The sequence below is a fragment of the Zingiber officinale genome, chromosome 9B (genome assembly GCF_018446385.1).
Source record: "Zingiber officinale cultivar Zhangliang chromosome 9B, Zo_v1.1, whole genome shotgun sequence".
NCBI lineage: Eukaryota > Viridiplantae > Streptophyta > Magnoliopsida > Zingiberales > Zingiberaceae > Zingiber > Zingiber officinale.
The window spans coordinates 101,026,280-101,097,929 of NC_056003.1; the positions used below are offsets into that span (position 1 = coordinate 101,026,280).

At 40.2% G+C, this 71,650-nt stretch overlaps 5 protein-coding genes across 6 annotated transcripts; 4 read left to right on the forward strand and 1 right to left on the reverse strand.

The window, feature by feature from the left end:
- Positions 1–17,309: 17,309 nt before the first annotated feature.
- Positions 17,310–18,304, forward strand: LOC122024337 (zinc finger SWIM domain-containing protein 7-like). Its single transcript, XM_042582950.1, has 5 exons — positions 17,310–17,509; positions 17,589–17,610; positions 17,686–17,791; positions 17,900–18,007; positions 18,082–18,304. The coding sequence occupies exons 1-5, from the start codon at positions 17,440–17,442 to the stop codon at positions 18,181–18,183; spliced, it is 408 nt and encodes a 135-aa protein (XP_042438884.1). The 5' UTR covers positions 17,310–17,439; the 3' UTR covers positions 18,184–18,304.
- Positions 18,305–20,602: 2,298 nt separating this feature from the next.
- On the forward strand, positions 20,603–22,056 carry LOC122025516 (zinc finger protein 4-like). Its single transcript, XM_042584327.1, has one exon. The coding sequence runs from the start codon at positions 20,765–20,767 to the stop codon at positions 21,323–21,325; it is 561 nt and encodes a 186-aa protein (XP_042440261.1). The 5' UTR covers positions 20,603–20,764; the 3' UTR covers positions 21,326–22,056.
- Positions 22,057–48,691: 26,635 nt separating this feature from the next.
- On the forward strand, positions 48,692–50,704 carry LOC122025709. The gene is made up of 3 exons (XM_042584559.1): positions 48,692–49,259; positions 49,521–49,871; positions 49,969–50,704. The coding sequence occupies exons 1-3, from the start codon at positions 48,849–48,851 to the stop codon at positions 50,545–50,547; spliced, it is 1,341 nt and encodes a 446-aa protein (XP_042440493.1). The 5' UTR covers positions 48,692–48,848; the 3' UTR covers positions 50,548–50,704.
- A 3,879-nt stretch (positions 50,705–54,583) lies between these two features.
- Positions 54,584–57,281, forward strand: LOC122023235. The gene is made up of 6 exons (XM_042581309.1): positions 54,584–55,192; positions 55,948–56,176; positions 56,329–56,453; positions 56,540–56,608; positions 57,130–57,162; positions 57,267–57,281. The coding sequence occupies exons 1-6, from the start codon at positions 54,584–54,586 to the stop codon at positions 57,279–57,281; spliced, it is 1,080 nt and encodes a 359-aa protein (XP_042437243.1).
- On the reverse strand, positions 57,204–59,028 carry LOC122025455. Of its 2 annotated transcripts, none has more exons than XM_042584261.1 (3): positions 58,676–59,028; positions 58,028–58,135; positions 57,204–57,935 (listed from the first exon to the last, which is right to left on the reverse strand). In XM_042584261.1, the coding sequence occupies exons 2-3, from the start codon at positions 58,094–58,096 to the stop codon at positions 57,531–57,533; spliced, it is 474 nt and encodes a 157-aa protein (XP_042440195.1). In that variant the 5' UTR covers positions 58,097–58,135; positions 58,676–59,028; the 3' UTR covers positions 57,204–57,530. The 2 variants fall into 2 exon arrangements, with proteins under 2 accessions (XP_042440195.1, XP_042440194.1); XM_042584260.1 differs by having other exon boundaries at positions 58,028–58,126; positions 58,676–59,019.
- Between the last annotated feature and the right edge of the window lie 12,622 nt (positions 59,029–71,650).

The window sequence follows — 71,650 nt, forward strand, 5'->3', positions numbered from 1 at the left end:
TAAGTCTTTTATGTATTTTGTTCAAACGTTTTTTTAATACAAATGACAGATAAAATGCAGGTGATATTATTTGGGAGAGATATATATTTTTCTTTAAATCTCCCTCGTAATTGATCGGGGATCCTAAGAAGTGACCGACTAGACTTCCTTAGGGGGAACTGAAGACTTTAAACCTTCATCTAGTCGATCGGGGATGCTAAGGAGTGATCGGCCCGGCTTCCTTAGGGGGAACCGAAGACTTTAAACCTCCATCTAGTTGATCGGGGACCCTAAAGGAGTGATGGGCTTGGCTTCTTTAGGGGGAACTGGAGACTTTAAACCTCCATAATAGTCGATCGGGGACCTTAAGCAGTGACCGGCCAGACTTCCTTAGGGGAACTGGAGACTTTAAACCCCATAATAGTCGATCGGGGACCTTAAGGAATGACCGACCAAGCTTCCTTAGAGGGAACCAGAGACTTTAAACCTCTATCTAGTCGATCAGGGACCCTAAGGAGTGACCGACCTAGCTTCCTTAGGGGGAACTGGAGACTTTAAACTTTCATAACAGTCGATCGGGGACCTTAAGGAGTAACCGACCTAGCTTCCTTAGGGGGAACCAGATTTTTAAACCTTCTCTAGGATCAACCATAAGCTTGAACATTAAACAGTATTTATGGATATTTAATCTCGCTAAGACGTGCAAACCCGACCGGTTCTCTATGCAGTCAAAAAAGTCCGAAGGAATATTTATATAGCATATATTAAGTTTAGATGATGCAGGAGGTGGAGAAATGGTAGGAGCACATGCTTAGAGATGGAGTCATAGAGGGAGGGGATATATTGCAGTAGCTCGGTTAGATCCGACTGACCATCTCAATGGGAGCCGACCCTTTAAAGAGGACCTGGATGACTACTTTCATAGTAATAGAGGCATCTTCCACCTATAACTTTATTCTAGAGTGACCTGCCTTGTATAAATTCTAGGCAGTGGTCTTCACCTTTCATTAGAAGATCAAATTTCCGTTAGAAGAGTCAGTAGGCAAAGTAAGGGGGGACCAGCTAGTAGCTCGGCGTTGTTATGTGCATGATATTTAAGAAACACCCCTCCCTCAACTGATCGAGGAACATGAGAAGTACAAATCTACCCCGATTAGCTAGAAAGGACCACAAAGATTGTCGTCGACCTACCTACAGAGCTCATGGAAAAATTGTGGCATGCCTCTCAAGAAACCACGATGTGTTCAGTTGGTCACCAAAAGAGATCACAGGTATATCTCCGACGGTAATGGAACATCGGTGCCATCTCTTCCCAGATGCTCGATGAATCAAACAGAAAAAAAAAGAAACTTTGACGGTGAACAAAATAAGATCTGAGTGGAAGTCAACAAGTTTTGGGAAGCGAGACATATTCATGAGGTACAATTCCTGGCTTGACTTACCAACATGGTACTGGTAGCTAATCCTGGAGATAAATGACAAGTCTGCATTGACTTTAGAGATCTCAACAGAGTCTGCCTAAAGGATTGTTATCCCCTCCCCCCACATAGATTAGCTGGTCAACTCTATAGCTGGTAGTGAGCTGATCTGTATGCTAGATGCTTATCAAGGGTACCACCAAATCCCTTTCATTGCAGAGGATCAAGAAAAGGTTAGCTTCATTACATCTGATGGAACTATCTGTTATAAAGTTATGTCATTTGGACTAAAAAATGCAGAAGTAACTTATCAAAGACTAATGAACAAAATTTTTTGACATCATATTAGAAGAAACATGGAGGTATATGTAAATGATATTCTGATCAAGAGTGCCCAAGTTGCAAATCTAATTGTTGACATTAAAAAAAACATGCGGCATGTTGAGAAAATATGGGCTCAAGTTAAACCCGAATAAATGTCTCTTTGGGGGCAAAAAGTGGTCATTTTCTTGGCTATATGATAACTAAACGAGGGATTAAAGTCAACCCGGAGCAGTTCAGGCCCTTTCCAGGTTCATCTTCTGATCGGCCAATTAAAGCCTTCCCTTTTTCAAGATATTGTGTAAAGCCACCAAATTTTAGTGGGACAAAAGTTGTGACAATGCTTTTACGATGCTCAAAGGTTACTTAATGAGTCTACCTTTTCTCTCGAAAGCCAGTAGTGGTGGAGCAACTCTGGATGTATCTTGTCCACTACTGAAGAGGCTGTTGGAACAGTATTAATTAGACAAGATGATGATGTACCAAAACATATGCATTTTTAAAGTCATTTATTGAAAGATGCTAAATGTTAGTACACCACTCTTGAAAATCTAGCCTTGGAGCTAGTCTTGGTAGCTCATCGACTTGGGCCATACATTCTTTCGCATCTAATCATGGTTCTTACCAACAACACCCTAAGTAGAGTATTAACAAATCCAGAAGTCTTAGGGAGACTGATAAAATGAATTAAGTGAGTATGACATACAATAGTAGCCTCGCTCGACTCTCAAGATTTATGTTTTATCCGATTTTATAACTAAAATCCACAATCCAAAACCAGAAGGTATATAGAAAATCTAAGTGGACAGATCTTCCACTTGGTAGGGTAGTGGTGCTGGAATTATCTTAATATCCCCCAGGAAGATGTAATGCAATTAGTCATTCGATTGAACTTCTGCTCCTCAAATAATGAAGCCGAGTACGAAACTCTGCTAGCAGGTCTTAAAGCATCAAAGCACATAGGAGCATCCCGAGTTGTAATCCACTGGGATTCCCAACTCATAGCACAATAGCTAGCCAAAAATTTTGAGATTAACAACAAAAAGTTAAAAATGTACGCAGAAGCCTTTGAGAAGTTGAAAGTCAATTTTCAGAAGGTAACATTGCAAAAGATGCTCAGGTTTGAAAATTAGAAAGTTGATGACCTCGCTAGAATGGCTAGCTAACCACAGGGGTTTTAGACACTCTAGTAGCACAAATTCTATTAATAGCCCATATCGATTAGCAAACTGACATTGAAGAAACAACCGATTGGCAAGCCCTGATGGTGGCATTTATCCAGCAAAGGACTCTGCCCGCCGATCCAAACCTAGCTCATATCATCAGAAGGAGAGTCGGTCGGTTCACTATGATAAACGATTAATTATATAAGCGGGCTTTCTTTCGCCTGCTATTTAAATGCCTAGGACCAAAAGTTACAAAATATGTGTTGAAGGAAATTAATCAAGGATGTTGCGGGAGTCATATGGATGGCTGATTGGACGCCCAAAAAGTATATTGACATGATATTGTTAGAGTGTATACTAAAAGCCTAGGCTTTGTAAACATTTATTTTTGAAATAAAAGAATCACATTGGTCAAATGTCTACATTTATTTGTTAAGTGTAGTTGTTCAATTAATTTATATTGTAGATAACATGGTGTGTGGTGTCACACACAGAAGATCATGTTATCAGTTCTTTATAAATTATAAACAGTTGCTCACGACTAAGATGGAAAGGAATAAACCATTGGAATAGTCGTAATGTAATTAGGTATTAGTTTATCTTGACTAATAAATTACACTAGTACACTCTAAGTGTATTGAGTATGACCATTTTAGGTAAGTTCTTTTTATACTGACTTAATAAAAGAACTAGACCTTAGTTATTATGGAAGTGTGTGCTCTTAATCCTAATATAATAACAAACATATATATTTAGTATTTATTTCTTTAACTTATCAAAGGGTGAGATTTAGCTTGATAAATCAATAGGCCCGATAAGTTGGGAAATGATATTACTTATAGTATGTGTTGTTGATTATAGAAGAAAACTGTGTCCTAGTAATTTAGGTTGAGAATGTCCCCAAGAGGAGCTCATAAGGATTGTCATGTTAAACCCTGCAGGTGGACTTAGTCCGATATGATAATGAGGTTGAGTGGTACTACTCTTGGACTAAGTCATTAATTAAAGTGAGTTGTCAATAACTCAATTAAATTAATGGGCATTCGATATCTTAAACGCAGGGAGATTAACACACTCATGATAAAAAAGAGCTCATAATGTAATTTGAGATTGGTGAGGTAGTGCAATAATAACTCTCTAGTAGAATCAGTTATTATTAATGAACTTGAGTTGTGTGTTCGGGGAGAACACGGGATACTTGAGCTCATCGGAAGGTCAAAATTAATTTCTCCTCTACGTCCCTGTCGTAGCCTCAATGAAGCCTCAAATCTATCCATATAAAGCCCATCTTAGTGTCCAATAGGGGGTCGGCCCAAGGCTTGGTGACCAAGCCAAGGGTCGACCACTAACTTCTCAAAGAGGGGTTGGCCCTTTGCTTAGTGCCCAAGCAAGAAGAGGTCGGCCACCATATTTCAAATAAGAAGGGTTGTTTTGAATTTTTAAAATCTTCTCTTTTTAGATAACTACAAGTTTTAAAAGAGAGATTTTAAAATATAAAACTTTCCTTATTTGAATTAGGCCATATGGTTTAAAAGAAAGTTTAAAAGTTTTAAAACTTTCCTTTTTTAACCATCCTCATGATTTTAGAAAAAAGGAAGGGAGTTTTAAATTTGAAACTTTCTATTTTTGTAATCATGATAAAAAAGGAAATTTTAGAAGAGAAGTTTTAAATTTTAAAACTTGATTTTAATTTTTAAAACTTGATTTTAATTTTTAAAACTTTCTTTTTTTAACGTTCATATTAGGAAATTAAAAGAAAGCTTGTAAAATTTTATAAAAGGTTTCCTTCTTTACTTATAAATTTTTTACAAAGTTAATTTTCCTTCTTTTAAGGGCCAGCCACCCTTGCTTGGTGCCCAAGCAAGGGGCCGGCCAATCAATGATTAATCCAATCAATGATTGAATCAATCAAGAGGAAGGAAAAGGAAAAATAAAAAGGGAAAAGGAAAAACAAGAGGAAGATTTTAATTTTTGTAAAAATCTTTTCCTTATTTGCCTTGGGCAAGTAATATAAAAGAAGGGGAGGGGAGACCTCATGGATTATCAATTCTTATTCTCTTGTTGGAGCTCTCTCTTGTGGCCGACCCTCTCTCCCTCTCCTTTCCTCTTGCTCTCTTATTTCTTTGTGGTGGTGGTGGCCGGATTTTAAGAGGAGGAGGAAGAAGCTTTTGGGTGGTGTTGGTCTTGAAGGATCGTCGCCCACACGACATCCAAGAGGAGGCGAGGAATACGACAAAAGATCTTGAGGTTATTAGCATACAAAGAAGAGGTATAACTAGTAATTATTTTCCGCATCATACTAGTTCTTCTTTGTTAGAATTCCAAATACAAGAGACATATGATTCTAAAGTTTCGGATTTGTTTCAAAGTTGTGTTTTTTTTTTTCGAATTTGTGATTCGATTGTTCTTTTTAGTTAAACCTAGACTTATATAAGGAAATTAAATATTAGCTTTCCTTAAAAGGCTTTGTCTAAGCGGTGGTGGATGATCTCATGCCTAAGAAGGACTAGTGCCTCGCCATGCAGTCCTGGAAGCCAATTCTGGAAATTAATATTTAATTGAATTTATAACATAGGTGAATTTGGATCAATAATGTTAAGCATCGTTTGCGATCCAAATCTAAACCATTAAGAACAGATAAGTTAAGTTTAGAATCAATAATGTTAAGTTCCGTTTGCGATTCCTAATTTAATTTCTAAAGAACACAATAGGTTGTTTAGGAAAGGTTCGACACTTGTACAAAATTTTTGTACAGTGGAACCGGTACGATCTTCCTAGGACCAACCAACAGATATCTCCGGCCCACTCTACAAGCTAATTCTGCCCGATTAGTGGCAACCTGCCTTCATTGTCAGAAACGCCAAAATATTCTACACCATTGGATTGAGCCTATGAGTACCTCTATGGTTTCATGTCCCTTTGATCAGTAGGGTATGTATATTATGGGTCTGTTTTCGACATCACCTGCTCAAAAGAAATTTATCTTAGTAGTCATAGACTACTTTTCAAATGGGTGGACGCTAAAGCACTGCAAAGATCACTAAGAAAGCAATCATCAAATTCTTATGGCAGAATATCTTATGCCGATATGGAATCTCTCATAAGTTTGTCTCAAATAATGGGATACAATTTTACGGACGGAAGATCCGAGAGTGGTGTACGAGCTTTGATATTCTTTAAGCCTTCGCTTTCATAGCTTATTATCAGAGTAATGGTCAAGCAGCGGTGGTCAATCGAGAAATCATTAGACGACTTAAAATTAAACTGGATCATGTCGGAGGAAGCTGGATAAATAAACTACCCAATATCTTATGCGCTTATCGAACTACACCTCGCGAGAGTACGGGGACAACCCCTTTTCCATTTAGTCTATGGAGAAGAAGCAGTGGTGCCTGTGGAGATTGGTGAAGAATCCGCTCGACGAATATTATATGATGAGGATAATACCGAATGTCGACTCTTAGAGTTAGATAGTTAGATCTTATCAATAAAACAAAAGAGAGGACAGTCGCTCTCTCTTGTTACAACCGAAGAGTTACCTCCAGTAGTCTAGTCTGGAAGAGAATCAAATCTGTTGGGGATGTGACAAAGTTACAACCGAAGAGTTACCTCCTCAACAGGTTGTGATTGGTGGACACCATTAGTCACTTATAATCCATCACTAAGAAAAATGAATTTGTGCAAATAAGCAATCATCCAACTTAGTAATCATGCTTTTATTTTCTTCCATGCAAACAAATAATTGTCGGACTTAAGCAACCACAATTCTCAAACTCTTACCAGAACAAGAGCATTTACCTTTAAGAAGTATGCATTTGGTGAGGTACACTGGATACGAATAACTTTTGTAGCGTCCTTTAGTGCAAGCTGATAAGGTGACTGAATGATTAGAATTCTAAGTCACTTTGGAAGTGATCAAGATGGAAAAGATTATAGGCCGCTATACCTCAGCATGAGTAGTAGGATCAAGCGCATTCAAGGTTTGAATCACGTGCCGATCGATCCTTAAGAAGTTGACTGGTCCTGTAATCCTAAAAAGATTAGGTTAATGAGAATAACATATGAAAGAACACTTTAAAAAAAATACTCCAAGCAGTACAATTACAACAAATGCAAGCAAAAAGTACACAAGCCAAACAAAGTCGAACTCTCAAATAGTAAATTAACCTGCAGAAAGCAGCACTTCGATTGCCAAGAATAACAGGGTCTTGAGGTTTCAAAGGAAGAGTTTTGGAGTAATATGAAATTGCCTGTCCAAAGCCTCAATATAAACACAATCATTACAAGGAAAATGATATTACTAAATCAGTATAACCTAATAGAATAAACATAAAATTCTAAGAGCGCCAACATTGAAAGAATTAATGGAGTGTTATAATGTTCAACGGGGGTTAAAACCAATGGGTGAAAATGTTTGAACGAGGCTGGCCCAACCAAAGGCGCTCATTTCAATGAACGCGTTCAATTGTTTTTTATTTTATTTTTCTTTGCCTTAGCTTGAGGTCCCACAGCTCCTGCTCAACCGACTCATAAGTCTCTGCGTCCCACATCTCCTCCTCTTACAAGTTTTTTCCCTTTTTCTATTAATATATATATATATATATATATTAATAAAAAATAAAAAAATCTAAATCCCTCTAAAAACCTTCTCTTATTTTTCTTTGAAATAAATGAAAATGATCGAAGATTTTTTTAGAAACTTTGTGAATTATCAAAAATTATCAGAAGAAAATGTTTTTTTCAAAATCCATAAATTCTATCAAATTATTCATATTTTCTATGTCTATCAAATTATCCACATAATCTATACTTACCAAATCTATATGATTTATATCCACCAAATGATCCATATTGACAAAATTATCTATCTAATCCACGTGCAATCAAAATATCTTTTACATCTTGAAAAATGAACTGTTTACTCCGAATTTTATTCCAGAGACTCAAGTGTCTGACTGTAAATCCCCAATTGAACTCGCAAATTTGAAGAAAGCGGATTCTGATGTTGCGGATAGAAGAAAATGGTCAACATGGAGTAAGGTTGAAGACAAGGTTTTAGCGAGATTGTTTGTTACTATTAGCGATGATCCAATCATTGGTAATGATCAAAAGATGGATGTTTTTTGAGGACGTATTGCAAGTTACTATAATGAGAATCATCCTCCATATAAACCCAATGGAATTGCAAGTGGCATACCACTGACACAATATCATACAAAAAATGTATACCGCTCCAATGCAATTTACAATAATGTTTATAGTGCATATCGTAGCAGCCACAGTGATGAGGACATATTACGGCTTGTGTATGAAAAATATCACGAGAAAAATAACAACATTGCATTTAATCATGAGCATGTATGGAGAATTGTAAAAGATTGTTCAATATTTACTCCACAGTCCGTTGATCACCTTGTTAGCACGACGAAGGCAAGGACCTCAGAGTCAGGGGCAATCAACACCTCATTTAACCGAGATACGAGTCTACATGTAGACCTAAACGAAGAAGAAAATTTTCCAATGGATCAGAAGGTAGCAAAAAGAAAGGGAAAAGGCAAAAGGCAAAATGAAATCAGGCATGAGAAGTATGACAATAAATTTGGACAATATGTTTGCGAAGTTTACTGAGTATACAAGTATAAAAATGATAGAAGTTGAAATGAAAAAAAAAAACTCAAAATTGAGGAGATGAAAGCAAACACTGCTAAAATGAAAGCTAAAGTTGCCTTAGCTAAAGTTCAACTAAAGGAATACGCAATCCTTTCAAATGATACTTCGTAAATGACAGAGGATCAATTTAACATTCATGAACATCTATGTCAAGAGATTAGGAGAAGATGAAATATGTAATTTTCATTTATTGTAATTTTCATTTATTATAATTTTCAATTAATGTAGTTTTAATTATTATGCTTTCCAATTAATCTAATTTTTTATTATTGTATTTTTCAATTAATATAATTTTCTATTATTATATTTTTTAATTAATGCTTTTTTAATTGGCTTGATTGAGACACTATCTCTCTATTTTTTAAAATATTTTATTTAGAAAGAAAAAAATAAATAAATGGGGTGCCCATCCAAATAAGTATTAGTAATTAATATACAATTCATGAGAATTATTTTATTAATATAGTCATTGGAATACATGTACAATTAATGTACAATTCAATTAATGGAAAGTCGCTGTTGAAATATATCCGTTCTAATATAGCTGTTGACAAAAAAAGTAATAATAAATAGACTCTACAATTTTTCATTCTAAACATAGACTTGAATTAGCTTCAAAATGTCTCAATATTCAAGTAGCACAAGCTCTGACTTGACAGGTGAAAACAAAATCCAAGTTGAAGTTGTTGACGAAGGTTATGATCTGGGGAATGAGCTAATGCCATTGATACTTTAACAAAGTCGACAAATAGTTGAAGCATATCAAAGAAATAACGAGATGTGGCGAAGAAAAAGGTTCATCCAAAGAAATTGTGAAGCTGGGCATGCAAGACTCTTCAATGATTATTTCTCCATAAACCCGGTATATCCAGATCAAATATTTCAAAGACTATTTCCCATGTGAAGAGATTTATTTTGTCGCATAGTGAATGCACTTGAGAGTCGTTTTTTTTTTTGTATTTTTAGCAGAGGGGCGATGCTGCGAGAAGAAAAGGTTTATCACCACTTAAAAAATGTACGACTGCAATTCACCAATAAAGTCCCAGCCAACCATCTTGTTAAGTACCTATGTATGGGTTAATCAACTATCATCAAGTGTCTTTTCAAGTTTTGCAGTTATGTGGTTAAACTATTTGATGAACGATACTTGAGAAAGTCGAATGTTGATGATGTTCAACGTCTTCTTCAAATGCATGATAAGAGGCATGACTTCCCTGGAATTGTTGTCTCCGGGTAGCTTCTGGAGTATGCAAACTGATCGTCGAGGCTAGTGTTCGACACTATCTCTGTAAACGATATTGCTCCGCTACGGTGCTTAACGGATTGTTGCAATTCGTTCCCAAGATACAACGACGACGAACGTCTCGGAATCGTAGCACTCCGACTTCCGAGACCAACGAACCTTTTAGTAGACTTCTTGGACTCTTGAATGCACAAGATGAGATGAATGCTTGAGGAAGAGAAGAGAAGATTGAGTGAGTATTCCATCATCTGGAGGGTTCTATTTATACTGAACGAAGAGGTTGAGTGTCCTTTGGGTGAGTGGATGTGTTCCTTGGGCTGGATCGATCTAGATCATCTATTCTGAAGGGTTGTAACCCTTCACCAAGCCCACTTCAATCTCATCCATCAGATCTGAGGAGTTGTGACCCTCAGATCCCGCCTATTGTCATCAGCCATCGGATCTGGATCCATTGATTCGATGCTTCAGATTAAGCCTCATCCCAGGCCGTCAGATCGTTACTCTTTGCGATCCAACGCTCTAGATCGCATCACAAGCGATCCATCATATCTATTTGATCAACGTTGATCAACGGTAGTCATCCATTCCCTAAGTCAACTGTCCAGTCATCTCCCTTTGCCCACGAGGATGCCGCATAGGCACTGCCACGTCAGGTAAGAGCCTGACACGTCACCCGAGTGCCACGCAGGCACTGCGAAGTGCAAAGTGCAAAGTGCGCCTACAAAGCGCCCATTGCGCACGTGCGCACGTGCGCACGTGCGCACGTGGCGGGTGGCGGGCTCACAGGTGCGAGCACCTGCTCGCTCTGGGCTAAGGGGTCACCTGCCCTTTTATTTTTTTGTGTTAACTCCATTAACGCATCTTCATTAATAAGTAGAGAATACACATCGAGAATTTCCGATGTGGGACTATTCTCCTATGCACTTTATTAATGAATAACAAATGTTATTTTGGGTTGACTTTAAACATTAATTTCTCATTCACCCTTAATCGGTTTTGAGCAAATTAATAGTCTAAATCTATTTACGCGAATCGTAGATTTCAATTTTGAAGTCAATTACGACTTTCAACAATTGATGACTTCCTTCCTCTAAATCGTTTTGGTCCATTTAAGGCCCCAATATCCAACAATCCCCCACATGAATGGAAATTAATGCAATGCGTGTATGCATGCTGACATTTTACAAGAGTCCAATCGATAAGTCACTGCATCGGGAGAGGTAGCTTGTGGCTTTGAACCTTCCGTAGTGAAATGCTATCGAGTATACTAGGCTGCGCAGTGAACGTGATGTCTGCTCAGCTGTTGGTGTATACTTAGACAATAACACCCACACAGAGATCTATCTCACCTACTTTAGGTTCTCATGGTTGGTTCCGTTTCGGCCATGGATACCATCTTGGATTCATGAGTGTTTCATTGAAGCGGCCTGTCTTCACACTCACATAGGTGACACTTCTATCAAGAGTATCCTACCATACTCCACCTTATCAGATATAGAAGTCACTAAAAGCATAAGCTTAACCTCACTACATGAGGTAGGACAGCACAAATTCATCCTAGGATTGGGATAGAGATAAACTATCTAATGTGCTGGACCACAACTTCTGAACTTCGTTGTCCCATTGAACCAAGATCTTGGGATCTCCAGTCAACAAGGTTGGGTTACCGCTACAGTCGTTTTTAGTTGTAGATTTTTAATCTCATTTCTCTTGATGAGCAGTATACTTGATCTCGACTCAACCCCTTCGTTAGAGGATCTGCCAAATTATCTTTGGACTTAACATAGTCGATTGCAATCACTCCATTCGAGATCAACTGCCTAATGGTATTATGTCTACGACGTATATGTCGTGACCTCCCATTATACATATTACTCCGTGCCCTTCCAATCGCCGATTGACTATCACAATGGATTAGCACAGGTTTCACCCAACTAGGAATATCTTCCAAGAAATTCAGCAGCCATTCAACTTCCTCAGCTGCTTTGTCTAGTGCTATAAACTCGGATTCCATAGTTGATCGAGCAATGCAAGTCCGCTTAGTGGATTTCCAAGATACCGCTCCCCACCGATCATGAATACATATCCACTAGTGGATTTGGAGTCTTTTGTATCTGATATCCAATTAGCATCACAATATCCTTCCAATACAGCGGGATATTTTCCATAATGTAATCCATAGTTCATAGTATATTTCAAATATCTGAAAACTCGCATCAATGCTTTCCAATGGGTGTCGTTTGGATTACTCGTAAAACGACTTAGTTTGTTGACCGTACAGGCAATATCTGGACGTGTGCAGTTTGTGAGATACATCAAACTGCCTATTATCCGAGAATATTCCAACTGTGATATGGTCTCACCATGGGTTTTTGCTAAGTGTTGACTTAGATCCATAGGTGTTTTCACTGTAGAGAGATCGTATGCATTGAATTTTTTCAATACAGATTCTACATAATGGGATTGTGTTAAAACTATCCCTTCTGATGTCCTGAGAATTTTAATTCCCAATATAACATCTGCTTGACCCATATCTTTCATATCAAAATTTCTGGTCAACATTTTCTTTGTAGTCATGATTACATCATGATTACTGCCCATTATTAGCATGTCGCCTACGTATAGACGATTACATAGCCTTCAGGTGTGTTTTTGACATAAATGCATTTGTCACATTCATTTATTCTGAATTCGTTTGTCAGCATTACTTTGTCAAATTTTTCGTGCCATTGTTTAGGCGCTTGCTTAAGTCCGTACAACGACTTAATAAGTCGACACACCTTTTTCTCATTTCCAGGAGTCATGAACCCTTCGGGTTGCTCCATATAAATTTCTTCTTCCAACTCACCATTTAAGAATGCAGTCTTAACATCCATTTGATGTATTTCAAGGTCATACAATGCTGCAATGGCTATTAGCACTCGTATGGACGTAATCCTTGTCACCGGTGAGTATGTATCGAAGTAATTAAGGCCTTCCTCTTGCTTGTACCCCTTGGCTACAAGTCTGGCCTTATACTTGTCAATTGATCCATCAGCTTTATACTTACATTTTAGTATCCATTTACAACCTAATGGTTTATTACCAGAAGGAAGGTTTACTAATTCCCAAGTATGATTATTCATGATAGACTCAATTTCACTATTGACAACTTCTTTCCACATTGGAGCATCGGGTCTAGAGAGAGCTTCACTTAATGTTCTTGGTTCCATTTCTGACATGAAAGTCATGAAATCTGGCCCGAACGATTTCTCAACTCTACCCCGTTTGCTATGACGTGGCTCTTCACTTTGATCGTCAATAGTCCTTTTATAACAGCTAAGTTCGGTAACGTCATTTTTGTTTGAACTTTCGTTGTTATCACTTTCAACGTTTCCCTTTTTATTTGGGAATACGTTTTCAAAGAATATCGCATTTCGAGATTCTATGGTTGTTCCCACATGTATATCAGGAATATCTGATTTGTGAACTAGGAAACGATATGCACTACTATTATGGGCATATCCGACAAATATCGCATCGAACGTTTTAGGTCCGATCTTTACTTGCTTTGGTTTAGGTACTTCGACCTTTGCCAAGCACCCCCACACTTTCAGGTATTTGTACGATGGCTCGCGGCCTTTCCATAGTTCATATAGAGTTTTATCATTTTTCTTATGAGGCATTCTGTTGAGAATGTGATTTGCCGATAATATTGCTTCCCCCCACAAGTTTTGAGGTAAGCCTGAATTTATCAACAAAGCATTCATCATTTCTTTTAGTGTCCGATTTTTACGTTCGGCAACACCGTTTGATTGAGGTGAGTAAGGTGCCGTTGTTTGATGGATAATGCCAGATTCTGTACAAAATTCATCAAACGGTGCACCATATTCTCCACCTCTATCGCTTCGAATTATTTTAATTCGTTTGTCAAGTTGGTTTTCAACTTCTGTTTTATAGGTTCTGAACGCCTCTAGGGCTTCGTCTTTACTTCTTAAAAGAAAGACATAACAGAACTTTGTGCAGTCATCGATAAAAGTAATAAAATATTTTTTACCTCCTCTAGTTTGCACAAATTTCAAGTCACATAGATCACTATGTATTAACTCTAGAGAAGTTATCGTCCTTTCCACAGAATGAAAAGGTAGTTTCGTCATTTTCGCTTCCACGCACACTTGACATTTGAGTGTTCCGTCAACATTGACGTTTGGTAATAAATTTAATTTGACGAGACGTTTGAGAGTATTATTATTCACATGTCCGAGTCGATCATGCCATAAATTAAAACACTCAACAACATAGCTGGAAGCATTTATTTTATTACCATCAAAATTTCGGAGTACAGGCATTACAACCATTTTGAATAGACCCTTTTCTAGGTACCCCTTTCCTACGAAGACACCATTCTTTATAAGTACAAAGTTGTCTGACTGGAACACTAGCCTAAATCCGGCATTGACCAATGCCGCTCCAGAAACTAGGTTCTTACTGATGTCGGGAACATGGAGTACATCAATGAGTGTTAGCTCCTTTCCGGACGTCATCTTCAGAACAACTTTTCCGAGTCCAACAATTGGCGACGTCGTGGAATTACCCATATAGAGCTTCCTGCCATTTATCGGAGTATACTTGGAGAACATCGCTTTATCGGAACAGATATGACGAGTTGCTCCAGTATCAATGAACCACTGCTTCGGGTTGGTATCCACCAAGTTGGCTTCAAATACAACCGCAGTGAGATCCAAGTCCTCAAGAGAGGTTGCGACGTGGTTCGCAGCATCCTTTGGCCCCTTGGTTGGCTTCTTCGGGCGTCTGCAGTCCTTGGACAGGTGTCCTGCCTTTCCACAGTTGTAGCAGGATCCCTTGAACTTCTTTGCTTGTGCCTTCTTCTTGAACTGTTTCGGCTTTTTAGCGTTCGGCTCGACCAGGTTGGACATTTCGTCTATAGTCCGCTTGGTTCCTCTGGAGTCGGATAACTTTCGATTATCCTCTTCTATTCGTAGCCTCAGGATCAGGTCTTGCAGCCCTATTTCCTTTTGCTTGTGCTTTAGGTAATTCTTGAAATCCTTCCATGACGGAGGGAGCTTCTCAATTACCGCAGCAACTGCGAATGTCTCGTTCAGCTTCATGCCTTCGGCGTCCAGATCATGCAGTATTAATTGCATATCTTGGACTTGAGATGAGACGCTTTTTGAGTCCACAATCTTGAAATCTAGAAACCGACCGACGATGAATTTCTTCAATCCAGCATTTTCGGTCTTGTATTTCTTCTCAAGGGATTCCCACAAAGATTTTTCCGTCTCCAGAGAACAATATACGTTATATAACGTGTTGTCCAAGGCGTTGAGTATATAATTGCGGCACAGAAAATCTCCATGAGACCACGCATCGCTAGCAGCCTTACTTCCTTCCGTAGCGGCTGGCGTGTCTTCGTGCAAAAACCGTACAAGGTTTAGCGTTGTTAGATAAAACAACATCTTCTGTTGCCATCTTTTGAAATCGGTTCCGGTGAATTTCTCCGGCTTTTCTCCGTGCGGAATGGTTGTCGGAACGACGGTCGGAACGGCCGTCGGAATGTCGTTGGTAGCCATATCAGTTTGCAAGAACTATCGTTTACGACTGTTGTCTCCGGGTAGCTTCTGGAGTATGCAAACTGATCGTCGAGGCTAGTGTTCGACACTATCTCCGTAAACGATATTGCTCCGCTACGGTGCTTAACGGATTGTTGCAATTCGTTCCCAAGATACAACGACGACGAACGTCTCGGAATCGTAGCACTCCGACTTCCGAGACCAGCGAACCTTTTAGTAGATTTCTTGGACTCTTGAATGCACAAGATGAGATGAATACTTGAGGAAGAGAAGAGAAGATTGAGTGAGTATTCCATCATATCTATTTGATCAACGTTGATCAACGGTAGTCATCCATTCCCTAAGTCAATGTCACCTGGAGCATAAATTTAAGCTCCTCAATGCTCCTCGCGACGATGCAAAGTGCAAAGTGCAAAGCGCCCATTGCGCACGTGCGCACGTGGCGGGTGGCGGGCTCACAGGTGCGAGCACCTGCTCGCCCTGGGCTAAGGGGTCACCTGTCCTTTTATTTTTTTGTGTTAACTCCATTAACACATCTTCATTAATAAGTAGAGAATACACATCGAGAATTTCCGATGTGGGACTATTCTCCTATGCACTTTATTAATGAATAACAAATGTTATTTTGGGTTGACTTTAAATATTAATTTCTCATTCACCCTTAATCGGTTTTGAGCAAATTAATAGTCTAAATCTATCTACGCGAATCGTAGATTTCAATTTTGAAGTCAATTACGACTTTCAACAATTGATGGCTTCCTTCCTCTAAATCGTTTTGGTCCATTTAAGACCCCAATATCCAACAGGAATGTTGGGCAACCTTGATTACATGCATTGGAAATAGAAAAATTATCCTGTTGCTTGGAAAAACCAGTTCACAAGAAGCCATTATGGATCACTAACAATCGTGCTTGAAGTGGTCGCGTCTCAAGACTTGTGGATATGACATGCATTCTTTGGTGTCGCAGGTTCACATAATGATATTAATATGTTGTACAGATCTGCTATATTCAGTAACGTCTTGCAAAAAAAATATCTCAGAGATTAATTTCACAATCAACGAGACTCAATATACGAAGGGGTATTATCTAACAGATGAACTATATCTGGATTGAGCTACTTTCGTGAAGGTTTTTCCTTACCCGAAAGATTCCAAGAGGAGGTTGTTTAAGGAAAGACAAGAGACTACAAAAAAAAATGTTAAACGAGCATTTGTGGTGCTCCAAGCTCAATTGACAATTGTCAGAAGTCCAACTCGTTATTGGTAGAGAAAAAAGTTAAAACATATTATATTAGCATGCGTTATATTGTATAACATAAGTGTTCAAGAAAAGGGGGCAGGTGACAAATTGATACAACGATGAATGTGACAAACCCGCACAATCCATCCAGGGTTCAAATCGAGGACTTCATAATTATCTCTGGACAAATTCCAAACTACGTAACAATCATGTGTATAACCAACTTCGTACAGACTTAGTTGAATATATTTAGTTACAATACAACAACAATACTTAAAAGTGTTGTATTTTAATTTATGCAAATATAATTTTTTTATATATTATACTCCTTCGTTTCAAATTTATAATAATATTTTAATTATATATATATATATTAATTTTAAATAAATATATTTTAATTTTACATAAAAGATATTAAAAAAATATTATTATTATTTATTTTAAATAACAATTATTTAAGATGTGTAAATAAAATTAAAATTATATTTATTTAATATATAATAAAAATAAAGATAAATAAATGAATAACGAGATGATCACCGTAGTCTGCTCCGCCACCAAAAAATGAGAATCAAACTAAAATATTTTCTTCGATTTCGTTGAATTCATGGCTGATCGGTAATTTTGCTTTTCACCAACGAATCGAGGATTAAAAAAAAACTTGATCAATTATTTTTTATTGAGATTTTAAAGAAAATAATTTATAAAAAAAAATTGTGAGGAATCAGAAATGCACAGATCAAAACCTCGTCGGTCAGCCGTCGTCTCGACCTAGCAACACGGATCCGGCGGCGATTCCCAGTCTGCACTCCGTCCGAGGCAGAGGAAAGAATGGCATCTTCCGGCACCAGCATCGCCGTCGCAGAGGCTGTCTGGGAGCAGATCAAATCCTCCCGCTCAGGTCTTTCTTCTGCGTCTCTTTCCTCGACCGATCCAGCGTTCTTCGCTTCTCACCCCCTCTTTTCTTCCATGACCACCAGCGTCCGACGATCACCTTTCCATGTGAGGCACACCCTCTTTCTCCTCTCCTGCCTATCTCTCCCCCTCTTCTCTCATTTCTTCTCTGCCGCCGTCCAGATTGCACTTCCTCTTCGGCAAGAACTTGGAGCGCGCCACTAGGATCGTCGACCAGGGAGGCGTCCGGAAGTTGTCAGCCACGCCCAGCCGCCGGTCCCTCTTCTTGGTCCATTCCCGCGCTCTCTCATTTCCTCCTCCTACTGAAATGCTCCTGCTTTTGCTTTTGCTTTTGCTATTGCTATTGCTAACCACATTGGGAGACGGGGCGTTTCAGGTAGTCGGGGAGTCAAGGAAGAAAGAGGAGTACATCTGCTTCCCGGAGCACCACTGCACTTGCTATTCCTTCTTCTACGACGTTGTCAATCGGGGGGAGCAGCTCTGCGTAAGCTCCCTCCCTTCTAGTTCAATTGCGTTTTCGATTCGCTCGATTCTCATGGTTGTAGCCGTCGTTGCCAGTGTAAGCATCAGATAGCTGCTCGGTTAGCGGAAGCTGTTGGCCAGCTCGAGGAGATGGAGGTGTCTGATGAGCAGTTGGCGGTGATGCTATCAAAGCTCTGATTCAAAGAAGTGGAACCCCATCTGATTAGTTAGTTATCTTGTGTGCTTCCCCTTTGTGTTTTCTAAGATGTTCATGTTATTTGAACTTGGTTTGGATCCAAACATACATTAGACATGGTTATTTCTAAGATTAGATTTCTATACATGATCAACAGTGATGTTAGGTGTTCGAGTATTGATATTGGGACGCAGATACAAAGGAAGTAGATAGATAAAAAGTTCAGTTTTCATAAAAGAAACTCACTGAAATGAGTGGTGTGTTCATCTAAGTTAGCATATATATATATAACAGTAGGTAAAGATAGAAGACAAATAAAGCTTATTTTATAAAATAATTCAAAATTATTTTGCATGGAACTACATGATCCACGTACAAAATTAAAGATTTTATCATACCGACTAGCTGTAATCAAGATGATGAACACACCATTCAATTTCAATCTATAAAAAGGTTCATAGATAAGTATTTTCCATAACACACCTTTGAAAGCAAAAGAACTTTTTAGCAAGTGCTTGCTTAATTGAATTCCATCGACAAGTCCCTCCAAAAGTCAATTAGATAGAAGCAGGAAGACGGAATTATTGATGCAAGTCTACCACTTGTGATATCGGAAATTCTTATTAGTTTCCCTTATGGCGTGGAACAGCAAACACCTGTTTAGTTGGAAGGCAAAGTTGAAAAGGACTTTGTGGCATAATTTAGCATCTCAAGACTCTGTCTTGTAATTGTGTCTTTCAGATGACATAATTGAAGCGAACAACAAAATCTCCATATGATCTATCTTTGTGATTCTTTATATCTGTAGTTATCTCTGTTTGGGAATCAGGTGGGTCCTCCACTGCATTATCTTCAAGCTGGCACCATTATTGTTGCACTTTTGTTGATGTGGTTAAAGTAAGTTTTTGCAACTCTTCGCATTGAGTTGAGTTCCACATCCATCCCATTCAAAGGCCTCATGAGGCCATAATAAACAAGGTCAGCTCAAATTTGATAAGAAAAAAGAGAGGAGATTTGATTAGGACAGATTCAGGTGAGTGGAAGTGTGAAATCAATGGTTCTGGTTCGTTCTCTAGCACTTGCTAACTACGACTAGTTCCATATTCTCACACACATGAAGGACCACAAGAACAACAAAACATGAAACGGCTGCGACCAAAGGGAATAATTACCATTGACTTCACTTGAAAGATTGGTGGCATAACTCTACTTTCTCTGTGCTTGCTGATGACACAAGCCACCATGACAGTTGAAGTTACAACACAAGGAATCATCAGTCTTTAAAACTGCTTCCTCTCTTTAGTTCAAACCACATGTTAAATTATGATGTGATCCGACTGCCAGAGAGATTTGAGTTGATCTGAATTAACAACATGTCAATGAATTCCCATGAGGATTAATGCAGCACCAAATACAATTTTCTCAAGTGCTAAGAAGAAACCAGGGATCAAGTTGCAGATTGTCGCCGAGGTGGGGCACCGAGGGGACTACAAAGTGGATCGTGAACATGTCCACATCTCCAAATACGAGCAAATGAATTGTGGAAGTGAAATCATGTCCCTTATCTATAGCGATCAGATTGTCTGACTCATCAATCCAATACCACAACTTCTATTCCACAAGGGAACAACAACGGGAAGCCTGGCATCAAGCTCCAGCAAAACCAACAGTGAATGCTTGGTATTTTCAGGCGAGCCAAGTTTCCCATTGTCCTGTTAACAGTGATAGTCCACCCAAACAATACAAAGTACAAGTGGTTCGGAAAGCACGACAACTTGGACATCCTCCACTACCTAAAGTGCTGGGAAGTCTCGTTGGAACTCATCCAGCCAAATACTCCACTAAGGAAGAACAATAGTAAATCGTGATTAATGCAGCACCCAACTCTTGTAATCTTTATTGCCATTATTGATACTTATGTGGGCCGTGGGGACTATAAAGATGCAAAAGAAACGATGATAGCAATGTATGACATCTCCACTCAGCTTAATACTTTCATGGAAACTCGAATGCAGCTGCAGAAATATCCTTCTCCTGGCGCAGACATGCAAAAATACAAGAAACGAGACTTCATTATGCATGTATTGGCCAGCTACTAGAGAATGATGGGAACAGAGGTCTTACATACTAATAATGATCGAATAACTTTTTACTCGCAACGACTTTGTTCCCAAAAAACTTCTCATCGACATAGAGCCTACCTAAGTACTTACAGTTTCGTAGAAGAACCATGGAAGGTGGACATGGAGTAGTAAAGAAACAAAAAAAAACCAAGGGAATCCTGAAAATTGGTCTTGGCAAATAGTAAATAACACAGGAATTTGCTGCTTCAGCAAGCACCAGAATACAGGTCCCTATTTTTTAATTTTTTTTTGAAATTAATAATAATAAATAACAGCAAAAGTATCCATTTCCACTTCCATTTCTACTGAAGAATTTCCCTTGAAGTTATTACTACTACATACTTTTTCTGCTTCTTTTTAAGGGAAACCAGCATAATACCAACATACGCTGTGCAACTTCCCATCCTTGTTTTTCCACCGGCCCTCTTCTGTCTTCTCTCTTGTAGATATTGTCGATCGCATGGAGGGAAAAGAAGACTCAGACGATCAAAAGCAAGCACAACAAGCCGTTGATCCTGGCAGCAGGAGCAATTTCAACGAGGAACGGCAACCATGGTTGAATCTTACGCTTGGTGGGATCACCTCATCAGCTGCTGGAAGCTCTCCTAGCGCGCAGTGCAAAATGCAAAGCCGCAAGATGTTCTCGTGCAACTTCTGCATGAAAAAGTTCTGCAGCTCACAGGCTTTGGGAGGTCACCAGAATGCACACAAGAGAGAGAGGGGTGTCACGAGGAGACCTCAGCAGTCCCAGAAAACGACGATAGGATTTCCCCTCTATGCATCTGCTCATAAATCTCTGCCAGTTCAATCCCACTCAGTCGCGCACGAGCAACATGCTGAGGGAGGCTTGCCTACGATCGCAAGATGTCGTCAAATGAACTCTGACACCGAAGCGACAAGGGTTCCGTTTGCGCTTGATCAAGTTAGAGGATCGACATGGCCTGGGAGCTTTCAGAAGAATTCTCAGCCTACAGGGTGTCCATCAGAACAAGAAAAACTTGATCTGAGTCTCAAGCTTTGATGAGTTTGACAGTCTCATGGCTTCCCAAAAGCAGGCTACTTTTGAACTTTGTCCAGTGTATTTTACCCTCATCAAACTTATTTTTGCCTCCGCTCACCAATAAACTCGATCTACGAGTCAAATAAAAGGTAGCATCGCAAAGAAGAAATATATACTTGGGGATCGTTTCATGGAGAGAATTGTTCTTGCACTTGCCAATACATGTCCGCTGAGTCCCAATTCTCCCCGTCGATCAAGGTCATATATCCATGGACGATGTGCCCTTCACTATTCAGCTTCATAGGTAATACTCTACTTCTAGTTCTCCTGAAGAAATTAAGAGTATTGATTCGTGCAAAGCTTGTAGAAAACAAATAAATTGGAAAGCAGAAGCACCAGAAGAAACAAATTTTAAGTATGGATAATCAATTGGTCATTAAATAGCTGTCTTTTGTTTGAATAGAACGTTGAAGCTGGCTTCCAGCTACCAAAAGTAAGTGCTATCATTTTAAACCAGTTGTCTGTTTCAGGTTTTTAGATAAAGATTCACAAGCTTGTTAAGTTGCAGAGGCTGAGATTGTTTATCTCTTCGTGTAAATTTTTTTTTTACAAAACTACTTCTAGTTGATATATTCAGTTAGCACCAAAATCAGTAGTACGAATTGACTAGGTAGGAACGAGGTAGTTCCTAGGTTTTGTTGTCCAATAGTTTCCCTATGCATTTCAACTTCGACTTTGATAAGAATTTTCAATGAACATGCATGAAAGCTGCAAATGAAGGAAGAAAAGAAGAAAAAGAATTCCTTGCTCCAACGCGAAAGAAACACCATATTATCAAGAATTTAACCAGCAACTTTTATAAGAAACAAAACAAATTTTTTTTCTCAAGCCCTTCATTCATGATCAGCTACATTTCTAAAAGCTTAGACATGTTTTTCTTTTCCCAAAATATATGAAGAAGAAAAACTTGAATCTTTAAAAAACCAACTTTAATAAACAAGTGGTACACTATGATTTCACATGGTTATTGATACAGCGAATAAAGTGGGCCTCCGAGTCGGATTAAAGTCAAGAAAACTGACTAATGTGGTAGTCAAAGTTAAAGAAGAATTAACACTCGGGACTAGTACGGTCGCACGGTTCGGCTAAATAGTAAGCCGAGCAGATATTTTGTCCAATCGGATACCGAGTCCCCTCCCCGGCCCGATTAAATCCCGAGTCATTTCAGTTCAATTCATAACTAAGTCAGAGCCAACCTTAGTACGAATGGACCTTAGTCCAACCTGCCTACATGCCCAGCTTACATCAGTCCGACCTCAGATCCGATCAGATCTCCAGACTCAATTCTCCTGGGCACGACTCCCAACCTACATTCGTTCGACCCTAGAGCCGGTTGGACCTCCAGACTTAGTTTTCATGTGCGTGACTCCCAACTTACATCTGTTCGGCCCCAGAGCTGTTCAGACCTCCAAACTTAGTTCTCTTGGGCACGACTCCCAGCCTACATCTATCTGGCCCCAGAGTCAGTTGGACCTACGAAGCCAACTCCCTACTTCTCAGGAGCGCGACTCCTAGTAATACGCTATTATTAATGTTGATTATGAAAGTGATGTGACGCCCGTTCTGCAAAGAAAAAGAAGAAGTCCCAGAAAATGAGTTAGAATAACGGCCAGGGAAGTCCCCGACGAAGCTACTCCGACGCACAACCAAGGAAGCCCCTAACGAAGCAACTCTGACGCTTAAGTCAGTTCTTTATGAAAAAGAGAGTAGTTATTGGAAATTAGGGTTTTGGAAGTATGTCTATGCATACCTTTGCTCATGAGAATCGACTACTTTTTATAGGGCCAGACCTCTCCAGCACGTTCTCCTCACGTCCCTTCGTTTCTCGTTATCGTAGCAACATTGCCTGAAATAAATATCCATTGCGCCCCATTTATGTCAGAGTTAATAGTTATGTTTTTCACCATTCTCATAATAATGGCTACATGATTTATTATCCTCCAGGAATATCATAATGCTTCGTTGCTCTAATTCTTGATAGCTGGGACCGTTTTAGTTTAGTTTGAGGGAGCCTGAAACGTGAGTCAAGAGTCAAGAGTCAATAGTAAGTAATCAGTAGTCTGGCTAACCCGGAGTCAGGAGCAGCTGGGAATCGGCGACCGAGGGTCACTGGAAGTCAGGAGTCGCTAGGAGTTAGCCATCAAGAGTCGCTTGGAGTCGGGACTCGGGAGTCGTTGGAAATTAAGAGTCGAGAGCCAGGAGTAGTTGGGAATTGGCCACCGAGGGTCGCTGAGAGTCGGGAGTTAAAAGTCGGGAGTTGGGAGTCATCCCTTATTGATCCCGCATGTCATGGCTAGATTGCCTTTCTTGGACACATAGCATTGAGGAAATACCCTGGCATTACTAATCCCCCCTTTAAGTCTAGTCGAAGGAGGTGCTAGTCTAATTGATTGGACTGTAGCATTATACGACCAGCCTCAGTTCGGTCCGTTATACACGTGGACAAAAAAATCTTTAGCTCATCTTTAATGAGATCCTCGCTTTAATTATTAACATGCCTCTTAAATGTCGAGAATGCCTTGTCAGCCTTGACTTTCAATCCCAAATAATACCTTTATCTCCAAGGTTATATCAAATTAATGTGATGTGACCTTTGGCGAAGAAGAGACCGCATATCTTCAATATAATGATTATGTCATTCTCATAATGTGAGTTCAATCAAACGGCTGATAGCATTTCATTACTCCTTTCCTGATCCAGATCCAAAGGTTCTGATTAAATGCTAACCGATATAAATATAGTGTAAAAGCTCTTACCATTTTATACAACCCTGCTCTTGTGTCCGCCGACTTTCCTCTTTGCTTCCATTTGCATTTTCATATAGGATTAAATTCCTAGCTTTTTTCATCGTTCGAAAGTTCACCGGCCCGCTTTTAGTTCTTCATTATCGTTCTTGTGATGGGGTAAGGTCTTCCTCCTTATCCATTCCTTAGTACTGATATGTAGAGTCTAGTTTTAGTAATGCATCCTTAGATCACCTGAAAACCACCTACGGGATTCTAGATAACCACGCCTTAATACTTCCTAATGGTAATGATCAACTCGACCGCCCACTACCAGGTGAGTCACCTTCTTCCGCAGCCACCATATAAGCGTACTACGTTTCCCCGTTCATCTTTTTTACTCTGACATATCGCAGTATTTTCGCATTCCCTTCTCCCAGTTAGGGTGTAACTCCTTCCACATCTTGACTAGAATATTTATTTTGTTCCGTTTATATCGTATACCTTTGAGCGCTCGTCTTTTCCACTATTATTTTATCTTAAGAAGATAGAAGATGACATATTTTTCTTCTCCTCTTGAGTGGATCAAGGTCTACTCAAGAACTTTCTCACTTCTCATGAAAGGTGGAAACCTCAATTTTTCTTCATTCGACCTCCTTTCCCATGTATTGGCCAAGTTGTTAGCAACGAGATTTATCTACCCCTCTTCCTATAAGAGATAATCACATAGTACAAGGCTACTTTTGTGTTTCTGTGCAACTTAAAGACATGAAGTTCAACAATATTTCTCTACTCAAGGAGGGGTTGCTACATATATTTGGGCTGAGCCCTCTTCCAACTCCTCTTCGACTATCTTTTGGTATCATTCTGTTCCTTTCCTTAACTCTTGTTTCCTAAATATTAACAATCCGCAAGTGTACAAATATGTCGTCAGTAATAAAGAAAGATATCGTATCCACATGGACTGATATAAGCACTAAAGATATCTCAACACGAATTAGCTAAACAACTAATCAATTGATTTATGAAAACTACTGCAACTAATGAAAAGTAAAGAATAGAAATAAAAAAATAGAATCAAGAATAAGGACTTAATAAAGGATATTCTAAGAGTTTTGGTTTCTTTGTAATGTTATTCAATGTAGATGATCTACCAAATCGTATTCCTCAATTGCCCATCATTTGTAGAAGGTTGTCGGTTCTCTCTTACAATAGACAAACGACCTAGGACTGAAATCTATACCTAAATGTGATCAATTAGGAATGATTCCTATGTTGTCCTGCCTATCACGTGCGTCCCTCGGAAAATCAACATAGAAATTCATTACTTTTCAACTCATCAAGATGTGAAAGATTAATGCATCCAATCTATCATATCGCCTTGAATGCCCTTATTTCACCCTCAAGATCATCTCTCAATTGTCCTTACACGGGCTTGTCTATCACGAACGTCCCTCGGATAATCGAGTGAGGAATCACCTCTACAAGATTCACAAGATACCCAAACATTCAATCAAGTATGGTAATTAAGCACAATCACAACAATCCACACAAGATAAGAGTTTACATCAAATTCACATTACAAATACTCCTTCCATCCTAGAACATAGAGATCTAATCCATAGAATAAGAAAAGAAATCCAAAGACAAGAAGAATACAAGCATCTTGATCCCAAATCCAAGAAGATAAAGGAAGAACCATTTTCGGATCCAATCCTTGTTCGCCGGAGTCGATTTGTTGAAGATCCGCCCTTAGATCGCCGAAAAATCCCTCCAAGAAGGTGGAGGAACGTCCCAAATCTTGATTTCTTCCAAAAGGGAGATTCCCCTTTTCAAATGAGGAAGAAACCCTTATATAGAGTTGGGGTTTGGGCGCCACACGGCCCCGAGACACGGTCGTGTGAAGCTCACACGGCCTGATCCATTCCCTTCACTGCCCAGGTGACACGACCGTGTGATGTTCACACGGCCATGACATGCTCTGCCACTGCCCCCTTGCACGGTGGTGTAGATCTACACGGCCTACACTGCCTCTGGCTCTGGAACTCCTGCACGACCGTGTCTGGGACACGACCAGGGCTTTCTTGGCTTCTGAAAATGTTGCACGGCCGTGTAAATCTACACGGTCATGTAAATCTACACGGCCATGGCATGCTCTGCCACTGCCCCCTTGCACGGCCGTGTAGATCTACACGGCCTGCACTGCCTCTGGCTCTGGAACTCCTGCACGGCCGTGTCTGGGACACGACCAGGGCTTTCTTGGCTTATGAAAATCTACACGGCCATGTAAATCTACACGGCCATGTACTGCTTCAGCTCTGGTAGGCTTGCACGACCGTGCCTGGGACACGACCATGTACTGCTTTGGCTCTGTAAATGCGACATGGCCATGCCATGGGCATGTGGTTCTCACACACCCCTTGCATGGCCCTTTGCACACCCCTTGCATGGCCCTTGCACACCTCTTGTCACGACCCTTGTTATAACTCTAAATGGCTATGTTTTATTGCATCGTCTTTTCCACCATCAATATGGGGTTTTCTCTAGTTGAAGTCTTCATCAAAGTTGTAGATCTTGAAGTTATCTATAAATTGGTATAAAGAACAGCCCAAAACTCCAACTGAACACCAAGTTATGATCATTTTACTATTGGTTTGTAGTGTTGAAAGTTCCACACAGCCTTCGCATGGTCGTGTGACATTCACACGGCCTCAACACACCCCCAACATGGCCTCCACATGGCCAGAACCTGCAAGGACTTAGTTTTTACATGCCCGTGACACTCTGGAAGCTCTAAACTTCATTTAAGCTCCGTTTTTGTTCTAAATCATGTCCTAATTAATCAAAACAAGCAAAGAGCAGATCTCTGAACAAAATATAATGGAAGTATGACATTACAATGAAATAGGGTGCAATAAACATAGATTATGCTAATAAAATACAAATAAATGTGCGTCAAAGCATGCATAAAAGTGTATATAATCTACGCACATCATTAACTGAAAATACTTCGTTTATTCTAACTAGGCTACTCTGATAAAGGCCTCATTTGAGAGTGCCCTCAGAATGATTGCCGCTGAATTAGAGGCACAGGGTGTCGAGATTGTTAATCTGACCAAGACAGGAATTGATGTAGATGTCGCACCTACCCCCACACCCGTCGTCACAATCATCCCTCCTTCAGCTTTGATTAAGGTTGCTCCAACACCCCTCGAAGGGGATACCTCTATGCCTTCAGCCCTTCTTCTAGAGTTGGTTCCTCCTGCAAATCCTGATCCAATGTTATCCAGCGAGTCTGGACCCCTCTCCGCATAAGTCGAAAGAGATATTGTTTTCCTTATATTACTCAACCCTCTTCCCTAGCTCGGACTACACCATTCTCTCACTCCCAGACTTCCCGAGTTGAGGCTAGGCCAGTCGGTCCTATGACCTTATCAGTGCAACCTAGGCTCTCCACTATCATTTCGGCAAAGAGATAAGGCGCTAGTACTTCTCACCCTTGTTGGGCATGCCATCTCTCCCGTACATGAGGGCACTAACCCTAGTGGGGTAAGGGTCTCCTCAAGACCTCAAGGCCCCGAGAACTTTCAATATGTAGTGACTTTTGATGGTCCCATGCCTAGGTGGTGGATAGATAGTGAGGCTACCGCTGAGAGCATTTCTTATAGGAACCTGGTCACGACCTACTAAATATTCGGGTTGATCACATGTCTCGATTGGTTATTTTTAGCTAACGGTTACTCTAGTGGTGGCAAGACCGCCGTGAGCTTCAAGCCCAGGTGGATGATTTGAAAGCTCAACTTGCGGCCTCCAAAGCAGACGCTATTACATCTCAAGGAAGGTTATCTCGCCTAATAGAGCTGGAAGAGAACCCTAAATCTACTCTATCCAAAATTTGTCAACTTCAATCAAACCTCGCTAAGGAAAAGTCGAATAGGTTATGAGCTCAGCATGAGGCAAGCCAACCATAGGTATAAATTGGCACCCTCCAAACTCAGGCTAAGACTTTGGAGCCGGGGAAGAAAAAACAACAGAGAGCGATAAATAAGTTGATACTCCTAGTGGTCGAGAAACAAGACAAACTGATGGCAACAACAACGGATGTCAACAATGCCAAGGAGGGGTTGGAGGTCTGCCAAAAGAGACTAAATCTACAAGGTGTGGAACTGACTGCAACACAAGAGAAAGGTAAATTGAATAATGCTCTGGCCGAGGGCCGTTTGTGCGAATGAGAATTGGCCTCCAATGAAGTCAAGGAAACCCTGGCGAGAGTGAGAGCAAGCCGCGAGGAGCCCTAGAGTTTACCCACCGGGCGACACAATTCGCCCAAGGAATGGTCGAAAAATAACTTCTCGGTCTAAATAATGCTCGTTCTAAGGCTTAAGCTCATCAAATAGAAATTGTTACCTTAACCATTTCCAAGCAAAGCTACAGGCTACCCTTAAGACTCAACAAGATCAATCGACCAGCTTAACAATAGAGCTACAAGAGTACCAGGCCACCAAGGAGGAGCGTTAGTCATTGACGAAAAAGGAATTCCTCAAGTTGGAGGAGTTTTATATTATGATTGGGACCTACTTAGTCTGAATGGTACAACATGGTGTGGATAGAACCTTAAAGCATCTACGGAAGTTTGGTTTTCTTCCCGTCGACCAGCCTTTGCCACCAATTCAATTTTCCAAAATCTTAGACAACATTTCGGGGGGATACATGGCAGGCTTCTCAAGATTTTTCTTGCTCTTCCATGCATCTTTTTGTAATCAACATCTTTTTCAAATCAACTTGTGTTTAAACTTGATTCGGGGTATTTCTACATCCATGTCTAGATTTACTCTTTTCCTCACTTCATTAATTCTACACGAACTGCCCGCCTCGAGAAGAACTACAACTCGGAAAAGACCTGACAATATAATATGAATGACTCCCTAGTGACCAAACGAATTGATATTATGATATAGTCAGGCTTATCAGTAGAGTCCAGGTCTTGATGACACAGGTCAAACAACATATACTTTACCCCTTAGCAGGGGTGAAGTTGATATCACAGCTAGAAGGATCTTGGCCTTGACTGTATCTAAGTCCAGAAAGTTTGGGCTCTAAAAAGGACCCGGACAATGTGGTATATGCTTGACCCCTTTGCAGGGGTGAGGTTGATACCGCAATTGGGAAGGTCTCGACCCTGATTGTACCCAAGTTGGGAGAGTTTGAGCCTTGAAAAGGATGCGAGCAATACGGTATGTGATCAACCTCTAAGAAGGGGTGATGTTGATATTGCAGCAGAGAAGGTTAAGACCCTAACTATGTCCAAGTTGGGGTTTAGGGTTTAGGGTTTAGGGCATATACTTTACCCCTTAGCAGGGGTGAAATTGATATCGCAACTAGAAGGATCTTGGTCATGACTGTGTCCAAGTCCAAAAAGTTTAGGCTCTGAAAAGGACCCGGGCAATGTGGTATATGCATGACCTCTTTGCAGGGGTGAGGTTGATACCGTAGCTGGGAAGGTTTCGACCCTGATTGTACCCAAGTTGGGAGAGTTTGAGCCTTGAAAAGGATGTGAGCAATACGGTATGTGATCAACCTCTTATTAGGGGTGAGGTTAATATTGCAGCCGAGAAGATCTTAACCTTAACTATGTCCAAGTCGGGAAGTTTGGACCTTAAACAAGATGTGGGAGATATGGTATGTGCTCGACCCCTTTGCAAAGGTGAAGTTGATACCGCAACTGGAAGGATCTCGACCCTGACTATGTCTAAGTCGGGGGAGTTTGGGCCTTGAAAAGGATGAGGACGATACAGTATGTGCTCGACCCCTTAGCAGAGTGAGGTTGATACCGCAATCGAGAAGATCTTGACCTCGACTATATCTAAGTCGAGAGAGTTTGGGACCCTGAAAAGAATGTCGATGATATGGTATATATTCGACCCCTTAGTAGAGGTAAGGTTGATACTGCAGCTGGAAGGATCTCAACCCCGACTATTTCCAAGTCAAGGGAGTTTGGGCTATAATAAGGAAATAGACAATACGATATATGCTTAACCCTTTAGTAGGGGTGAAATTGATACCGCAGCTGAAAGGATCTTAACCTCGACCGTGTCTAAGTTGAGAAAGTTTGAGCCCTAAAAAAGATGTGGACGATATGATATATACTCAACCCCTTTGTAAGGGTGAGGTTGATACCGCAGCCAGAAAGGTCTCGACCTTGATTGTGTCTGTAGGACCGTTGGGCCGGCTGGAAGGGGGTTGTTGGATATCCTGCAAAATCAAAACAAACGAACAACCCTTCCTCGAACTCTTTAAGCTAACACTTGTAAAATAAACAAAGGAGATAAATAAAACATTAAAAAGATGAGGCACAAGATTTATTTGGTTACAACCGATGTGGTTGTTAATCCAAGGAAGGTTAAGCGCACTAGAATACTTCTTCAGACGGAGAAGCCTCTTACAACGTTGAAGCACAGAAACGGAAGCTTAACTCTAAAGCACACAAGCATAGGAATTACAAGTAATGAGTTCGTTGAAAAGCTTCTGGACCAAGGCTATATTTATAGCCTTGGTCGGGGCGCCCCGAAGGGTTCCGGGCGCCCTGGGGGGGTAAAACTTTATCCCCCAACATTTAGAACGCGTTAGACACGTTCTGGTCAAACATCCTGGTCCGGGCGTCCGGAGGGGTTCCGGGCGCCCCGGGCTGGTCCGGGTGCCCCGGACTGTTCTGGGCGCCCTGGACCCCCAAGTCAACAGATGTTGACTTTTCTCCGTCGGGACCTTTGCTCCGGTTCGGTCCGCCTCGGTTCGGGTCTTCTACTCCGGATCCGCCTACTTGGGTGATCTCTGCCATCCGGAAAAGGGCTCACCCGAACCCAACTTCCGATCTTCTCGAGCAACCTTCCGCTCCGGCTTATCGTCCATCGGAATCGTCGCGTGTTTCCTTCTCGTCCACCAGCGTACTCATCTGCAGTCTTCATCCCTCGATCGCACCCCGTGCCAACCTTCTTGCTAGCTGCGTCTCTTGCTCCCCGAGCAATCTTCTGCTCCAGCTTTCGTCCCTCGGAACCACCGCATGCTTCCTTCTCATCCACTGGGGTACTCTTCCATAGCTCCTCGTCCCTCGGACGCACCGCGTGCCGTCTTTCTTGCTAGCTGCATCTTCCGCTTGAGTACCTGTGCTCCTAAGCTCCTGCACACTTAGACACAAGGTTAGAAACACACAGGACCTAACTTAACTTGTTGATTACACCAAAACAACCTTGGGGTTCCAACAGTATCCAAGTCGAGAGAGTTTGAGTCTTAAAAAGGACGTGGGTGATACATTATGTGCTCGACCCCTTAGCAAGGGTGAGGTTGATACCGCAGTCGAGAAGATCTCGACCTTGACTATGTCCAAGTCGAGGAAGTTTGGACCCTAAAAAGGATGCAGACGATATGGTCTATGCTCAACCCCTTTATAGAGGTGAGGTTGATACCGCGGCTAGAAGAATCTTGACCCTGACTTTGTCCAAGTCGAGGGAGTTTTTGTTGGAACCCCAAGGTTGTTTTGGTGTGAACGACAAGTTAAGTTAGGTCCTGTGTGTTTCTAACCTTGTGTCTAAGTGTGCATGAGCTTAAGAACACAGGTAGTCGAGCGGAAGACGCAGCTAGCGAGAAGGACGGCAGTCCGATGGACGAGGTGCTGCGGAAGAGTACACCGGTGGACGAGAAGGAAGTGTGCGATGGTTCCGAGGGACGAAAGCCGGAGCGAAAGATTGCTCGGGGAGCAAGAGACACAGCTAGCGAGAAGGACGGCACGCGGTGCGTCTGAGGCATGAAGATTACGGATGAGTACGTCGGCGCACGAGAAGAAAACACGCGACGATTCCGAGGGGTGAGAAGCCGGAGGGAAGCCCGCTCGAGAAGACCGGAACTTGGGTTCGGGTGAGCCCTTTTCTGGATGGCAGAGATCACCCAAGCGAGCGGATCCAGAGTTGAAGACTCGGACCGAGGCGAACTGAACTGAAGCAGTGGTCCCCAGATGAAAAATTCAACACAGGTTGAATTTAGGCTCCGGGGCGCCCGGAACAGCCTGGGGCGCTCGGAACAGCCCGGGGTGCCCGGACCCAATATGTTGACCAGATCGAGATTTATCTTGATCTGTATGTTGGGGGATAAAATTTATCCCCCCACGGCGCCCGGAACCCTTCCAGGCGCCCCGACCAAGGCTATAAATATAGCCTTGGCCCAGAAGCTTTTCAATAAATTCAGAAAGTGTAAACAACACTTGTGTGCTTCCACTGTTTAGATAAGCTTCTGTCTTTCTGTGCCTACACTGCTGTAAAAGAGGCTTCTCCGCCCGAAGGAGATAATAGTGTGATCATCATCCTTGGATTAACAACCTCCCCGGTTGTAACCAAGTCAAATCCGGTGCCTCGTCTTTTGTTATTTTCTGTTTATTTTATTATTCTACAAGTGTTAGTTTAAAGTTCGAGGAGGGTGTTTTTGCTTTTATTTTTTTCAGGGCTATTCAACCCCCCTTTCTAGCCGACCGCAACGGTCCTACAAGTGGTATCAGATCCGAGGCGCTTCAGGAGGACTAACCGTCGAACGAAGCAACGAGATAGCCGAACCAAACATCCACACGTCAAAATACGAAGGGGACTTCGCTACTTGGAAGAATCTGATGTAGGTATTTTTTACAACAGACTTTGAATTAACTTTAACAATGGAATCTGGCTTTGTAGCTCCAGAAGGTAAGGAAAAATGTCAATGGACAAAAAAGGAGCAGGCTGAATTCGTGGTGAACGACAAAGTAGAATACCATCTGCTAAGAGTTCTTCCACCTCAAGAAGTCAACAGGATCGGGCACTACGACTCGGCAAAGGAACTTTGGGAGAAGTTCCTCGAGCTGCACGAAGGGACGTCCGAAGCCAAGCTCGCCAGAAGAGATCTGCTTCGCAATCAGCTCACCAGCCTACGACTTGGGGAAGACGAGTCAGTCGCGCATCTACACTCGAGAATAAAAGAAATTATTACCAGACTTTCGAATCTCGGAGAAAAGGTAAGTAACCGAGATTCGCTCAGGTACGCACTGAATTCCTTTCCTAGAAATACCAAATGGGCATCATTAGTAGATGCCTTTTACATTTTTAAAGATTTAGAAAAAATTTCGTTAGAAGAATTCTTTTCAACATTTGAAGTGCATGAGTTAAGATGTGCAGGAATGAAGGAGCCTAAGAACAACGTCACCCTCAAAACTTCGAGAGACAAACCCGAGTCGGAATCTTCTCTCGACGACGAGGAAATGGTAATGATGGTAAGAAGATTCAAGAAACTTTGTAAATCTAGATCTACTAACCATCCGCAGGGGAAGAAGAAAAGGATGATCCGCTGCTACCACTGCGACGAAGAAGGGCATGTCAAGGACAACTGCCCCAAGCTGAAGAACAAGGACAAGGAGAAGAGTAAGAAGCCTATCCAAAAGCGAAAGGCCCTAAAGGCGACGTGGGATGATACGTCGTCCGAATCGGAAGTCGAGGCATTCTCCGGACTCGCACTGATGGCAAGTCATCAAGACGACGACTGCGATTCAAGCTCTTCCGAGATGAGCATCGAGAGCATCGATGAAGGGGGAGCTTCGTCAGAAGAAAGCAGCAGTTCAGGGGGAGACACGGACAATGAACTCGACAAGGTAAGTCAGATAAGTTCTTTTCCTCCCAACAAACTGTTTAAGTTTGTTAAGTTTTTAACTAAAGACTGCTGTAAATTAGAAAAGGAAATAAAAAATTTAAAAATAATTTTAGCTAAATCCTGCTCGTTAGAAAAATTAGATAAATCAAAATTGGAAAATGAAAAACTGAAATTAGAAAATAAAGATTTGAAAATTCAAATAGACAACTTGAAAAATTATGCATGCTCATCTAATTTTAGAAGATTTAAAAATTTGAATTGGTATTATAAATATCACCAGGGACAAATTAGGAATATCTCTAGAAAATATGTCCCTAAGAAATTTTTAATCAATCTAGTAGGCTGGAACCATTATTGGGTTCCTAAATCTTGCTTAGTCTAAGTTTTAAAATTAAAATTAGCGCTTTTCAGTGAGAAAATTAAACAATGAATTTCTCTATGAGACTTTATCTAAGGAAGTGGTTGTTGCTCCAATAACCAAGAAGGCCTAGTGCCTCGTCACGACCTGGAAGCCAAATATTGAAATAAATATTTAATTAACTTTCTGTCAAAGCATTAAAATTAGAATTAATTAATGCTTCCAAAGTTTTTCAAACATTTTTTCAAAATATTTTATTAGAAAAATACTTTTACATGAAATTGACTTAGAAATTTAAGTACTTAGAAAAATTTTCAAAGATTTAAGAAAATCTTTTTTTTTAAACTTAGAATTTTTTTTTTATATTTTTCCTCTTAGAAAATTTTCTTTAATACTTAGAAAAATTCTCAGAAGATATGTTTTAAGTTAAAGGTTATTATGAAATTGAAAAATTTCTGCTTTAAGTTTTTAGAATTTTTTTTTTTTTTTTGCAAAACTGTCTAAGTTAGAATTTTTTTTCTTATAATTTCACTTAAATTTTTTTTTAACTCTTATTTAAAATTTTTTTAAGAGACGGCTTATTATTGCAAATTTTTTAAAGAAACTCAAAATTTCTAAGTTTTTACCCTTAGATTTTTTCTTGAACCCCATTTTTTTTTGTGATCAAAGGGGGAGAAGGAAAAATATAAGTCTAGGGGGAGATAGACCAAAATTTAACTTGTTTTATTTTTTGTACTTAATTGCAAATTTAGTTAAATTTATTTTATGTCTATTCTTACCCTAACTTAACTTGGGTTGCTCACACCAAAAAGGGGGAGATTGTTGGAACCCCAAGGTTGTTTTGGTGTGAACAACAAGTTAAGTTAGGTCCTGTGTGTTTCTAACCTTGTGTCTAAGTGTGCAGGAGCTTAGGAACACATGTAGTCGAACGGAAGACGCAGTTAGCGAGAAGGATGACAGCCCGAGAGACGAGGTGCTGCAGAAGAGTACATCGACGAACGAGAAGGAAGCGTGCGGTGGTTCCAAGGGACGAAAGCCGGAGCGGAAGATTGCTCGGGGAGCAAGAGACGCAGCTAGCGAGAAGAACGGCATGCGGGTGCGTCCGAGGGACGAATACTGCGGATGAGTACGCCGGTGGACGAGAAAGAAACACGTGGCGATTCTGAGGGACGAGAAGCCGGAGGGAAGCCCACTCGAGAAGACCGAAACTTGGATTCGGGTGAGCCCTTTTCCGGATGGCAGAGATCACCCAAGCGAGCGGATCCGGAGTTGAAGACCCGGACCGAGGTGAAATGAACCGGAACAGTGGTCCCCGGATGAAAAAGTCAACATAGGTTAACTTTAGGCTTCGGGGCGCCCGGAACAGCCCGGGCCGCCCGAACCCAGTATGTTGACCAGATCGAGATTTATCTCGATCTGAATGTTGGGGGATAAAATTTATCCCCCCAAGACACCCGGAACCTTTCCAGGCGCTCCGACCAAGGCTATAAATATAGCCTTGGTCCAGAAGCTTTTCAATTAATTCAGAAAGTGTAAACAACACTTGTGCGCTTCCACTGTTTAGATAAGCTTCTGTCTTTCTGTGCCTACACTGCTATAAAAGAGGCTTCTCCGGCCGAAGGAGATAATAGTGCGATCATCATCCTTGGATTAACAACCTCCCCGGTTGTAACCAAGTCAAATCCGGTGCCTCGTCTTTTGTTATTTTCTGTTTATTTTATTATTCTGCAAGTGTTAGTTTAAAGTTCGAGGAGGGTGTTTTTGCTTTTATTTTTTTCAGGGTTATTCAACCCTCCTTCTAGCCGGCCGCAAAGGTCCTACAAGTGGTATCAGAGCCGAAGCGCTTCAGGAGGACTAACCGTCGAACGAAGCAACGAGATAGCCGGACCAAGCATCCACCCTAAAAAGGATATGAGAGATACGGTATGTGCTCAACCCCTTAGCAGGGGTGAGGTTGATACCATAGTCGAGAAAATCTTGACCTTGACTATGTCCAAGTCGAGGGAGTTTGGGCTCTGAAAAGGACGCGAGCGATACAGTATATACTCGACTCATTAATAGATATGAGGTTGATACCGCAGCCAGAAAGATCTCGACCCTAACTATGTTCAAGTTGGAATAGTTTGGCCTCTAAAAATGATGTGAGTGATACGGTATATACTTGACCCCTTTGTAGGGGTGAGGTTGATACCATCGCTGAGAAAATCTCAACCCCAATTATATCCAAATGAGGAGAATTTGGGTCCTAAAAAGGAAGCAAGCAATACAGTATGTGCTTGACCCCTGAGTAGGGGTGAGGTTGATACCACAACCAAGAAAATCCCGACCCCAATAATGTCCAAGTTGGGGGAGTTTGGAACCTGAAAAAGATGCGGACGATACGATATATGTTCAACCCCTTTGCAGGAGTGAGGTTAATACCGCTGTCGAGAAGATCTTGATCCCAACTATGTCTAAGTTAGGGGAGTTTGAGTCCTGAAAAGGACACGAATAATATGGTATATGTTCGACTCTTTAGCACTAGTGAGGTTGATACTACAACCGAGAAGATCTTGACCTCGGCTATATCCATGTCAAGGGAGTTTGGGCCCTGAAAAGGACCCGGGCAATATGATATATGCTCGATCCCTTTGTAAGGGTGATGTTGATACCATAGCCGAAAAGATCTCAATCCCGACTTTATCTAAGTCAGGGAAGTTTGATCCCTAAGGACGAGGGTGATACAGTATGTGCTCGACCACTTAGCAGGGGTGAGGTTGATACAACAGCCAAGAAGATCTCAATCCCGACTATGTCCAAGTTGGAGGAGTTTGAACCTTGAAAAGGATGGTGACGATATGATATATGCTCGACTCCTTTGTAGAGGTGAGATTGATACCACAACTGGAAAGATTTCAACCCTGACTGTGTCTAAGTCAGGGAAATTTAGGGAGTCAATATGGAAAAAAAATACTTTCATTCATGCTTAACTAGTAAGTACACATTGTAATAAAAGGAAATATCATGAAAAATGACAAACATAATGATTAAATGCTAAGGGTACTAAGCTAGCTTAAAAGTAGTATGATTTCAAGTGGTTGGCATTTTATGGTCAGTCCAACTTTTTATCATGAGAGTCCATTAGGTAATATGTCCCCGAGTTCGTCTTATCGATTACTTTAAACGATTCTTCCCATCGGGGCTCTAGCTTGCTAATATTCCCGATTGACTTGACTTTGTTTCTAACTAAATCTCCAACTTGAAATGATCGGGATATCACATGTTTATTATAGCTGAGACACATCCTTTGATGATATTTCATGAGTTGAATAGCAGCTTTTGCCCTTGTTTTTGAAATCAGATCTAAGTCGAGCAGGCGTAACCAATCATTGTCCGACCCATAAGCACTTTTTCTGATAGATTCATCTCTGACTTCCACTGTCACGACCGCCTTACCACCATAGACAAGATGGAATGTGGTCATCATGGTATTTTCCTGGAGAGTTGTTCGATAAGCCCAGAGTATATTAGGTAACTTGTCTATCATAGTATCTCCAACATGATCTAACTTAATCTTTAGCCTTCTAATTATCTCTTGATTAATGACTTCGACTTGTTCATTGAATTGTAGATAAGCTACTAAAGTGAAATCCTATTGAACGTCGAAGCTCTCACACCAATCATTTAGATGTTGACATTTAAATTGTCGACCATTATCTAAAACTAACTTGTGAGACAAGCCAAATTGACAGACTATATTTTTTCATAAAAATTATATAACCTCTTGCTAAGTTATTTAGCTAGAGGCACAATTTCCACCCATTTGGAAAAGTAATCAACGACTACTAATAAAATCTTTTTTAGATGTCTGTCAATGGGAAAATGACCTACGATATTCATATCCCACTGATCAAAGGGATAGGACACTATGGAGGTTTTTAAGAATTTTGTAGGGTGATAAGATAGTTTATGGTGTTTTTGATAGTTGGGACAAGTAGCAATGAATCGAGTTGCATTTGTCTGCAGGATTATCCAAAAATACTCTTGTAGCAATACTTTCTATGCTAATATTTTTCCTCTTGCATGATTACCACAAATATCCTCGTGAATCTCTCTCATAACATAATCGACATCTTCTTGACCCAAGCATTTGAGAAGAGGTCAAGAAAAGAACCGCTAATATAATGTGTCCCTAATAAGGGTAAACCAGGGTACCCTCTTCTTAATCAATCGGGTCTATGTGTTGGAATGTATATTAAAAGCCTAGCTTTTGTATAAACATTTATAAGAATCACATTAGTCAAGTGTCTACATTTATATATACCAAATGTAGATGTTCAATTATTTATATTGTAGATAACATGGTGTGTGGTGTCAGACACAGAGGATCATGTTATCAGCACCTTATAAATTATAAACAGTAGCTCACGACTAAGATGGAAAGGAACAAACCATTGGAAGGTCGTAGTGTAATTAGGTATTAGTTTATCTTAACTATATAATTACACTAGTACACTTAGAGTGTATTGAGCAGGACCATTTAAGGTAAGTTATTTTTATAGTGATTTAATAAAAGAACTAGACCTTAGTTATTATGGAAGTGTGTGCTCTTAATCCTAATATAATAACAAGCACATATATTTAATATTTATTTCTTTGACTTATCAAAGGGTGAGATTTAGTTCAATAAATCAATATGCCCGATAAGTTGGGAAATGATGTTACTTATAATGTGACTTGTTGATTATAGAAGGAAACTGTGTCCTAGTAATCTAGGTTGATAATGTCCCCAAGAGGAGCTCATAAAGATTGTCATGTTAAACCCTGCAGGTGGACTTAGTCCGACATGACGATAAGGTTGAGTGGTACTACTTTTGGACTAAGATATTAATTAAGTGAGTTGTCAGTAACTCATTTAATTAGTGGACATTCGATATCTTAAACACAGGGAGACTAACACACTCATAATAAGAAGGAGCCCAAAAATGTAATTTGAGATTGGTGCGGTAGTTCAATAATAGTTCTTTAGTGGAATGAATTATTATTGATGGAATTAAGTTGTGTGTTCGGGGCGAACACGGGAAGCTTAATTTCATCGGGAGACAAAAACCAATTCCTCCTCTCGGTCCCTATCGTAGCCTCTTGTATATAGAGATTTATACCCACCACATACCCACCTTCTTACCCATCCTAATGGGGCCGGCCAAGCTATCTTGGAACCCAAGCTAGGGCCGGCCAAGACCCAAAGGTTGAGCCAAGTTAATTGGCCGGCCATAGCTTGGAGCCTAAGCTTGATTGGCCGGCCATATTAAAAGGGAATTTATTTTTAATTAAAATTATTTCTTATGTGGATATCATGGTTTTAAAAGAGAGTTTAAAATTTAAATCTTTCTTTTTATACTTTTCTACAAAAGATTAAGAAAAGATTTGAAATCTTTCCTTATTTGTAGATTGAAAGGAGATTTTAATTTTGAGAAAACTTTTCTTTTTTAACCATGTTCATAATTTAAAAGAGAGTTTAAAAATTAAATATTCTCTTTTATTAGTTTCTACAAAAGATTAAGAAAAGATTTGATATCTTTCCTTATTTGTAGATTGAAAAGAGATTTTAATTTTTAGAGATAACTTTCCTTTTTGGAAATTATCCACATGTTTAAAAGAAAGATTTTAATTTATAAAATTTCCTTTTTACTAACCAATCATGAAGGGATTAAAATTATTGGAGAAATTTTTTATTTTTCCGGAAACAAATTAGGAAGTTTTAAATTTTGTTTTAATTAAAACTCTCCTTGTTTTGGGGAGAAGTGTGGCCGGCCAAATAATTTGGAGAAGAGAAAATTATTTTTAATTAAATAAATTTTCCTTTTCATGGCAAAAGAATTAAGGAAGTTTTTATTAAAATTTCCTTATTTGCTAAGACTAAGGATTATAAAAGAGGGGGTAGAGGTGCCTTCATGGTGAACAACTCTATTCTTTTCTTCCTCTCTTTTTCTCCTTGGTGTGGCCAGCCCTTAGAGGTTCTCCCTCTCCTCTTCTCTTCTTCTCTAGTGGTCGGTTTTATCCCCTCTTGGAGCTCTTGATGGTGGCCGGTTCAAGCTAGGAGAAGAAGGAGAGAAAGGAGGTTTTGTTTCTTGCATCCCTTGGAGCTTGGTGGTGGTGGTCGGACCTCTACCTCTCATGGAGAATTCTTGGTGGCCGAATCTAGCTTGGAGAAGAAGGAGCTTGGTGGTTCTCGTCTCGGAAGATCGTTGCCCACACAACGTCCGAGATTAAAAGAGGAATACGGTAGAAGATCAAGAGGTTATTTTGCTTACAAAGAGAGGTATAACTAGTAATTATTTTCCGCATCATACTAGTTTTCTTTGTATAGTTATTTATGGAAATACCAAACACAAGAGGCATAAGATTCTAGAGTTTTCGAATTTGTTTTCGAGTTTGTGTTTTTTTTTTATTTTGTCGAATTTGTGATTTGATTGTTCTTTTTGGTTAACCTAGAGTTATTTAAGGAAATAAATGTTAGCTTTCCTTAAAAGGCTTTGCCTAGGCGGTGGTGGTTGCTCCCATATCCAAGAAGGCCATGTGCCTCGCCATGCAGTCCTGGAAGCTAATTTTGGAAATTAATATTTATGGAATTAATAATCTAGGTAGATTTGAATCAATAGTGTTAAGTTCCGCTTGCGATTCAAATCTAAACCATTAAGAACAGATAAGTTAAATTTGGAATCAATGATGTTAAGTTCCATCTGCGATTCCTAATTTAACTTCTAAAGAACACAATAGGTTATTTAAGGAAAGGTTCGACACTTGTACAAAAAATTTTGTACAGTGGAACCGGTATGATTTTCTTAGGACTAACCAACACTATGATGAGTCAGTGGGAGAACTCTCTGCCCTAGGTAAGCCATGATAGGTGCCCTCCAATTAGGTGATATATCTGGATTTGTGATTTGATTAGCTCGAGAGATGAGCAATACTTGGGATATGTAGTCCTCGGTTCTCCTGCTAGACATTGCACTGGCCAATTTAGCCAGCTTGTTTGCATTCTGATTTTTTACTCTGGAAACTTTTTAAAGAATGATCTCTTGGAAATACGCTCGGAGTTTTTCAAAAACTTTGGCATGACCTTGTAATCTATCTTTTCTAATCTCAAAATTTCTAATTATCTACTAAGCCACCAACTGAAAGTCCAAGTGGATTATGACTCAAGAAGCTCCTACTTGCTTATCAGCTTGTAGTCCTGACAATAAAGCTTCATATTCAGCCTCATTATTGGACGCTCGAAAATCTAGCCAGATAAAAAGAGACAATGCTTGCTCTCGAGAAGATATCAGTAGAACTCCTACTCTGCCACCCTATCGATTAGAGGAGTCATCCACATAACTCTCCAGATGCCTTCAACCATTTGCCCTGGTACTTCCGTAACAAAATCAACTAAGGCTTGAATCTTAATATCTGTTCTTGATTGATATTGAATGTTATATTCACTCAACTAAATGGTCCATCTGATTAATTGTCCCGATACTTCCAGATTGATAATTACTCATCCCAAATTTCTATTAGCGAGGCCAGTAATCAGATGAGCTAAAAAGTAGGATCTTAGTCTTGGAGCAGTTAAGGTAAACCCCCATGCCAACTTCTCTAAATTGATATATTTGCTTTTCATCTCCTTTAATAGATGATCACAAAAGTAGATGGGATATTGCACCTTGTCCTCTTGTCTTAACAAAACCACATCGATTGCTTTTTCGGAGGTTAACAAATACACACACAAAATTTCTTCTGGTACCAGCTTGAAGAGGTGGGGCAGTCGAGATAAATATTCTTTTAACTCTATGAAGGCTTGATCACATGTATCATCTCATTCGAACTTAGCCACTTTTCTTAATACCTTGATGAAATGAAGACTCTAGAAAGCCACATGGGATATGAATTAAGATAATGTTGTGATACGACCCACCAGCCACAGTGCTTCTTTAAGATTACGAGGGGATAACATGCTCTATAAGGCCTGAACTTTCTCTTGATTATCCTCAATTCCTCGCTCAGTGATAATATATTCCAAAAAATTTTCGCTCTTGAATTCAAACAAACACTTGTGAGGATTTTGTTTAAGACCGAATTGCTTGAGAGTGGCACAAATCTCTTCAATATTCGAAATGAGGGTATCTGTGCATGCAGATTTGAATAGAATTTTATCAATATATACTTCCACGTTCTTCCCAGTTTGATGGTTGAAAACTCAATCCATGAGTCATTGGTAGGTTGTCCCCGTATTCTTCAAACCAAAAGGCATAATAGTGTAGCAAAATATCTCATTGGGAGTGATGAACTAACATTTTCTTGATCTTCTTGAGCTAAAGGGATTTGGTGATACCTTTGGAAAACATCCAACATGCAAATGATTTTATAGCCAGTCGTTGTATCTACCAATTGATCAATGCAAGGAAGTGATAGCAATCCTCTGGGCAAGATTTGTTAAGGTCTCAGAAATCAATGCAAAGTCTTAACTTGCCTCCTGATTTAAGACCAACACCATATTGGATAACTAGGTTGAAACTTGAATCTCTCGTATGTACCTGACTTCTAGCAATTTATCCACTTCCACTTGGATCACTTGACTTTTCTCAGGTGAGAATTTTCACTTCCTTTGCCACACAAGTCAAGCTCTTAGCAAAGTGTTCAACCAATGAACCATCATTGAATGAGAGACCCCTGCCATCTCTTTAGGTGACCAGGTGAAGATATCATGATTGTGATACAGATAAGCAATCAACTCGCCTTTGTGGCATGATGCGAGGTTGCTGGCCACCCAGACAACCTGCTTGAGTTGGGTCAGGTGAATTTACACCTCTTGATGACCCTCGGGTCAGATTACTGGCGACTTCTTGGTATGAAAAAAGGTGTCGTGAGTGTGATGAGCATTTCAAGATCCATGCAGATTACATCCACATAACATTTTCTTACCGCCAATTGGCTTCCTTTTACCTCCCTGACTTGGCCTTCTACTAGAAATTTAAATTTTTGATGGAAGGTGGAGACCATAGTCTGGAAAAGCATTTAATGCTGGTCTTCCTAATGTAGCATTATAAGTTGACTTGGAATTCATCACCAGGAAGGGTGTGCGTCTAGTCCTTCTTCTTGATTCTTCCCCTAGATAAAGGGAAAGCTCGATCTACTCCATAGGTTGTACCTGATGCCCCGTAAACCTAAATAAAGAGGTGTTCATGGGGTGCATCTATTCTCCATCTAACTGTAATTGATTAAAGACATTTTGAAAAGAATATTAACAGAGTTTCCTATGTCGATAAATACATGTTTGACTATGTAATTGACAATAATGGTCTGAATCACAATAATATCTTCATGAGGGACCTCTACTCCCTCCAGATTATTAGGACCAAAGCTGATCATGGGACCGAGAATGATACCCCGACTCAAGCTGGCCGCATAATTTTCTAATCGGAGTCTGTGGGCCTTCTTGGCCCGTGTGCCATCACCATTTGTCGATTCTCCAGAAATCATATTAATAATCCCTAGAGAGTCGACCTTACCCTTGTCCTTATCATTATTTTTATCTAGATTCGTCAAGGATCATTGTGGTCGAGTACTGTTAGAATGATGCTTATGAGAATGATACTGTTGTTCTGAGTTTTGCCCACTATCCATCTTTTGCCCCTCATTCTATTGACAATAATAAGATCCAACAAGTCTCTTGGTCGGTGGATTATATCTCGCTCTTCTTTGATTGACAACCAATCGTAGCTCTATGACATATTGTTGGCATTCTCTAGTGGAATGAGTACTCGAATGATGAAAATCACAATAAGGTCCCGCCATAGGCTCTCGACTTGATTCTATCATTGAGTTATTTAATTTTATTTGCACAACTTTTTTCTCCTTTGTGATTCATGAAATCCTGACTTCGCAAAGGAGGAAGAGGGGTCTTCCGATCCACTAGAGTGGGTGTGAAGGTTTGGGTTGGTGCTTCTTTTCTTTTGTCAGATTGGGCCTCTTGTACTTGAATATATTTTATAGCTCGAGTTTGTAACCCATCAAAGTTAGTTGGGGATTTTTTCACTAGGGATCTAAGGAAATCCCTATGAATCAGTCTATGAGAACATGCACTTTTGGAGTAATCAAGGGTGCATCCATGGCCACCCGATTGAACCTCTATAGATAGTCTTTTAAGGACTCCTTGGGCTTTTTCCTAAGGGCAAATAGATCATGAGGAATCTTCTAATACCTCCATTTGGTAGCTAAACACCTCATGAACACTGTCTTAAAGTCCTCGAAGGACTGTATGGAAGATGTTGGAAGGCGATTGGACCATCTTTGTGCCGAGCCTGACAACGTCGTTAGAAAAATTCAACACTTGACCCCATCTATGTATTGATGTAATAAGGCAACAGTTTTGAATTTGTAGAGGTGGTCTTTAAGATCTGTTGCACCATTATATTCTTCAATTTGTGGGGCTAAAAAATGCCTTGGTAATTCATCTTTGAGAATTCTAGATGAAAAGCGGGGGCCTTTAGAATCGGCGGCTTTATTAGCTACATACATCTTTTCTTTTGGGGGACTCCGACTGGGAATTTCCCTTGAAGACCCCATAGATTTCTACCTCATAGAAGAAATACTAACAAAGGCCAAACACGCCTCTTTGGGGGTTTCTCCTTGCCGATTCGACCTTGGCTATAATGTTGATGCACCTCTATAGGTTGGGACGACTGCCCATTCAAAAGGATAATCCCCGAGGATGTTGAAGGTCGGGGTTGTCCCTGTAACACCGTTTATACAGTAGCTATCATAAGCTTATTGAATTCTTCTGTTATCGTGGTAATACCATTTGACCCTTCATTAGTTTCCACGTTGGATCATTCGGTGTCATTTATCTAACGTCTCGGTCTAGTTCTTAACTTAGACTTCCCATAGACGACATCAATTTAATCCTGCCTGAGAACTTAGATGTCTAACTGGCCGACAACGCACTACTATTACTGTCGATTAGGAAAGTGATGTGGCTCTCATTCTGTGAAGAAGAATTCCTAGAAAATGAGTCAGAATGACAGTTAGGGAAGTCCCCAGCGAAGTCACTTCGATACTCAAGTCAATTCTCTATGAATAAGAGAATAGTTACTGAAAATTAGGATTTTGGAAGTATGCCCGTGCATATCTTTGCTCATGGGAATCAACTACCTTTTATAGGGCCGGACCGCACTAGCACGTTCTCCCCACGCCCCATTGTTTCTAGCTATTGTGGCAACATTCCCCAGAATAAAATGTCCATTACGCCCCATTTATATCAGAGTTAATGGTTGTGTTTTCTACCATTCTCAGGATAATGACTGCATGATTCATTATCCTTCAGGAATAACGTAACGCTTCATTGCTCTAATTCTTGATATCTGCAACCGTTTTAGTTTAGTTTGAGGGAACCTGAAATGTGAGTCAAGAGTCAACAGTCGGTAATTGGTAGCCGGGGGTAACCCAGAGTCGGGAGCAGCTGGGAATCCACCACCGAGGGTCGCTTGGAGTCACTGGGAGTCAACCATTGAGGGTCGCTAGGAGTCGGGAGTCGCTGGGAGTTGAGAGAAGTTGGGAATCAACCACTAAGGGTCGATGGGAGTCAGCCACTGAGGGTTGTTGGGAATCAGGAGTCGGGAGTCATTGTTGGTGCGGAAAACATCTGACAATTGAACCTTAGTTTTGATAATGGCAAAAAGGGACTTAAAGTTAAATTAAATTGTTATCTAATGAGCTTAAACAAGTTTGCAAGAAAGTCCTAACTGCGGTTAGGCAAGAGAAAATCTCTAGACGGTGGTAATCCTAGGTCCTAGGGGGTGGTAACCCTAGGTGGAGAAAAATCCTAGGAGGTGGTAACCCTAGGTCCTAGGGGGTGATAACCCTAGGTGGAGGAGAAATCTTAAGGGGGGTAACCTTAGGTCCTAGGGGAGGTAACCCTAGGTGGAGAAAAAACCCAAGGTGGTGGTAACCCTAGGTTCTAGGGGGTGGTAACCCTAGGCAAAAAGTTCAGTCGGTCTGGAGGACCGGACTGACATCAGGTATGCTCTCCCCAGAGGAGTAGGTGAGGACGCGTTCCCCGGAAGAGGGAACAGTAGGCGTCGGCTCGACCTAGAGTTTCCGGTTGGAAATCCGAAGTCAGAACCGGACAGTCCGATAACTGTCAGACTTTATATTTATGATATTAAGTGCTAACTTTGTGTTGCAGGGTATCTTTTGAACTAACGTATCTTGCAGGTACAAAGGAGCAACCTTAAGACTCGGATGAACAGTGTCTGAGGTGCTTTCATGGAGCTTGGAGGTGTCTCGGGTGCAAAGGAGTAGAGCTTGCGCGCGACAGAGCTGGAGGCGCCTCAGACTGAACTGGAGGCGCCTTGGACTGCAGATTGGAGGCGCCTTGGACTGGCATGGAGGCGCCTTCAAGTGGATCAAAGGAGAAGGTTTCAGCGCTGATCCACGTGGCTGACTCGGTAGGTTTGAGGCGCCTTGAATGGACTTTGAGGTGCCTCCAGCAGGCTTTATAAGGGGTTTCAAACATCAACCTTAGAACAACAATACTGAAGTGATCCTCTACTGTCTGCTGCTCAAGAAACGACCCAGAAGTGCTATAGCAAGGCCCCGACAACCAGGAGCTTCAGATTACTATTTTCTGTTGTCGGTATAAGCTTACTTTCTGTATTATTTGTATTGCATTTATGTAAACTTTTGCGCGATATAGTTGTTGTCCAAAGTAAATGTTCAAAGAGCGTGAGCCTTGGAGTAGGAGTCGTCCTAGGCTCCGACCAAGTAAAAATCTTGGTGTGCATCTGTGATTGTTTTTCTTTTCCTATTATTTGTTCCGCTCCGTTACTCGTCGAGTTTTTCGAATCCGAAACGTGTGAAAGTCATGAGCGCTATTCACCCCCCCTAGTGCATCTCGATCCAACAGTTGCCCCTTGTTGACCTCGCATACCACCCTAGCTAGATTATTGACTTTTTTTGGCCACAAAAATACTCATCTATGTAGTGGCCTACTTGGTTTCCTGATTTACCTCTCTATAAATGGTTAAGGGGTTGACCGTATAGGATGCCCGGGTTCAGCGTATGACCTTTTTACAGTAATCATGCATTTCATTTCCTTGCTATGCTAGGGTAAAATGCTCTCGTAACTTACCTGTCTATATCTTGCGATGAGACCGACGATACTAGACCGCTTGAGATGAGTAATATCATATTTTGTTCCAATCATGCATTCCATTAGCCTCGGGCTACAGTGTAATGACAAAACTTTTCCGCATTTAATCAAACATCTACGGGTCAATTCTAAAATAGGATGTATTATGGATTAATTTTCTCCAATGGAAAGATAATCCTAAAATGTTGATTAGCATCGAATGAATTACTTTCTGAATTAATTTATTAGAATAATTGGATATATGAATTATAAAAAAAAAAATCATGTACTCCATTATTATTATGATTATTTGATATACAAGTATTTGAGTTTTTTCGATCCAATTAGGCCTGCCATTATCTAATTAATTTGTTAATTGGCTAATTATTCCTGCAGCCGCCCAGCAGTAGCCATGCAACCATTACTCCCGCGCTTAAATGAATCTGACTACGTCTATACTTTCTTCCCGTCCGATCCGATTATAACGGATTAATTTTTCATTACTTGAATAATTATAAATATTAATTTTTATTTAGTCAAAAAAATAATTTACTAATCTCTACTTGTGAAATAACCGAAAAATCAATCTTCCAACACCTATATACATTAACAAGTGTAGGACAAGCATGACCCAGAATTCACGGCGCCGAAGGGCTACGTTCATGCATGTGTTGAGAAATTAAGTGGGGCTAGAAAGCGCACATGACATGATCGCTGGAAATGCCATACATGAGCAGTAGAAATCGGTGTATATATATGTATGCGGGGCAATACAAGAGGAGGTTGGCTAAGGTTACACAGGTGTAGCGTGCAGCTGGAGGTGGTTTGCATTGATTGCTTTGGGTCGCATAATGAGCCTTGTAACGGGCGTGGACAAGCATGCAACTCAAAGGACAATGGCTGAGGTGTACAACTTATCCAAGACATCAATAGGGTTTGTGAGGAATGATTGTGGGCTCTGTACAGCGACATTGTTTATACAAATTCTGGATACTCGTTTGTTACAATCTTGTTTTCAGATAAATTGACGGGAATGAGTTATCTTTTTGCCTATTTCTGAAAATTTCAATTTAATTCAGTTGGCACCTAAACCTAATTGAATTTAATTGAATGCGAAAATTATAGTAAAAATAATAATAATTGCAACACAGACTATGCAATGGTCAAACCTGCGATAGCTTACGTGGCAACGGCCGACCGGGCGGTAAGTACCGTTACATCAGCCTATGCCAATGATCGCCACATGGGTGATCGCCTGGACAGGTGGCAGCTTCTTAATTGGTCCTCGATATATCATAATTACAATTAATTGCCCCGCACCGCACCATTTGTCGGTCTTTTTTTTTTAATGTACTTTTATAAACCACTCGTCTCTTTAGAATTTACTACAATTCTCCTCCGGTTAAATAATTATTTCACATTCCAGCCCCTTAAATTTCTTCGCGGCCAACAGCAAACTCGGCTATAAATAGCGCACGCCTCCGGTGCGGGGATAGGGTTCCGCAATAGGGAGGAAGCGGCGGTTCTCGGCGCCGAGGAAGGAGGTCGCGCGGTGCTGTGTCGGCGAACTCACCGGAGAAGGAGAGGATATCGCACATGAACCATTCGCCGGTGCAGCTGCTGCTTCCGCGGCAGAGGAAGAAGGGTCACCGCCGCCACTCCTCTCTGTTTCTGCCCCAGGAAGGGGCGGCCGCCTCGGCGCTGGTCGGCAGATCTGTGAGCTTTAGAGAGACCCTTGCGCCCCTGATGGAGGGTCCCGACGACGGTGGTGCAGTAGACGCCGATGGAGATCGGAGGAGGGAAGGATGGGTCCACTGGGTACGGATCCTGCTTTCGCGTGTTCCTTCGATCAACTCCGAATCGGTTGCTGCCGGAGGTGCGTCCTTCTCCTTGATCCGAAGCACCGACCTCCGTCTCCTTCTCGGAGTCATGGGTGCGCCGCTCGCCCCCGTCCACGTCAGCGCCGATGATGGTTCGCCTCATCTCAGCATCAAGGGCACTCCCGTTGTAAGTGGCGTCTTCTCTTCTTTCTCTGTTATGCAGTTCAGATCCATCCCTGAGCTGCATTCTTCTCTTCCTAGGGCTAAATCGCGGCTTTGAGTTCGGCATTGGGGGATTCCCACTTCGATATTTTCGATCTCTTAATTTCCTTCATTTTCCACTTTTCTTAACTCCGTTTCATAATCCTCGAAATGGGAATATTGTTGATGAATTCCATGATCCATCTCACAGTAATGCCACTCAATTCGTTCATTCTCTACTCTTCAGGAAGTGTCATCAGCACAGTACATTATGCAGCAGTACATGGCGGCGTCGGGAGGTCTGAAACTCCAGAGATCCATCCGCAACGCCTACGCCAGGGGGAAGGTGCGAATGGCGGCGTCAGAGTTCGCGACTGCTACCAAAGTCATCAAAAACAGAAGCAGATCCTCACGCAAGGTTGAGTCGGGCGGCTTCGTTCTCTGGCAGATGTCCCCAGATAAGTGGTACGTCGAGCTGGCGATCGGGGGTAGCAAGCTCCACGCCGGCTCCAATGGAGAGGTTGTGTGGCGCCACACTTCCTGGCTCGGCGCCCATTCCGCAAGAGGCCCCGTCAGACCTCTTCGACGCGCACTACAGGTTCACAATCACTTCAAATTCACTATATTTTTTTCAAACAACAAATTGGTTTGGAATGACTCCGCCACTGGCTAAATTCGAGTAATTCTTCGATTAGGGCCTCGATCCATTGACGACGGCCAGGATGTTTGCCAATGCGCGTTGCATCGGGGAGAAAAAGGTCCATGGGGAGGATTGCTTTGTTCTCAAGCTCTGTGCTGACCCTCAGATCCTGCAAGCCCGAAGTGAAGGCCTCGCGGAGATCATTAGGCACGTCCTCTTCGGATACTTCAGTCAGCGAACTGGGCTCCTCGTTCTAATTGAAGATTCCCATCTCACTAGGATCCAAGCTAACGCTGGAGGTGATGCAGTGTACTGGGAGACCACCATTAGTTCCTTCCTCCTGGACTACTCCCTGGTTGAAGGTGTAATGATTGCCCATTCAGGTCGATCCAATGTCACCCTCTACAAATTTGGCGAGTCGGCAATGAGCCACACCAAAACTAGGATGGAGGAGAATTGGATGATCGAGGAAGTGGCCTTCAATGTGCCTGGCCTCTCGGTGGACTGCTTCATTCCCCCTGCTGATATAAGTTGTGATTCAATCACTGAATCTTGCCAACTTCCTCAAGAAGAACGCAACAAGGGTGTCGCGGGTCACCGGGCAAGAAGCCAGAGGATGCGTGCGGTAAGGTAATTTGGAGGTTGTAGTCTAGCGTTAGAATCATGAACAATCAACAGCTCAATTGTTCATACTTCTGTTTATTCAATTATGAAACCATAATGGTTTTGATGACATATTTCTGTTATTCCCTTTGGATAAGAGCATATCTTGATAATTTCAAGCAGGTAAATATTTTAGGGAACTGGATATTGAATTTGGGTGGGAAGCCTTCTTTTGTCCTCAGTGTTTAATACACTGCAATTGCCTTGCTCTTGATCTAATTTCTGACTTGTAACTTGACTTGCAATATTATCATTAACTCATGGTTTCCTCACGGTGAATAAGTATTGAAAGATATAATTGTTTCGGAACTTGCGTTATGTTTCTACAGTGCAAGTCGAGATGAAACTATGTGACTTTTCCTGTTCTATGCTTAGATCATACTTCTCCCTGATCCGCCCTCTTAGCCCTTGTTTATCCAGATGGTATGATGTCTTTGTTGACTGAAGCCAAGGATGTGCTTTGCATTTGCCCAAAGCAATCGTTGCATCAAAGAGAAATCAAGCTCGCCGTGTGGATTTTTAAGCAATGCATGAAAGGCATCAACTTAATGACACCAGCATTACCATTCTTTCAGGCAATCTACTACTTTTGGGTCACTCACTGGAGCATTCAGCTGTAGATGTAAAGGTACTGTCTTTTAATACGTTGGCCAGGCACTATTAATATATTTTTGTCAGCTACGTGACTACGTCCCATGTGCCTCTTAACCTTCCGTACCTACAAAAGTGGGAAGAACAATGAAACTAAATAAGCCATCGAATCTTTCCTGCCTATTTTATCATTTAAAATTACCCAAACTTATTCCTGAACCGCTGAAAGCCTGAAACTGTAAATTTAACATTTTTAAAGTTGAGGGGAAAGAGTTCCCTTCAGAAAAATCTTTGACCCACTTAGAAAGACCAATTATGATCCCTTTGACACCTTTTGCTCTCAAACCTGAAGTGAAAAACTGATGGGGGATAGCTTGTCCTGACTTAGGGAATTCCAAGAAAGCTGACGAACGAACGAACTTCACTAACGTGCCCGATCTAAATATGACCTGTGAGCACCTTTTACTATATTTTATTATGCTTGTTCTAAGCCTCTGTGAATGGCTTCACCAGGGAGCATGCTAACAAGGGTAGAGTCCAGAGGCGACTGCAACAAATTGTACTGCTGAATTGATGGAGACATGTAGGGTAGACAAATTTGTATTCTATCAGTCGGTATGCCGTCCACGTCTAGTCATCGGATTATTTGTGACGGTAGACTTTATAAACGGGCACAAGTGAAATTTACACGCATATTTATCTTAATAAATCTGGAATTAATTTTTAATGAGTATAAAATGTGATACCTGATCTAGGTACAGAATTATTATACTGAAATAAAACATCTTCTATCATTTATTTAATTTAATTTTACTGTAGAACAGATAATATTAGATAGTAGGGATATCATCTGATGTTTCAATTACTTGTGACTCAATCTACCACTCCATTCGAAGGGCTCGCACTATGCTTCAATGATTTCAAAGGAGAAGTCACTCTGACAAAAAGGTGAAATCGATACTTTAGCAGTGATATAGAAACGTCTTAAGAAGATCCACTAGAAAATGAAGTTCCATTTGAGAATAATAAAGATCCACTCAAGAATAATGAAGATCCACTCGGAAATGAAGTTCTACTTGGGAATGAAGTTTTACTCAGAAACAATGAAGATCTACTCAGGAATGAACGAATGAAGATTCACTCGAGAATAATGCTCGGGAAAGATTATTGCTCGTGAAAGATTACTCGGGAAGGATATATTGCTCGAGAAAGATATATTGCTTTGGAATTGAAAAGAGTCAACTAATGTTTTGGATATTCTTGATAATCATCTTGGAATTTGAAAAGGTTGATGAGACTTTAATACCCCTTCATGCTTTTGCCTAATTAAACTCACTTTATTTTCAAAGCTTAGGAAATATAAACCTAGCTAGTTTAATGAAGCCTTAGGAAATATAAATCACATTTAATGCATTTTAACTTATCTTGTAAAGTTGTTCCAAGTCTCTCTTATAAAGGGTCATCATTTGTATTGTTTGAAGAGGTTAGTTTTTTAGATTAAAATATGTTTGCGCTTTTAAGCTTGTGAGAGGAACTATCTTTTTGTATTCCTCTAAACTCTTTGGTGGATTCCGTAGAGTAGTGAGTTGGGAGTCCTACCTTGTGTTACCTCTTATTTCTTGTATACTTCCAGTGTTAAATTGGTATAAGAGCTTAAGTTTTCAATGGCTAGTCATAGAAGACAAAGGTCAAATGGTAATTCTGTAGTTCGTCAAAAAGACCTTCGTAATATTGAGTTGGATGACTTGAGGAGACAAGTGCAACAACTCGAGGAATGTCTTGCATGTGACAAACCTTTATAACATGATAATTAAGGATCATGGCTCAGAGGCTGGTTATGGTTATGGTTATGCAAATCAGGAAATGAGTTTTAATCTAATTTATGAAGAAGTCGATAAGGAACCTTATGAGACAACACCTATCTACGATGAATACAATGAAGAAGAAAGGATTATTTATAAAGATCATGGAGAATCTTTGGTGGTATGACATAGCTTCAATGCTACTTATGTTGAAGGTGGTCATGCTATGCCTTTCCAAGTGCAATCTCTTCTTCAATTCGAATTTCAAGTGGTGGTGCTGAAGAAAGATGATTCGTAGTGTATGTACATTGACAGTAGAACAGTGAACAAAATTGCTATCAAGTATCGCTTTCCCATCTCTCTACTCGATGATCTTTTTGAACAACTTCATGGGTACAAGATTAATTCCAAAATTGATCTTCCAAGTGATTATCACACTGATGCAACAAGATCGATGATAATGTTTATAAAGTCAAGTTGCCTAGTGGTTATGGGGTTTCCAATATTGTTAATGTTGTTGACAGTTCTCCTTATATTGAATCTTATTTTAATTCGAGATCAAATCTTTTCCAACCGAGGGAGACTGACATAGAAAAGCCCCAAGAAGATCCTCTCGAGAATGAAGTTCTACTCGAGAATAATGAAGCTTCACTAAGGAATAATGAAGATCCACACAGAAATGAAGTTCCACTTGGAAATAATGAAGATCCACACAGAAATGAAGTTCCACTTGGAAATAATGAAGATCCACTCGGGAATAATGCTCGGAAAAGATTATTGCTAGGAAAAGATTGCTCGGGAAGGATATATTACTCGAAAAACATATTGCTTTGGAATTAGAAAGAGTCGCGTCAACCTACGTTTTGGATATTCTTGATGATCTTCTTGGAATTTGAAAAGGTTGATGAGCCTCTAATACCCTTGCATATTTTTTCATGATTAAACTCATTTTATTTTCAAGACTGAAGAAATATAAATCTAGTTTAATGAAGTCTTAGAAAAATATAAATCACGTTTAATACATTTTAACTTATCTCGGATAGTTGTTCTAAGTCTCCCAGCATTTATATATTCTTTGAGGTTGGTTTTTGAGATTAAAATATGTTTGCGCTTTCAAGCTTGTGAGAAGAATATCTTATTGTATCCCTCTAAATTCTTTAGTGGATTCCGTGGAATGGTGAATTGAGAGTCCCGCCTTACATTTCCTTCTATTTCTTCTACATTTTTATGTCAAGCAGCTCTTTTAAGATGGCTCCACATTATAAATGAGGATATTCCGTCTTAATCAAACGGTCTTCCTAAATAGGGGAATGAGGAATCTAACTACGTTTCTCCTAAACCTTACTCGAGTACCAACTCGTGAACAATGGAGAAGCCACTGGAACAAACAGTGGTTACTGGGCTATTCGCGATATGCATCAATCTCCATATCTCCACCACTAGCTCATAGGAGTCGAACAATGATCCACAATGTGTTAATGAAATAAATCAATCAATAAATAAATGGACAGGATTAATCGATCCTGAGATTGACGGTGGAGATAACATTGGTAACATCGGTGGGTTCGTTGATTACGGTTATGCCAAGGGAGCGAAAGGCATCTCTCGGAATGCATGACCATGCAGCCGTCACAATCAGAGAGCGGTTACGTTTGTACGACGATCGAGGAAGCCGTACAATTCGGGACTCGGATGAACAGACGAACGATCGCTCGATGCGGCGACGGTTACTACAATAAAACCAGGCGACGGGCAGGAAAATCCCCAAACAAGTCCGAGCAGAGTGTGGCGAAAATGAACAGCCTCCTTTTGGGCAACGCCGCGACAGGTGCGCATGGAATCCTCCTTCACCGCCTTCCCGCTCCGCCCTCCGGTTGCCTCCGCGATCTGCCAAGGCTGCGCGCGAGGAGGTCTGCGAGATCGCACCTCCTCTCCTTCAAGCTCAACCTCTCCTGCATTAAGTCTTCGTGCTCGCGATTGTCGCCGCCCGCGCCCTCTTCTTCGATCTTCAGCTCTCCCATCGCTTCCGCTTCTGTTGCCGTTTCCGCCTTTGCTTCCTCCGCCGCTTCGATTGCCGCCGCCGCCGCCGGTGCGATTTCTTCATTTGTCCCCATCCGGAATGGATTCTTGAGTTGGTACCTCCGGATGATCGAAGCGCACCCTCTTACAACCAAGAGCCTCACCGCGGCATTCATATTCGCCACCGCTGACGTCTCCTCTCAGGTTCGTTGCCCATCGCCACCTCTTGTTTCCCTAAGTTTCTTTCTGTTGGTTTATTGGTTTGCTAGAGCCAAGCTACAGAGCAAAGCAGAACGCAATCTAGTTTATCGACTTTTGGTTCTTTTGATCCAACTTTAAAGAAAAACACAAGACCTTACAAGATCCAACACAAATCGAAATAATTAATTCTGCAAATCCAAGATTCTATTCTATCACTGGAAAGTGAAAGAACTTACTTTAGCAAAAAACGATGCATCATATTGATCCTTTGTCTCAATTAGCTAATGAACACTTGATCCTCGTGTTCTCCTTCAATTATTAGGAAAAACTTGCATGCAACATCCTCCTGTTCTAGGCTTGCATTTACTTGTACAATAAATTCGTTTCAAGATATCGCCTAATAAATATATTTATTATACTTGTACAATAATTTGGTTAAGCAAACCATATTACCAAAATATATAAAAATGTTAATCATATTCTGATTGGTTCATTAAGTATTCAAACCTCTATCATTATCATGGATATTAGCTGAGTCTCAACTTATTAGGAGGTAAGAAATGCCCCCTCTTTCTTCTTTAGAAATCTGACACATCATATTAATATTGTTTTTTCTTCTTTTCATCCCGAAGGAAAGTAATCTTGAGGACATTTAATTGTAATTTAGCTATAACCAAATACAAATCTACATAATGTCAAATTATTTTACTGCATTATCAGATTACTACATTTTGATTAGACTGTGTTTCTCTTGGCAGATAATCACAACCGCATGTACTACTAGTATTGATATTGTGAGAATTCTGCGAATGAGCGGATATGGTCTGTTAGTTCTTGGTCCTTCATTGCATTTTTGGTATAATTTTCTCTCAAAAATTCTACCAAAGCAAGACATAATCACCATTCTGAAGAAAATTTTACTTGGACAAACTACATTTGGTCCTGTAATGACTGCTGTGTTCTTCTCAGTAAATGCATTTTTACAAGGTATATTTATATTTCTTTTTCCTTATCCCATTGTTCTATTACAATCTTAACCTCACAAAAAAAAATTTAAGTTTATATTTTTAAACTAAATAGAAAATAAAGGGTTGACACTTCTTATTCTCTTTTCCTTTTATTTTTTGCTTACCTTTCAGGTGAATCTGGCGATGAGATATTTTCCAGGTTAAACAGAGATTTGATTCCCACTATTAAAGCCGGATTTTTGTACTGGCCTCTATGTGATTTCATTACATTTAAGTTTGCCCCGGTTCAGTTACAGGTAAATTCGTCACTGTTTTGTCACTACACAGCATGGGCTCTATCAATACACTCTCACAGCTCACTTTTTTATTTTCCTTGAAACAGCCTTTGGTTTGCAATTCGTTCTCCTTTTTTTGGACGATATATCTGACCCACAAAGCAAGCTTGAAGAAAGTAAGCGATCAAGAGAATTCAACCTCTTGACTTCTTTCAGACTTTGAAGATTCGTTAGTTGTACAGTCCCCATCTCACAAAGCACTCAGGAGGAAGATTTTAGCTAAAACACATACAGTTAGCAGCATAAGTTCTCTCTTTTCAATTGTATAGTCGTTCTAAAGGCATTTGTCGTTCCAAAGGCATTTTCCATCTTTTGAGACTTACAGTACATAAGTACATTGAAACATCAAGCCAATATATACATGTTTTTTTTTTAATTCTGTGATTTACATAGAATTATTACTAGATACTTGCATTAATACCTTTGTGGTTGTATTTGTGGTGGCCAGGCAACACACTTCTTATTTGTTAGCTTACCTTACAAACTGTAATAATATTAACTTTATAACTATGGTTAACCAATAAATTTCAACTTATTTAGAAAATATGAACTTTGTATAAATTTGTTTCCCAAATTAAAAACAATTTGTGTTTGTATTATAGCACATTGTGTGTTTGTATCTGCCAATCCGACACAGGAATATTTCAAGTACCAGACAGATTTTCATTTGGTAAGTGATAACTACAAGACATGTTTGTACTAGTTGATGCATATTTCAGGAATCTGCTTCGTCACAATAGGTTTTCAATTGAATTGTTGGTTATTGTAATACAGGAAACTCTTACATGAACAACCTAAGTGCATATCAAGAACTGCTGTCTATCAAGAAGTATGTCACTGCAACACGTCAAATTTTGTGACATGCCAAACTTGGTTTTTCTTGTTTGCGTTCAAGAATTGCACCTCTGCTCTTATACGGTCCATTTCTTTGTTTGGACAATACAAATTTCTGCACATCATCCTTATCTCCATCTGAATTCATACTGCTTCTCACTTATAGCTACAATGATACCTCAACATAATCAAGAAACAATCATGTCAGCTCAAGCTCAAGCATTGAGAGAACCAAGGATTCTGCTTTAGTCCACTCTGGCTATGTGTTTCATGTTGGAATCTCATATCAATCTCAGAAATCCGGAACTGCCCTGGCTCATTACCCTTTCTTTGCGTAGTTGCTGACCCTGTCGAGGACGAAGAGAAACTGGATCCAGAATCTGAGCATGAAGATATCCCTTTCTTTTTCTGTCTTCTGCTTCCAGTTGCAAGGGTCAGGTCTAAGTCACTCTCTTGGCATTCCATTCTCATATGATTCTTATCTTGCTTTTCAGTTGGGTGTTCCAAATCAAACGTCGGATGGCGTGAATCCTTTTGGCCCTTCTTGTTGGTGTTCATCTCATTCATTAACTGCTCCTGCACTCGGTACAGACGGTGGAGTTCATGCACCTGGATTGGAACAAGGATGGAACATTTATGATTTGAGATTTTCAATAACTGCATGGTTTAATTTGTGAGAGTGAAGCATAATAGAAAGGCACCTGTTGTCTGAAGGTGTCTTCCTGTTTTAAGATTGATTTCTTCAAGTATTGTTTATCATATTGCTCCATGAATCTTATCTCCCCGAGGCCTTGTCAAAACTGCAGTGCCTTTCAATGTTATGATGATTTACAACACCATTCGCAGCAAATGAGAAGAAGGAAAATAAATAAAGTGGAGATCAAGAATTGATAGGAAAGACCATATGGATATTTGTTCTAAACATTAAAGGTACTACATTTCATATTAACTGGCATTCAGAAGTTGATGGCCTTTCGACATCATCCTGAAGGGAAACATTTCAAGGTGTAGAAGATTAATACAAGATATACTTGTTTCTATCCTTTCTATGTTGACAGAAAAAATAAAAAGAAAATAGATCATTTGGTTTACAGGAACAAATTGTCTCAATGAAGTTCATGAACGTGGATCACACAAATCATTCTCGGAACACTTGCTTCTTTTATTTTTGTATTTTTAAAAAAGGAAACTTGGTTAAATAATCTTGTTGGGAAGCTACTTACAAATCAGCTAATCTACTAGTTCCCTGGTAGATTTCACTCTTAAGTTTCTTCAGATCGATCTTATAAGATCTGAATCTTAGAGCATCATATTAAAGATTGAAAAGGAAAAGAAAAAAAAAATCACACCTGATCACTTCTAGCAGAAGAATTCTTTCGCTAGGGGCCGGGAGAAAGAACTCAAGAAAGACTTTTCTCGAGGAAGACTTAAACTTGGAGGCCGAGGGAGAATTTAGGTTTCTTCTCCGAGACTCTCTCCTTCCCACCAGATTATTTAATGGGTTCTGCAAGGCAAGCCAAACAAATCCCAGTGTTTGGCCAGTGCAGTTCAAGCCTCTGAAGGTGAAAGATGACCCAGGAAGTACCAACGATAGCCAGTATTAATATAAGCAGACCCACAATAATATGATATTCTGCATATTAGTTCTCAAAACTATGAAGCACTACTTCAAAGAATCATTGGACAGACAGCTATGGCTGCCATGGTAGGTCACATGTGCCACAGAATTTTATGATCATAAAAATTAAAAAAAGTTGTCTCGCCAAACCTATATTATTGGGCACCTGCAGCATTTCTATCAATGGTTTTATACTTTGTGGAACAGATAAGAGCAGCAAGTGCGCTACTTATTCTCTTATGACATGGGGAGAAAATCTACATGCTTAAAGTAGCTCAATTGTGCTCAGACACAATAGGGCACAAACAATGATTAGTATCCCATCTCATACTCAAATCTTTTTGCCGGTTGCGGTTACTACAGCCATTAGCTGGATCTGTACTTGTTAAATCTAATGCACATGGAGTAGATCTACCTAATTAACAATCAGGACGATGAGCATATCATTTTCGGGTAATTCATTGCTATTGTTTTAATTTGTCCAGAGATAAAAAAAATAAGGAGGTAGATTTGCTGCTGCCATAAATGGTGGATCCAGACGGATCTGAATCTCAAAACAATGAAATAAAGATTAATGAGGTTGACGAGTCAATTGGTGTGAGACGGACACCTTCCATTGGCTGCAAATAGATCTGGAAGCACAAGCCTTGGATCATGCCGGGGAAGGTACATCCTGCCAAATGTTTTAACTACCTAGTAATCATCATCACCTTAGAAAAGGGATGACACATGGAACAGGTGTGCATTATTGCCCCAATCATACCAAAGCATCTTTCCTTTTCTTAGGGGCAGGAAAGCTCTGGTTTTGTCCTTGCTGTACTGGGTGGATACAGGGTATTTGGAAGCTTAAAGAAAAGAAAAGAAAAAAGCTATTCACACAAACTAGATATTGGAAAGTGGTGGGTCTAACGAGAGGAGGGCATCACAAGTGGAGGTCATGTGGATGCATGAACTCCTCCATTTTGTTCATATAAGTTCACTGAATTCTCCCCTCTTTTGTCAAGAAATGACAAGGGACACGAGGGCCAAGGGAGCACTAGGCCTGCATCAGGCCTGTGCTGACCACGCAGAAACAAGAAGGGTGCTAGAGTTCATCATACGACAAGCTGAGCTTGGTGGATCAGCATGCTGTTGTGGAAACTCTTTTAGGGAAGTCAGTCAGTCAGTCAGTCAGTCGCAATTATATTTGGTGAGAATAAAAATTAGGTGTGCTCAGAATTTTAGGACAAGAAAATAAATTTCAGGCGTTCGCCATGCTCCATTGTCGCTTTCCTCGTGCGTGGAATGAACTAGATAAGGTTACCGAGTGACAGAATCAGAAAGAGACTGACCTTTGCCACTGCAGTTCGCTAGCTCCACCACAAGATGTGATGCGATGCCCACCATTAGAGGAGGAAGTCAAGAAACCTTATCCTTTTGGTTTTGTGCGTCGTTCAGATGGATGGGTATGCCCCGCTTGGATTCGTTCTTCTAGTGGAAGTGGAAGAAAATGGTTCAGGAAAGATAAGCCTTTGGTCTTGCATTTTGTCGTCTTTCGGCACCTTGTCCTGCACCACACACGTAGGAGAAGGTTGTAAATGAGCTCGAATTAGGCAATGTGATTTTCAGACTTGATTGATAAGATATTTTTTAATGGATGAGAGGATGATAAATTTATTATAAGTTTATAACATGAATAAAGGATTAATTTTTAGTCGACACATATCTTTATCTTTGGAGAAAATAATTTTGTTGGGAAATTATTGATGTAATTATTTTTGGATCAGGATTGAATAATTTAACTAAATTTGAGTAGAGTCGAGTTTAAGTTTTGATATTTGAACAATATATTGTGGATAATATATTTTGACAATATGTTGTGGGAAGGTCATGGAGAACTGGTACTTAACTGGTAACGCCCTAACTTGGAGGTTAGATAAGACATGTCCTAACTTGAGGGTTAGGTAAAAGAAAGTCCAAGTAGATCAAGGAGGACTGTACGTTGACAAAGAAAAGTCCAAGTGGGTCAAGAAGGATCGCACGTTGGCAAATAAAGTCCTAATTGCGATTAGGTAAGGGAAAGTCCAAGTGAGTCAAGGATGATCGCACATTGGCAAGGAAAGTCCTAATTACTGTTAGGCAAAGGAAAGTCCAAATGTATCAAGGAAGGCAACATGTTGGCAAGGAAAATCCAAGTGGGTTAAGGAGGACCGCACGTTGGCAAGCAAAGTCGTAACTGTGGTTAGGCAAGCGAGTCCAAGTGGATCAAAGAAGATCACACGTTGGCAAAGGAAGCCCTAACTACGTTGAGGCAAAAGGAAATCTAAGTGAGTTAAGGGGAACCGCACGTTGGCAAGATTAAGTCCTAACTGCGGTTAGGTAAAATGAAAATTCAAGTGGATGAAGGAGGACCACACTTGGTGATTGGAAGTCTAACGGGAAGTTGATAAAGTCCAAGTGGATCAAAATGTTGATCGGATACTTAGTGTCACTGTTGATCGGAGATTAGACAAAGGAACTTTGGACTTGGGTTAAGTTGCTCAATCGATCAAGTGATCGATTGAGAGCTACATCAATCAATCAGCTGATCAATTGAGCTTATCTCTGCGCAACGCGCGCGTGGAATCAATCACTCCCTAAGTCAATTGATTAGGTAATCGATTAAATGGGGATTTTGCGAAGCATAGTATTTTCTATGATGAATTAATTGGGAAAGTGCTAATTGCGGTTACGCAAAGAAAAATCCAAGTGGGTCAAGGAGGATCACATGTTTGCAAGGAAAGTTCAAGTGAGTTAAGGAGGACCACACGTTAACAAGCAGAGTCCTAACTGTAAGTATCCCGTTGTAGTTTATATGCGGTCAACCAAGTTAAGCTAGGTCCTGTGTGTGTTTAATCCTTGTGTCTAAATGTGCAGGAGCTTAGAAAAACAAGAAATAGAGCGGAAGGCGCAGCTAATGAGAAGGATAGCATGAGAAAGGAGACAATGGGCTCGGTGCATCTAAGGGACGAGATGTTGTAGAAGAGTACACCGGTGGACGAGAAGGACGTGCGCAATGTTCGAAGGATGAGAAGCCGGGGAGAAAGCCTGCTCGAGGAGAAGATCAGGGTTGGGTTCGGTGACCTTAACTCCGGGTAGTCAGAGCATCACCCACACAAGAAGAGATCAACAGTTGGGAGCTGATCTGCCTTCTACTGTATAGAATGTTGATGCAGCGGAGGCCGGCAAGAGAGGGGTGAATTGCCTGAAAAAATAAAGTATACCCTCCTCGTGCTTTCAACTAAAAAATGCATTAGTAAAATAATAACAGATAAATTAACAGAAACGAAAAGGGACTCAACTATTTATTTGGTTACAACAAAGAAGGTTGTTAATACAAGGCAATAAGAAAAAACGCACTGAAGAATCTCCTTCTCTGAAGGCGGAGAAGCCTTTTACACTTTGGAAGCTTAGAACTATTGTTAGGAAAGACTACACAGTTGATTGCTTGAGTTGTTATTCAATTCCTAGCTCTAGGGGCCTTTAAATAGCCTCTGGAAATTCTATTCCGAGGGTCCAAGGCGCCTCCAACAAGGTTCAAGGCGCCTCTAACTCGGTGTAGCGGATAGAACTCTATCCGCTGCGAACGGTCAAATTTGACCAGGCTGAAGGCGCCTCAAAGCAGGTCTGAGGCGCCTCAGTGCTTGAGGTGCCTCAGACTGAGGTTTGAGGCGCCTCAGCTTGAGGCGCCTTCAACATTGGTTGAAGGCGCCTCGAGCAGTCTTCTCAACTCCGTTTCTTCTTTGCTTTAACTTCCGAGGCTCCGTTTGTTTGGGTGATTGCGGCCAACCGAAATAGGGCTCACCCGAACCCAATTTCCAGCCTTCTCCTCGAGCAGTCTTCCTCCCCGGCTTAACGTCCCTCGAACGCCGCGCATGTTCTTCTCGCCCACCGGTGTACTCTTCCACAGCTCTTTCATCCTTCGGACGCACCGAGCTTGTTGGCTCCCTTCCCGTGCCGTCCTTCTCGCTAGCTGTGTCTTCCGCTCCTAAGCTCCTGCACACTTAGACACAGGGATCAAACACAAAGCAGGACCTAACCAATTTGGTTGATCACATCAAAACATCCACAGGGATCCAACATAGAAGGCATCTTCGATGAACAGTACGAATGCGTCTTCCAACTATAGAAGGAGCCTTCCAGTAGTAGTTAGCCGTAGATAGAGTTTTATCCTTAACGGATAATACTTATCTAATGGAACACGCCTTGGATCATCTTAAATTAACAACCACCTAATGGAAGCCGCAGATAGAGACCTTCTAGTGCTTTTCAACTCCTTAGATTAACAACTATATAGATTGTAACTAAGTAAACCATAGCCTTTTATCTACTCTTTTTAAGTTGTTGTTTCTCTTATTTTTGTTATTTTAATTATACTACTAATCAAATCAAAAGAACGAGAAGGGTTATTTTTTAATATAATTAACCTCTCTCTTGCTGGTCCCGCTGCACTAACATTTGGTGTCAGAGCTAGAACTCCTTAGAAAGACTAACTGTCGACTGAAATACCGAGACGATAGTCGGACCGACTACTCGTCGAAGTTCAAGGGGGATTTTGTGACATAAAAAAATGCATGGAGGTATTTTTCAAAATAGACTTTGAATTACTCTTAATTATTAAATAAGATTTTGTAGCTCCCAACAACTAATAAGGAGTCAAAAAAGAAAAGTACCAGTGGACCAAAAAGGATCAAGTCGACTTCATAGTGAATGGATGAGTTGAGTTTCACCTGCTAAGTGTACTTCCACCCCAGGAAGTTAATCGGATCGGAGATTACGAATCAGCAAAGGAAGTTTGGGAGAAGTTCCCGGAGCTACACGAAGGAGCGTCCGAAGTAAAGCTCGTGAGACGGGACTTGCTTCGGAACCAACTGACGAACCTCCGGATGGAAGAAGGCAAACAGTCACACATCTGCACTCGAGGATTGAAGAACTCATCATTGGACTCATGAATCTTAGAGAAAAGGTAACAGACCGAGATTTATTAAAGTACGCTTTAAATGCATCTCCTAGGACACCTGGGTGGATATCTATAGTCGACTAATTTTATATATCTAAAGACCTCAAAGTTAGTTTATTAGAAAATATATTTTTCACTTTTGAACTTCATGAATCTAGATGTGCAGAAGTAAAGAAACCAAGTCAAAAAATTGTCCAGAAGGCAAGAACAGATGATCAAGACTTTGAAGCATCCATCGATGAAGATGAAGAAGCATTATTGGTGAGAAAGTTTAGCAAATTTATTAAATCTAATAAATTTAATAAGTTGCAAGCGAAAAAATACTTTCGTAGCAAAAGAAAGGTTCGTTGCTACAACTGCTAAGAGGAAGGACACATCAAGGACGACTGCTCTAAACTAAAGAAAAGGAGAAAGACAAGGGCAACAGACCAATAAAGTTGAAGCATAAGAACTTGAAAGCTACATGGGATGAATCGTCATCCTCCGAGTCCTAGATTGAAGCTTACGCCGAACTAGTCCTAATAGTAGACCACCATAGGGACACTGAAAGTTCCTCAAAGATGAGCATCGATGAAGGGGAGGATCTTTAGAAGAAAGTTGCGATGAAGGGGGAGCATCAAAACATGAGGTAAGTGAGGTACGTGCACTTTCTTCCGAATAGTTTTTCCAATTTATTAAAATGCTTGCAAAGAACATAGTACAATTAGAAAAAGATAATGCTAGGTTAAAATTAAATTTAGGAAAGTCATGTCTCTTAGATATGTTTGATAATTTAAAAATAGAAAATGAAAAATTGAAAGCATAAATAGAAAAACTAGAAAATGACTATGCATGTTTGAATTCGAATATCTTTTGAAAATCGGAATTAAAAAATAATGGTAGAATTAACTTGTGCATTAGAAGATACCAAGGACAAATTAAGAAAATCCCTAGAAATTATATACCTCTAAAATTTTTAGTAAATCTCGTAGGTAGGAACCTATATTGGGTTCTAAAATCTTTTGTAAATTAAAAATTTATAATGTTTTGAATTATTAGGATAAATATTATTTTTTTTGTTACTCAATTTTTTATACTTATAGAAAAGTAGTATTTCTATTAAGGACAATGTTTTTGGATTTTTTTTTACTATAAAATTATCAACGAAAATCATATTTTAAAATTTGAAATTATTTCATAGATTTTTTTGAAAATTATTTTTCTATGATAAAATATAATATTCTTTGTCAAAATAATTTTTAAATCTTTTTGACTATTAAGTTATCTTCTATGAATTTGTTAACAAAAATGATATTTTTGAAAATTAAAGTTAACTGTATAACTTATTTTTGAAATCTTTTATCTTTCTGGGATAAAACATGATGTCTTCTATCATAATAAATTTTTTTTGATATTTTTTAATTTTATCTAAATTATTATGAATTATTTTCCAAAAGTTATTTTTTTATTTAGAAAAATTTTGGAAGAATTTTTAAAGTTTGAATATAGTTTTAAGATTTATCTTCATAAATGATGTAAGTACCTCTAGACAAATATTTTAAAATTTTCTAACAATTTATTTTATTTATTTTTGATATGATCAAAGGGAGAGAAATAAAAAAAATGATAATCCTAATTAGCGTCATTGACTATCCCTGGGAATGATCGGCCCGACTCCACGGAAGTTTCCCACCCGACACTAGGGTAAATCGGGAAGTGCATGCAACGACCAGCCTAGAAACCCAGTATCCTTTGATTGCGTCCCCATTTGGAGGAAATTTTTTAACAAATACGCCATAGTTGAGGATCGAACCGTGTGTACCTGGGTGATAACCTAGATGTCCTATCGCAACACCATAGCCCCGGGGACAATCAAAGGGGGAGAAATATGTATAAGTTAAGGAGGAGTTAGGAAAAAAATTAGGGATAAAATTTGAAACTTAGACATTTTATCCTTGTACTTAAATTCAGTGCATTGTAATATTTTATTCTAATTGCAACTTCTTTACATAATTATGTTATCATTATTTTGTTTAATCTTAACTTTAACTTCGGTTGATGTATATTAGAAAGAGAGAGATTGTAAGTATCCCGTGGTAGTTTTGATGTGGTCAACTAGGTTAAGTAAGATCCTGTGTGTGTTTAATCCTTATGTCTAAGTGTGCAAGAACTTAGAACATAAGAAGTCGAGCAGAAGAAGCAGTTAGCGAGAAGGATAGTACGAGAAATGAGTCGAAGGACTTGGTGCATCCGAGGGACGAGATGCTGTAGAAGAGGACACTAGTGGACTAGAAGGACGTGCATGACGTTCGAGGGACGAGAAGCCTGTGAGGAAGCCTGCTCGAGGAGAAAGTCGGAGTTGAGTTCGAGTGAGCTCAACCCGGTAGTCGGAGCATTGATAACCATGATTTTACTGTATTATTTTGATTCATATATGCATGGTTTGATGTTGATTTCATAGGTTTAAATCATGATTACATCACATTTTGTACATTGTGTGTATTTTTGGACTTAATTGTAAATTACCTTATTTTTGTGTTATTTGATGCTAATATTTGAGTCTTATTTTGTAGGCATCAAAGGATCTTGGATGTGGATCTATTTGAACCAAAATTGGGCTCGAATCGGAGCTTAAACGACACGATCAAGCTTTGGAGCATTATGGGCCGTTCATTAAGAATATGACAGATCTGAACAATTCAGTGAAGATCTGGCCCATCCAACCTAATGAGGAGGATATCTCAGCCATAGATGAAGATCCAGAGGTTTTGATCCAGATCTGAGTTCATACAGCTATTGATCAAGCCCGAATTAATCTGAACCGTTCATCAAAGATTGGGCAGATCTGAACCATCCAGTGAAGATCTGGTCGATCCGTCCTAAGGGAGAGTAGATCCAGACCCTAGATGAAGATCAGTACCTCCGGATCAGATTTTGGATGACTTTTCACCGTTGATCAAGAGTCAAATCAATCATAGCCGTCCGTTCAGATCTGGATCAGATTCAAAACAGAGAAGCTACAGTACTCTTCTCTTGGTCGATCCTCCACAGCGCAGCTTCATCCCGGTGCGCGTCTTCTTCCGAATTTCGGCCCCTTTCTCTTCTCCAATCAATCTCTCGAGCTTCAATCTCGGTGGAGAGCTTCTTGCCGATATCATCCAGATCTTCTGGAGCCATTGGAGGGTGTTCTCTCTGGTGGAATTTGGCTAGCGGCATCTTCTCTGTTCACCTCAGATTTGGAGATGTTCCTCCAAATCTGAGCTCCGATTCCCATCAGCAACATTTGGAGGTGGTCTTCGGCGAACTGATACGCCACTGAGATGCTCCACTGAGGTCCAAAGTTGGGTGGTCTCGACTTTGGCACTCTTGTGTGACGGCAAGAGTGTGAAGTTTGGTGAGATTGGTTGTGAGTTGGATCGGTTAGGGTTTATTTCGTTTTGTTATTATTTTTACAGCTTAGAACAGATTCATTTGATGTTTGTTATGATTTTAGCAAGTAATTTAGTATTTTATTACCTTGTTAAAGCAGTTTAAGTTTTATTTGATGCTTGGTTAATTGTTTAGTTTTTGAGTTTTAAGTTAGGGTTTACATTTTGCTTTAGATCAGATTTAATTTGATATTTTCTATTTCAATCTTAGTTTAAGTGTGTGTTAATAATTTAATCACAACGTAGAGTGACAATGCGTTTGGGTTGAATTATTGGCACACAAGTAGATTTTATTTATGAATTAGAGTAATCTCTTTATTTGTTGTGCTTTCATTTGTTAGATTTAGATTCAAAGCATTAAACCCCCACTTACATATTAAAACCCCAAAAATAGGAATAAAAGATAATCCTAGATTACATCCTACTGTTGGTTCCTCGAGAGATCGATCCTGGGCTCGTTACTACAACATTATTGCAAAATAAGGGGTTTAGTGGAAAATACATTTGTACAATTTGATTAGCGGATGTGACAGATAACCATGATTTTACTGTATTATTTTGATAACCATGATTTTACTGTATTATTTTGATTAGCGGATGTGTTATTTTTAGCGGATGTGGAATAACACATCCGCTAATCATGAAGAATAACTCAAATCATGAAGAATAACTCCGCTAATAAAAAATCATGAATTTTGGAACCATGATTTTACATGGTTCAAATTTGATAAGCGAATCTGTCACATCCGCTAATCAAATTGTACAAATGTATTTTCCACTAAACCCCTTAATTTTGCAATAATGTTGTAGTAACGAGCCCAGGATCGATCTCTCGAGGAACCAACAGTAGGATGTAATCTAGGATTATCTTTTATTCCTATTTTTGGGGTTTTAATATGTAAGTGGGGGTTTAATGCTTTGAATCTAAATCTAACAAATGAAAGCACAACAAATAAAGAGATTACTCTAATTCATAAATGAAATCTACTTGTGTGCCAATAATCAAACCCAAACGCATTGTCACTCTACGTTGTGATTAAATTATTAACACACACTTAAACTAAGATTGAAATAGAAAATATCAAATTAAATTTGATCTAAAGCAAAATGTAAACCCTAACTTAAAACTCAAAAACTAAACAATTAACCAAGCATCAAATAAAACTTAAACTAAGCTTTAACAAGGTAATGAAATACTAAATTACTTGCTAAAATCATAACAAACATCAAATGAATCTGTTCTAAGCTGTAAAAACAATAACAAAACGAAATAAACCCTAACCGATCCAACTCACAACCAATCTCACCAAACTTCACACTCTTGCCGTCACACAAGAGTGCCAAAGTCGAGACCACCCAACTTTGGACCTCAGTGGAGCATCTCAGTGGCGTATCAGTTCAAGGAATGCTCAAGAACACCGATGGACCACCCTCGGCGAGCTAAGAACTTCCCAAAACCCCAAGAATGGCCGACATCTGAAAATTTGGTCTCTGGATCTGATGGGAAGTTGTGGAACACGGATGAACGTCGAGTGGAGCTCAGGAACACCGGAAGACCACCTCCAAATGTTGCTGATGGGAATCGGAGCTCAGATTTGGAGGAACACCTCCAAATCTGAGGTGAACAGAGAAGATGCCGCGAGCCAAATTCCACCGGAGAGAACACCCTCCAATGGCTCCAGAAGATCGGGATGATACCACCGAGAAGCTCTCCACCGAGATTGAAGCTCGAGAGATTGATTGGAGAAGAGAAAGGGGCTAAAATCAGGAAGAAGACGCGCGCCGGGATGAAGCTGCGCTGTGGAGGATCGACCAAGAGAAGAGTACTGTAGCTTCTCTGTTTTGAATCTGATCCAGATTTGAACGGACGACTGTGATTGATTTGGCTCTTGATCAACGGTGAAAAGTCATCCAAATCTGATTCGGAGGTACTGATCTTCATCTATGGTCTGGATCTACTCTCCCTTAGGTCGGATCGACCAGATCTTCACTGGATGGTTCAGATCTGCCCAATCTTCGATGAACGGTTCAGATTAATTCGGGCTTGATCAATAGCTGTATGAACTCAGATCTGGATCAAAACCTCTGGATCTTCGTCTATGGCTGAGATATCCTCCTTATTAGGTTGGATGGGCCAGATCTTCACTGAATGGTTCAGATTTTTCCTATTCTTGATGAACGACCTATAATGCTCCAAAGCTTGATTGTGTCGTTTAAGCTCCGATTCGAGCCCAATTTTGGTTCAATAGATTCACATCCAAGATCCTTTGATGCCTACAAAATAAGACTCAAATATTAACATCAAATAACACAAAAAAAGGTAATTTACAATTAAGTCCAAAAATACACACAATGCACAAAATGTGATGTAACCATGATTTAAACCTATGAAATCAACATCAAACCATGCATATATGAATCAAAATAATACAGTAAAATCATGGTTATCAAGCATCACCCACACAAGAAGAGATCAACGGTTGGGAGCTGATCTACCTTCTCCTGTATAGAAGGCGTTTTTGATGAACAGTGCTAAAGGCGTTTCCAGCCATAGAAGGCGCCTTCTAGTAGTCATTAGACGCAGATAGAGTTTTATCCTCAATGGATACAACTTATCTAATGGAAGGTGACTTGGACCATTTTGAAGGTGCCTTCAAGGTGTGGATAGAGTTTTCCAGGAGATATAAAAAGACCCCTGGAGTTAGGAAATATTCAACAACTTCTGTATTAACTTTTCTAGTCATTTCTGAACTGTTAACGCATGTAAAAGACTTCTCTGCTTTAAATGAAGGGGATCTTCTAGTGCTTTATAACGTGTTGGATTAATAACTACTTAGGTTGTAACCAAGTAAACCGCTGACCTTTTACCTATTGTTTTTAAGTTGTTATTTTTCTTATTATTGTTATTTTAATTGTGCTACTAATCAAATCAAAAGAACAAGAAGAGGTTATTTTTTTAACAATTCACCCCCCTCTTACCAGTCTCGTTGTACCAACACTAACTGTGGTTAAGCAAGCAACTCCAAGTCGATCAAGGAAGATCACACGTTGGTAAAGGAAAACCCTGACTACGGTGAGGCAAAGGGAAATCTAAGTTGGTCAAGGGGGATAACATGTTGGCAAGATTAAGTCATAATTGCAGTTAGACAAGAAGCAAATTCAAGTAGGTGAAGGAAGACCACACTTGGTGATTGGAAGTCTAGCTGGAAGTTGACAAAGTCGAAGTTGATCAAAAAGTTGATCAGATACTTGGTGGAGAAGTCCCAACAACTCACTGTTGATTAGAGATTGGACAAAGGAACCCTAGACTTGGGTTAAACAAGTTAGGGTTGTGTAATCGATCAAGTGATCGATTGAGAGCTGCGTCAATCAATCAGCTGATCAATTGAGCGCATCTCTACGCAAGCGCGTATAGTGAATCGATCACTTCCTGAAGTCAATCGATTAGGAAATCGATTAAAGGGGGATTTTATGAAGCACATTGTTTCTTTGTACTGAATCAATTGGGAAAGTGCTCAATCAATTAGAAGAAGTTCGTGTGAACAGTAGGCTTCTGAATCGATTAGGTGATCGATTGAAGCCGAGTAATAGATTGAGAGGTGTTTTCACAAGAGCATAGAGGCATTCTTGATAGATTGAGTAATAGATCAAGAAGCGCTTAATAGATCAATTAATTGATTGGGAGATGCCAAAAAGAGCTGTTGTGAGGTTTGGACTGCTGGGATCACTCGGATCTACTGTGACAATAGATTTTGGGGGTGGGGGGGGGGGGGGGGGGGGGGGGGGGGGGAAGGTCAATCGATTGGGAACCCTAGATCACGATGTATAAAGGTGTTTGGTGAGATTCAAACACAACTCTTTTTCTCCACTCTTCACCGTATGTTCTTGGAAGATTCAAGAAAAAATACTGCTGCATTTCTGAGTCTACAAGAGGCATCTACAAGTTACAAGAGATCAAGCAAAATGTTCATTGTACTGTTCATTCATTTCCTTATTGTATTTTCTTATTGAGAGCTTGTACAAGATTTCTCCACCTCTGGAGTATTTCCGAGAAGGAGTATTTTCATAGTAGAGAGTGGACTCTGTGTGGATCATTGGATTAGTCACTTCGTTGAGGTGGATACTAAGTAAATTTGGGTGTTAGCATTGCTTCGAGTGTTTTCCGCTGCAACTCATCATTAAAGAAGCAATTGCAACTCATCACCCCTCCCTCCCTCTAGCTGGCTAAGTCTTTTAACTCCTCCTACCCCTTAGCCAGTTGACTATAAGTTGATCCCGTGATTTATCTTCCTTCACATAACCTGGGGACAAACTGTGAAGA

Bases quoted from the DNA above. Each gene is read 5' to 3' on its own strand.
- LOC122024337 (XM_042582950.1), top strand. From the start codon at position 17,440: ATGGCATCTTCCGGCACCAGCATCGCCGTCGCAGAGGCTGTCTGGGAG. The intron at 17,510-17,588 runs GTCTTTCTTCTG...CATGACCACCAG, and splicing joins GATCAAATCCTCCCGCTCAG to CGTCCGACGATCACCTTTCC. The intron at 17,611-17,685 runs GTGAGGCACACC...GCCGCCGTCCAG, and splicing joins TCCGACGATCACCTTTCCAT to ATTGCACTTCCTCTTCGGCA.
- LOC122025516 (XM_042584327.1), top strand. From the start codon at position 20,765: ATGGAGGGAAAAGAAGACTCAGACGATCAAAAGCAAGCACAACAAGCC.
- LOC122025709 (XM_042584559.1), top strand. From the start codon at position 48,849: ATGAACCATTCGCCGGTGCAGCTGCTGCTTCCGCGGCAGAGGAAGAAG. The intron at 49,260-49,520 runs GTAAGTGGCGTC...TCTACTCTTCAG, and splicing joins GCATCAAGGGCACTCCCGTT to GAAGTGTCATCAGCACAGTA. The intron at 49,872-49,968 runs GTTCACAATCAC...TTCTTCGATTAG, and splicing joins CTCTTCGACGCGCACTACAG to GGCCTCGATCCATTGACGAC.
- LOC122023235 (XM_042581309.1), top strand. From the start codon at position 54,584: ATGACCATGCAGCCGTCACAATCAGAGAGCGGTTACGTTTGTACGACG. The intron at 55,193-55,947 runs GTTCGTTGCCCA...TTCTCTTGGCAG, and splicing joins CCGCTGACGTCTCCTCTCAG to ATAATCACAACCGCATGTAC. The intron at 56,609-57,129 runs GTAAGCGATCAA...AATCCGACACAG, and splicing joins ACAAAGCAAGCTTGAAGAAA to GAATATTTCAAGTACCAGAC.
- LOC122025455 (XM_042584261.1), bottom strand. From the start codon at position 58,096: ATGGAGCAATATGATAAACAATACTTGAAGAAATCAATCTTAAAACAG. The intron at 57,936-58,027 runs GTGCCTTTCTAT...GTTCCAATCCAG, and splicing joins AAGACACCTTCAGACAACAG to GTGCATGAACTCCACCGTCT.